The 72,089-nt window shown below is 32.8% G+C and overlaps 5 protein-coding genes across 5 annotated transcripts; 3 read left to right on the top strand and 2 right to left on the bottom strand.

Moving 5' to 3' along the window:
- Nucleotides 1-12,537: 12,537 nt before the first annotated feature.
- Nucleotides 12,538-19,198, top strand: LOC133186413 (uncharacterized). Its single transcript, XM_061321669.1, has 4 exons — nt 12,538-12,580; nt 14,912-15,063; nt 16,387-16,647; nt 18,957-19,198. Exons 2-4 carry the CDS (start codon nt 14,925-14,927, stop codon nt 19,169-19,171), a joined length of 615 nt encoding a protein of 204 aa, XP_061177653.1. The 5' UTR covers nt 12,538-12,580; nt 14,912-14,924; the 3' UTR covers nt 19,172-19,198.
- Nucleotides 19,199-22,899: 3,701 nt separating this feature from the next.
- On the bottom strand, nt 22,900-24,017 carry LOC133186214 (uncharacterized). Its single transcript, XM_061321447.1, has 2 exons — nt 23,449-24,017; nt 22,900-23,320 (listed from the first exon to the last, which is right to left on the bottom strand). Exons 1-2 carry the CDS (start codon nt 24,015-24,017, stop codon nt 22,900-22,902), a joined length of 990 nt encoding a protein of 329 aa, XP_061177431.1.
- Nucleotides 24,018-26,084: 2,067 nt separating this feature from the next.
- On the top strand, nt 26,085-34,917 carry LOC133186412 (organic cation transporter protein-like). The gene is made up of 10 exons (XM_061321668.1): nt 26,085-26,295; nt 28,768-28,999; nt 29,459-29,562; nt 30,287-30,441; nt 31,255-31,423; nt 31,856-32,071; nt 32,580-32,806; nt 32,991-33,172; nt 33,946-34,097; nt 34,784-34,917. The coding sequence occupies exons 1-10, from the start codon at nt 26,153-26,155 to the stop codon at nt 34,836-34,838; spliced, it is 1,635 nt and encodes a 544-aa protein (XP_061177652.1). The 5' UTR covers nt 26,085-26,152; the 3' UTR covers nt 34,839-34,917.
- Nucleotides 34,918-36,869: 1,952 nt separating this feature from the next.
- LOC133186411 (uncharacterized) lies at nt 36,870-41,297 on the top strand. Its single transcript, XM_061321667.1, has 5 exons — nt 36,870-36,956; nt 38,359-38,799; nt 39,221-39,283; nt 39,607-39,753; nt 40,902-41,297. Exons 1-5 carry the CDS (start codon nt 36,905-36,907, stop codon nt 41,282-41,284), a joined length of 1,086 nt encoding a protein of 361 aa, XP_061177651.1. The 5' UTR covers nt 36,870-36,904; the 3' UTR covers nt 41,285-41,297.
- Nucleotides 41,298-44,088: 2,791 nt separating this feature from the next.
- Nucleotides 44,089-58,195, bottom strand: LOC133186410 (uncharacterized). The gene is made up of 9 exons (XM_061321666.1): nt 58,126-58,195; nt 57,797-58,028; nt 57,045-57,152; nt 53,776-53,854; nt 53,507-53,607; nt 47,507-47,590; nt 47,319-47,344; nt 45,565-45,649; nt 44,089-45,448 (listed from the first exon to the last, which is right to left on the bottom strand). The coding sequence occupies exons 1-9, from the start codon at nt 58,186-58,188 to the stop codon at nt 45,243-45,245; spliced, it is 984 nt and encodes a 327-aa protein (XP_061177650.1). The 5' UTR covers nt 58,189-58,195; the 3' UTR covers nt 44,089-45,242.
- Nucleotides 58,196-72,089: the final 13,894 nt, after the last annotated feature.

Here is a 72,089-nt window from a genome sequence, read left to right as displayed (position 1 = left end):
AATTTGTTTTCTCAGATATTTTATTGTGTTTATCTATTTTATTGCGCACCTATGTCAGTGTCTAATGGGGATTTAAGCCTTGAGACTAATTTTATCATTCTGTTTAATTTTTACCAAATACATGCATAATTGTGTGTAATGCACAATGGTCCACGATTATACCTAAATTTCCCAGAGATAAAACTACTCCCTTACAGATATTTTTTGAATACTCAGAACACTTAGTATCGCAATTACCTCGAATTGTATAACTTACTGCATAACTTATTTTGCAATAAAGTCAAGAAACTTATAAATCTCCATTCATTTTCGGGGCATAACATATTGTTTACATATATTGTTTACGCTAGTGACAATTGAATGATACGAACAATAAGTATGCCGCTGGTTGCACTTCAGAAAGCAAGTCAAAGTATTCGGAATATTTAGACTTCCAAAATAACGTTTATCAGAAAGAAAATGATTAAACTTATTATTAGAATAGTCTACTTAAAGGGAAATATCCACAAAAAATTAACACAAGAGAGCTAGCATTTTAATTTCATAGCGTGGTGCAACGAACATTTAGCTAGGTATTTCACCAGGGCTTCTTTCTTATATATGTCCCTTAAAAATCTGCAGTGATCGATCTCATAGTGTAGTCAATAGCTATAGCACATTGTCCTCAGCTATTAATCAACGTTTCCTACCTTCAACGCAAAAGAGTTTCATTACCTTAAGTAATAGCGATATAAAGTATTCTTCCTTTTGTTTGAAATAGGTTAAACTACCCTTATGGCATGAGGTTACATAAAACTAAAATTAGTCGTACTTTAAAACACTTAATAGGTGATGATTAAATTAATAGGCCTTGACAGTTATTTTTAATTAAAACAGTTTAACGATTCGAATGTAGTTGCAAGTACTTCCATGACCAGGTGTTTATCCTTTTTTCAGGGAAACTTCGAGCAGGTTTAGTCAGTATTGGATACGGCATATCATGCCCATATGTTTTATTATTTGTAGAATACAAAATTTAAATCTCATTCACTACAATTGGGGAGCAACCGCAAAAGCACATTTGCCACCAACATGCAGGGGGGTTATTTTAGCTTTGAAACGCTGGCTATAAAATGTACATGTTTAGGCATCCATTAAGTAGTTGTTACAAGGCTCACATATTTTTACTTTCTTTCATATCAATGATTTATTATTTTTTTTAATTTTACTATGGATTATAGTTGTTTGATAAATTGTGAAGAGGAAATATGATTTATGCAGCTGGGGAAATGAGAAGGGGGGGGGGGGTTAAGGACACAAATATTGTTTTTAAAAGTATTCTAAGTTGAGAGGCGACGTAAATATCTCGTTTTTGTTCAATTTGGGTCTGATACACTACACACTTTTTAGTACAATTATAACCAATACTTGCAAGGATAGTTTAAATTTTTATAAAAGCCATAAAAATGCGTAACAGGAGTAACAACCTAGTAGGTAAGTAAAACGATAAAATAAACCAACGGGACAGGGAATAGAGTGCAGGTATGGATCCACAATTTTAGATTAAACGGGGTTATTTTATTCTCACAAGTCCACAATTGCATTTCAACACATTTCTTAAAACAATTATAACGGAATAGGTGAATGACCTTTGACGATTTAAATTCATATTTTGTTTTAATGCATTGAATAGTAATTGACTAATAAGTCACTTGTTTTATAAGTTGTATTGGTGAATGAGCAGGCCCTGGTCGACGGTGACCATTTGCGTTGAGGTACTGCCGCCGTCACCATGGTTCTTGGCACCCCCATTGGTGGCGGTTGCAGTTCCATTCTTACTCGTGGTAGACACGAGTATTCATGGCCCTTGCAAGTGGCGTATTCCGTCGCACCTCAACGCAACTGGAGGAGTGCAACACATATTCTTACGCTCATTCCATTGTTTATCCTATTGCACATGTAAATTGAAATTCAGGAATTGAATTTGTGCATTGGCTTGTAATTGACAAGCAGTTGACTTGATTGATATTGAATTGATTGATTGAATGATGATTGATTGAACTTGATTGATTATTGATTTATTGATTGAACTTGATTTATAATTGAATTGGTGACGTTCATGCACTTGTGACCTACCCAGTGCATGATCCGCCCGATTTGGGTCGTCACATTTGTTGTATTGATTGTTGATTGTGGGGCAGCCCTGTGGTAGCCCCAGCAAATTGATCACCGCGGCCAGAAGCGCCAAATTAAACAAGCAAAATAATATCTGTTGTTTGTTTGATTAATAGGGAATCTGCAATAATACCACTTATACGAGCCTGGTCTCGGATAAGTGAGTTTATTTCAGTAACCCTAGTAATATTTATCTATTCCGGATAAGTTACGTACATTCGGATAAATATAAATTTTCACCCTTAGTCACAAGCTATCATTCCGGATAATTTAGGTCCATTTGTATATAGTCTAATAATAAGTTCTTTTCTACCTCCTTTCTAGAAGAATCGATTAAACGGTAAGGTCATGGAAAATTTTTGGGAGTTAAATTGTGGCAATGTTTTAAATTTTACCCACCCACCCTCCTCTTGTTTTTAGAACAAATACTGCTGCTTTTTGTTATGTCATTGTAGCTGAAGACTGCCTGCTTCGCCCAGCTTCCACAACAGCCTATGTCGCGGTGGTGGATTATGTGTGTTCGGATATTATATGTACGTAGGGACGGCTTGCTTGGTCCAGCACCTACATCAGCCTATGTGCCGATGGTGAATTTTGTGTGTTTGCTCATTCCGTAAATACAGCCTGATTGGTCCAGCGTCCACATCAGCCTATGTCAAGGTGGTGAATTCTGTGTGTTTACGTATTCCGTGATGACTGCCTGCTTGATACAGCGTCCACTTCAACCGATGTCGCGGTGGTAATTCTGTGTGTTTGCGTATTCCGTCGCACCTCAACGCAACTGGAGGAGTGCAACACATATTCTTACGCTCATTCCATTGTTTATCCTATTGCACATGTAAATTGAAATTCAGGAATTGAATTTGTGCATTGGCTTGTAATTGACAAGCAGTTGACTTGATTGATATTGAATTGATTGATTGAATGATGATTGATTGAACTTGATTGATTATTGATTTATTGATTGAACTTGATTTATAATTGAATTGGTGACGTTCATGCACTTGTGACCTACCCAGTGCATGATCCGCCCGATTTGGGTCGTCACATTTGTTGTATTGATTGTTGATTGTGGGGCAGCCCTGTGGTAGCCCCAGCAAATTGATCACCGCGGCCAGAAGCGCCAAATTAAACAAGCAAAATAATATCTGTTGTTTGTTTGATTAATAGGGAATCTGCAATAAACCACTTTAAGTGCAGTTTATGAGAGGAGCATTCCTCTTCATCAGTAATCTTCTTTGATGTTTCTATAGTTCTTTGCACAAAAACTGTATTTGAGGAACGTTCATCTTTTTTTCAGATTGCTGAATAAATGTGTGAGACTGCATGCTAAGTATACAGTGTTAATGAGGAACGTTTCTCTATCAATTTCAATCTATAATACATACTATATCAATGAATCTTAAGGAGTATATATTAGGAAGGTTCGTCTACCAGTTCTAATCGATAATACATCAAACATCAGTCTTAATACACTGATCATTTGAGGAATGTTCCTCTTCCCAATTTTTTGAATATTAACACTATATATTTGAATATGAACCCAGAGAATATAAGGAACATCCTCTCCTAACCATTGGCAATGGCTTCATAAAAGGGACGTTCCTCTTTTATCTGTTTTTTTTTCTTTTTTATATCTTGAAGAAACGACATAATTACATGTAACCGCGAACATTCTATAAAACTAAAATTTGCTCAATAATTAAAAAAAAGTGTACTTGCTGAAAAAACAAACTAATTTTTAGGAACACAGGTCGAAAAGTTTAAGCACATTACAAAATCAAAGGAAAATATTCTGCGATTTCACCATATACTGTTTATTTTATACAGTACTTTAAGTTGAGAGCAGACGATATATGTCGCCGAAGGCACGGAGTCTTGGCAGTACTTGCGTTATACTTAAGTAACAGATTACATAGTGATTGTCACTAGAAGTATATTTAACTGGTGGATAAGATTCTAACACGATCGAGGACTGAGTTAAGATCTGTGTCCTGTCTACGGGCAAATAATCATGTATTCAGCAATTGAAAAAAAAAATCTCTTTTTAATTAATATTTGTGATTGATATTCAAATAAAAATTTCATTTTAAGCTGGAAATAAAATATAATGATTAAATTATAAAAACAATTTGTTTTAGATACTTTATAATGTTTTTTAACTTTTTTTTACCTAAACGTATAAACAAGTAATTTTGTCAATGAATGGTAGCCAAAATTATATACAGATTTCTCCATCAGCTGTTTTACTGTGGCGGCCTCGACACAGTAAAATTTCGTCTGACACAGTAACGATTAAAATTTTAGGCATGCGCCACAGTAAAACTTTTGCAACGCAGTAAGATCTTTGACGATCAGAATGTCATAGAAAATGAAAGAAAGAAATGTTTTCCTTCTAAATAAAATTTAAGTCAAACAAATCTACTCACTTTCATTTTTTTTTTAATGCAAAGCACTTAGTTATCTCTTTATTAGGATACGTTGTCTTTCTTCACCTTGTATTATCTCATAGACCCATGGTGGACTCCACGCATAATGGAACAAGACAATTCAGTTGCTTTCTCATCTCCGTGTAATCGAATAATTGCCGAGTAAATTTTAATTATTATTTAAATGCTTACAAATTAATTTAATGTATTCTTTACTTTAGCACAAAGACTCTAGAATTATGCATGTGCACTAAAAAACATTTATTGATGTATCGTTGAAGAATGCAATCTCTCTCTCTCCCCCCCCCCCCCCAAAAAAAAAATATTTTACCACTCTAAAATTCCTATTTTAAATCCAAATGCTTTCCATTAATTTGAGCAACTGACAAATCATGGCAATTTTACTTTTGTTGGTCCGTGTATGCCTTTGCACTTTTAATAAATCGTGGTTCCTATGTGAATTTGATCGCGAAAATATCAGGAATACTAGAACCAGGCTCGTTGCAAAACAACGGATAGCTATGGACAGAAAGTACTGACCTTGAGGCAAGGTCACGGCCCATTCTGAAAGAAAGAAAAACAATCTTAATGAGGTATCAACTTCCAAAGTTTCACCAGTAGAAAGACAGTGAACAAATTTGCAAGTTTCCCCTTCAGTGATCTTGAACTTGTCCAAATGACCTTGCATAAAGACCATAAGACTCTCTGATAATGAGTAGTTCCGATCTGTGTGTGTGTGTGTTTTTTTTTTTTTTTTTTTTTTTTTTGCTGGACAAGTTCATCCATTTTCTTACAGACCAGACATCAAGGCAAAGATGTTTTCCCCCGTAGTCGTAATTAAATAGGTTCAACTCAATTATTTTAAGATTCGTTATAGATGTTTTATGTCCATTTTGGATATAGAGAAAATGTCTGCCTATTTGGGTTTCTGTACTGGCCTTCAATCTTTAAGTGAGCTCAGTAAATGAAAGTACAAGGTGTACACACGTATATACTAGTATATAATATACATGTACGTATACAATCATGACATATAAATCTTCATTCATATTCCAATATTCCAGATTGACAGTACCGATGTCTTTTTTTAAGGATTAGAACCTCCTGTTCTGTCTCCTGCTTTACCGACAATTCCTGTTATGCAAGCTCAGTATCAGGCTATAAGAACCCTAATAGCTGCTGCTGGATTATCCCTGATAACGTCTAATTACAGTAAAAGAGAAGATAGCTGTTGTTCTAAATTAGTAAATTTTAGAAGGATGACAATGTTGACTCTTTTACAACCATCTTAAAATTAAAATTATTTTTAAAGGTCATATGTTAATTAAAAAAATCACAATAAAATTTTGACGGTGCGGACTCATCAAACGGCACGTGCCATTTGGTGTGTCTAGAATCTGACGTCACATGACGTCGTCTGTAAGGTGCATAGCCTGGTTTCCTGGCTCATCCTTGGCAATGCAGGTGTGTCCCGGAGTATACGATGCGTAACAGGGAGAGAGAGCCAGGCTATAAATTGCATTACCAAACGAATTCTTAACAAAGCTAATTAATTTTAATACAGAACGTTTAAACTACGATTTATCTGCTCTATATCCATTATCTTTATCTTGGAATTTTTTGTTACCACAAGAACGTAGTTTGTGGCGAGATGCATTTCGCTAAGGATTATGGGTCTAAAATGTACTGCGGTAAAAAGTTCATTTGGATCTGTGTGCAAAGTCTGAATTTTATTTTCGCCCAGGCGTAGTCGTTAGGGCTCGCAGTGACGAACAGCCCTTCGCGCTGCTCGCCGCGCTCACTATTACATGTATGTAGTAATTAGAGCCATCAAGGAAATCTGTTAACGAGGTTCGCTCCTGAGCTTTTGAGCAGATTTATATCTTACCCTATATTTCAAAAATTCTGCGTAAAGTTTGAATTCTTACAATAATTTTGGATTCTACAATGCCAATTAAACTATATTCAGTTAAAACTCCATGACTTAATTCCATACCAAAAGCATTAAGTGAGGAACTATATTTTGTGGCGGAAGGTTTTTTAGAAGAAAATGATCATTTTTTCTCTTTCGAAGTATTTAAAGTATGTTAAGTTTGAATTCCTATTTCTCCATGCAGTCTGCACACAGAGTTATTTTGTGAAGTGAACTGTTTTATACTGGTCCTAAATTATATATTTGATAAACTGTCATGAATTTTATCATCATATTTAATAAATATAGCAAATATATTTTGAAAGTCAAGAAAAAAATATCCCTATTTTAAGCTTAAAATTAGCACTATTTTAGTAATATCTAAAAATTAACATCACAGACCCCCACTTTTTATTTTCTTTTCTGAATATATAAGATACTTTTAACATTTCTTCTTAAATTCAGTAAAATGTCATTACTTTCAAATGATATTTTTGCTTATTAAATTTTTAATGCCTGAAAAATGAAATTTCTTGAGTGCAAAAAGGTCAAATAATTGAACATGCGGAGTAATTTGAAAATTTTTTCGTTGTCACAAATTTTTAGGTGTCTATTCAAGATGACATAAGTCTGTGTTTGTTCCCATAATTTACTTGGATAAAAAATATTGGAGGAAAAACTTCAAAAATTGATTTATGTGTAAGACGTATTTACAGTGCAAAAAGGTCAAACTAAATGCTCTGTAGCGCCAAAAGAAGCGCATTGACCCCCATTTTTTGTTTTGATTTTTAATTAAGCTATGTGTATAAATTCAGAAAATATACTTGATAAAAAATTCTCATTACTTTTGATGGCAGGATCCAACCTCCTTAATATTGCTACCGTATTATGTCGTCTCTGCGATCAGTATTGGAGAGAATACAAATATTAACATACTTACAATCTTAAGCTTTTATATTGAAGTTAACCCGAAGATGGATACAATTCACTCATGAAAGCGGTAGTAAAAAAAAAAGGAAACTGTACATTTTTCTTTTTGTATTATTTAGATTGTTTAACAACATCTTTTCCCAAAGAAATGAAACTTTTTTGTAATACATTATAAAATTACAGTTATTCGAAAGTGAATGTGTTATTTTTTTTTTTAATTCTTTGACCTATCAAAAAGCAAAATGTATAATTACTGTACTGAGAAAGGATCACAAAAGCGAAATTACGTTAGAATTCACTTTATATGGATTTAATGATGCACCTGGTACCTTATGGAAAAGGTATATATACAGTCAAGTAGACTCATATTTGAAAATCGGGGGGGGGGGGATGAAGCAAACAACCGAAAAAAAAAACGAAACCAGAAAAAAATATGCCCAAACTCGAAAGTCATATTTTGTGGAGGAGGGAGTGGTTAAAGCTTCCAAACTTTTCACCAACAAATTTTATTAATACACGGCCTAAGATAGATTTGACTATTCTGTAACCCAAAAGAGAAGGGTAGGGGGCAACAGGCCTTTCAATGTTCATTTTCAACAGTAAAACGTTAAGTTTGCGAAAAAGTGCAGCCCCCCCCCCCTCCTATGTCATTATATAGACAATGCATGTTGTGTAGTTCAATAAGATAGTTTCCATAAAAAAAATTAAATGTTGAAATTAAAACAAAGGACTGCAAGCTTATGATATTATCCCTCATGCAAATAGCGGGAGTCACGGAGGGGAGTGTTCAACAGCTGGTAAAAAAAGAGAAAAATATTTCTGTTCAATCCCCCCTCGATTCTTTTGATACGACCATACATTATCCTAACAGAGTAGTGCGTATAAAGGTAACCTGTAAAGTTCTTAGAGAGTTCAAACAAGAAAATTTTGTTGTCAAGAGAAGTTTTGGAGCATTTGACTCCAGATCAAAGTCAAGAAAGATAAGAATTGGCTGAAGGTTATTGATAAGAAAGGTGGTACGTGATATAGGAATCAGAAAGATTCTGCAGGTACTCTTAAATCGCACAATTATACAAGTGTTTTCTTACCCAAATGTACATGATGTGATTTCAGATGATAAAATTTAAAAAATTTTCTTGCTATTGGAATGAAAAGTGATTTTTCTAGTAAACTAATCTATATGGTCACGAAAGAGAAAGCTACTTGTCATATCATAGATTGTTTTTTTCCCCATTCTTGCATAAGGTTTAGGGAAAAAATAATCCTTTAAAATTTAAACATGAATATGTTGTTCCATGAGCTGTTGCAAAGACCAAAATTCCTGAGACTGACTTAATCATATGGCATTTAAATCTGGAATAGAGGATGTTGGGGTAAAATACTAAGCTCCTACAAGTGTCTATTTCAAAAGATACAAAATGTACAGTAAAGTAAAAAAAGAAATCAGTTAAATTGGATGGTGTGCTGAGGGATGTTTAAGTGGGAGTGTGAGTTGATAATTACAGCGATTCAGCAGTTTGATGTTTGGTAGACAAGGATTAATTTATAGCTTTAGAACACAGTCAAATAAGATGAAAACATTTGGAAACTCAGTCGTTGAGTTTATTTCAACTATTTCTAGAAAAAAAAACCTAAAATGAATCTTTTCTAGGATTAATTTTTTGTTTGATCATTAAAAGGACTAATCAATATAATCAGCAACACTCAGATTAAAAGGGCACCAGCCATTTAGAAGGGTTAAAGAAAATAGAGAAATTTCACTTCCTACCTACTCTGCTATACTTTAGAGAGAAAAAAAAACCTATTACCCAATCTTCTCCAATCACCCATTATGAAAAAAAAAAACATTGTTACCACTTACTGTGTGCGTGGGAGGGAGAGGAGAGGGTAGTGGCGAGTTGAAGATTGAGTGAAATGTGAGAATGATTTTGGTTGAATTATTTTGCACTAAAGGGATAAGTGAAGAAGCAGACTAAATTTTATATCGGTGTTTCATTACCCATTCTTTCCAGAAATAGACACCTGTAGATTGCAGCTGAAACCTTTCTAAAACCTGCATTTATTACTGTTTATATTGTTTTGACGATAAATTTGTCTTTTCCAGAGCTTCAGAAATATTTATTTATTACACTTCACTCACTGACATGATGTAAAACACATCAATGAAGTCTTCCCTGAAGGTGTGCAGAGACAACTATGAGCTTAAAGAAGCTTAATTAATTGATCAAAAAATAAAATTTAAAAAAAAACATGAAAAATCGTGGTTTGTTAAGGAAACACTAGGATATTCTGACTTGACTAAATCAGTGCTACTATATGACGTCATAGTAGAATGGATGACGTCAATTTTAGAACACAAGTTTTCATAATATTTTAGGAATGACTCTAATTCTTGGCCAAATTATTCGAGTATAACCTGGTTTGGGTCAGTTTACGCTTTATAATCCGCGAAGCGGATTATAAAACAGCGTAAACTGACCCAAACCAGGTTATACTCGAATAATTTGGCCAAGAATTAGAGTCATTCCTTATAATTTAATTTTAAAATCATTAAATAACTATGGGTGTAAAATTTCGTTGCTTTTTATTAGTTTAGATTTGCCGCTCAATAATACAACCATAGTAACTGGAAGTGATGGGAAGCGAGGGGAGGTAAAAACTGATGCATAGGCCTAGCAGCCTTGTTGTTCGTTTACATGTGGTAAGATCGAATTATTGTTTGAAGTTAAAGGTACATTTATTAAATCTGGAAGTTTCCATGAATCCCGAGGACTGGAAATGAGAGGATTGTATGGATACAGATGATTCAGCTGGTTGTCAGGGGGGTGTGTCCCCATACCAAACCAGGTTATACAGAAATAATTTGTGTTCCTTTTTGGATATTAACCAATCAGAGGCTAGAATACAAACAAAATTAAATTATTAGTATTTAGAGATGTAATTTAACTCCAGAGAACTCTAGAAAATGAATAGAAACATGTAAATATTAACAAAAATAAAATGCTTTTATTTTGTTATGCTGTATCTGTAACTTGGATTAAAACCTCCGACCGATGACTTCATAAGTGTTCAATAAGTAACTTGGGAACTGATCATGTTGTGTAACGAGAATTTGGCTAAGACGACATGTAAAAAGATACGTAAAAGGGGGTTTAGAAGCAAATACCGTGAATATTGTGTGTGATTCATATGGAGTTAAAGTTTGTTAAACAGGTATACTAATTTATTTTCATCGATTTTATCTTCAATTGAAGCTATTTACGTATCCTGGTCGGCCTTTCCTCTGTCATTCGTGACACCATGACAACAAAAATGCAAAAATACAACACTAAGCTGGATAATTCAAAACGTAAGATCGAAAGCTTACCTTCTATAAGACTTGGCAAGTGCTGCTAGAATCGCGAGGAAAACATGGTTTGAAGAAATATATCGGGTTAATATATAAAATTCAAAAAATCGGGCAAGGTTTCATGCGAATGTGTGGAATAATTGTTTTTTTTCCGACTGAACAGTGGGATTCTAGCAGCACTTTTTAAGCATAGTAAATGTTTATCAACTATATTATTATATACCCAAGTGTGTATCACTCAGTTTTACTGAAGATTTAGTACAATCACGTGACGGGGTGATCCGACGTTCCGGATCACCACACTGTGGTTTTCTGAATCCATATCACCCCTCTCTGAAATTGATGGCGTAGTACACAGAAACATGACGTTATTTTTCATGCGCATCAAAAAGTTCCTTGACAAAATGCTTTGTTTAATGAAAAAATCTTATATAATTGATCGCAAAAGTTTTTAAAACCTATATTTTGCTAGTCGTAAGGGGGGTATTTAATAAATTTATCATTATAACAGTAACTTGATCCGAAAAGCCGTATCACGTCTCGTTGACAGGCGCGCATCATCAGATCAAACTCGACGCTTCGCGTCTCGTTTGATCTGATGATCAGCGCCTGTCAACTCGACGTGATGCGACTCTTCGGATCAAGTTACTGTTATAATAATGTATATTTATTTATTCAAAGAAGATATTAAATCCCGGGGTAGTGTTGTTCTGTTAAGTTTTTTTAATTAAGGAATATTTCGCTATTAATTTCAGTCACGTGATGACGTGGTGCTGGTGCACTTCTTGGCCTCAGACACTCTGTTCTCTTTATGCAATAATAAATAATAGTTTACGTTATATAAGCGGCTTTGAAAAATTATCAAACTTAATTATCTTTCAAAAATCTAAATTTCTCGAGAAATTAAATCATGCACAAAATACATTAAAAAACAAGTACGTGTCAGTGAATTCACCGTCTTTAAATAACATTATGTTATTCTTTTATATGCAGAATTTTATTAATATTAAGATAAATATTAATTTTTTTTTTTGAAAGATCTTAATCTTATCTCTTTGAAATCCAAATGCTTATGAGTGTGCTTCCAAAAATATGCAAATATATATTTTTTTATTTCTGCTTCCCTAAATTTGTAAAATAAAATTGTAAATTGTATTAGAATTAAGGCTTTAAAAATGCTTTATTTCAATACACTGCACGAAGTATTGCGCATTTGAAACCCCAGTCGACCCCCTAACAAAATCTCCAGAATGTTTGTGAGGTAGGGTTGTAACTTTCTGATATGTAAAACTACCTACGTTGTGCAGTCTGGATCTAATTTTCAACCTATAAACAAGTACTCCGTGCATTTATATTTTTTTTTTATCAAGGTTCCCTACTGGGGTTTCGAATTCAATATTTTTATTTGTTTGTTTTTTTTTAAATTTGAAGAAATTACATAATTTACCCTGAACATTCTTGGAAAAATTAGAATTTGCTTAAGAATTAAAAAAAAAAAACAAAATTGTACGTGCTGAAAAAAAATCAAATTATATTTTTTTCAGGCAAACATACCGAAAAGTTTTAGCTCATTAGAACACAACATAAAAGGAAAATATTCTGCGATTTCACAATATGCTGGTTTATACATTACTTTTTTTCTAAGTTGAGAGCAGACGATATTATGTCGCCGAAGGCATGGAGTCTGGGTAGCACTGGAGATATACTTAAATAACAAGTTATATAGTGATTGTCAGTAGAAGTATATTTAACTGATGGATAAGGTTCTTACACGAGGACTGAGTTTATATTGTGTCCTGTCTAAGGGTAAATAGTAATGTATATTCTAATTTATATCAAACAAAGTAATTCATTGTCCCTTCTTAACCAACATTTGTGAATGATATTTGAAAAAATCGCATTTTAAAACGGGAATAAAATATGATGATTTAAAAGTAAAGCAAATGTGTTTAAGTTACATTAGAAAATTTGTTTGCTAAGCACTTTCTTTGACCTACACTTAATCAGTCATTCTGCAAAGACAATGCAGAATTTTTTGTCCCTTTATGTCAAGTTTACCCCTGTGATATCTTAACTATAATTCTTAACATCAAGTTAAAGACTTAACATACACATATGGTTTTGTTAATATTTAGAAACATATATGCAGTGAAATTTTTGATATGAACACAATATAATCTTTACAAACGTAGTCCACTGCAACTATTAATATCGCTTTATTTATTTACAAATTTCAAGAAGAAATTTTCAGCCGCTTAAACGCTCCGACTAGATACAAAGGATGCTAAAGAAAAGTTTTTCCCTAATATATAAAAAAAACATTTATGGCGAAAAAATACATGGATCTTCATATCATGTCACTGAAGATCGATTTACTTCCGTAACAATTTTTTAAGGTAGTATGGGATACCTCCACGTTATGACGTATTTCCGTTTGAAGTATTGTTTTGATTTGCATGAGTGCTTATTATCGGGTCAAAATTTGTAGATACACCGTTGAAAAGAACACTCTGAAGTCTATTTCAATGCAAGTTCTCACAAGTCGGCATTTTAAGTAAAAACAGACAAAAAAAATCGCAAGTATATAAATTTACTTATAATTGTACAACGGACATTTAAAAAAGCAAACCCCTGTAAAAGGTAGTTTCAACATTGCTGCTTTTGAACACTTTTAAGCAAAAGCTGTATTTCAATTGTTTGAGTAACTGTACAGCACCTTGTGTGCGGTGAGGCATGGATAAGTGCGATTACTTCACATTGTGCTGAATTATCACCAATCAATTATCACGTTAACCAGAGCTGGACTTTTTTGTTATTTAATTCAAGAAGTAACTGTTTGGTCACAAATCAGCTAGCTGTTGTACATAGTCCCAAAACGTTCAGATGAATGCAATTGCTCTGAACAAGACACGTCCTGGAAAGCGATTGTCCATGCATTGTTTTCAAAACCGCTCAAAGTTGAAAACTACAAAGTGCGATTTTTTTATGGTTGGGAAAAAATGCTCATCATTTCTAAAATAGCACCCAGGTTTTTTCAACCCTTGGAAAATAAAGAAGGATAACTCTTCCGCTCGGATCTTTTAATTCAAAAAATTTTAAATGCATTTTATATTTTCCATTTATATATATATTTTCAATTTGTTTATTTCACTTTGCTAACATATTAAGATACATTCTTATTGTAGACTTTCATGAAATGTTATCCGTCTGTTTTCAAGAAATAAAGTTTTCCCAGTTTTTTACGCTTATTTTTGTTGAAAATTAAAAAATTACTAAGACATATCTCTTGTCATTTTTGTTTTTATAAACACTTTATATTAGCAAACGCCTGCCTATAATATTAAGCTTATGAAAAAAGAATTATGCAAGAAAAAAAATCGTTTTTGTATTTCTCATTAAAATAATAAAAAAATTATTAAAATTACACTTTAATATACTGAAAGGTGGGGGTATTTCAAATCCTTCTAATTTGGGTACATAAATATGTAGGAGAAGTTTCGTTTGGTATCCCATACCACCTTAAACTGCATGCACAGAATGCAGATTTCACAAAGAACTGAAATTTGCCCGAAAGTGAAAATTGAACTTAATGTCTTCGATTATAATTGCGTGTTAGCTACTTTAGACCATTACATTTTCGACATAAAAAAATAATTTCGACAAAAACAGTTGTCTCTTAAAAATTTAGCTTCTGTAACAGTAATTTAGGAATGTTTTCGAACTGAAAGTTTTTTAAAAAAATATGGGAGCACGATACTTCATACTTCTAATAAATATGTTAAAGCAACGCTAATTTTAACTATTGCCGAGAATTTCAACTTTTATATCTGGAAATTATCTTCCGTAACGCTTAACTTCCGTAACGATATTTTCCTAGAACTTTTAATGTCATATCGGATTCATGTGAGATTTTAAAATCATACTTCACCGTTCTATACTAAACATCAGAAAGCAAAACATTGGTCAAATTCAGCTTTATTTAAAAATAATGAGGAGTTTACAAGTATTAACTTCCGTAATATTACCTACAACCAATGGAATATAAAAATTGTTGTAAAAGTTTAATGAGACCAGATTTGTAGATAATTTTTTAAGTGCACTGATATGTCGACCTTCATCTATATTCATATATTTCAGATTGACAGTACCGATGTCTTCTTTGATAATTTGGAATCTCCTTTTCTTGTTTCTCCTGGTTTCTCACGCCCTTCCGGTCACGGAAGCGCAGACTCGGACTACAAGAGCTTTAATAGCTGCTGCTGGACTTTCTCTGATAACGTCTAATTACGGTAAACGATAAGATAGCTATTGTTCGAGTTTTACTTTTTTAACCAGATTTTATTTTAAAAGCAAGCATAGAAGGATGACAATGTTGACTCTTTTTTAACCAATTTCAAATAAAAGCATTTTAAAAGTACACATGTACGTATGTTAATTAAGAAAATTATATATGTAGTGCCGAAAATTTGTTATGCATTGTACAGACAGACGCACAGATAAACAAGGAGGTTTACATTGGATTCATACAAAAATAAATCCCACCATATGACATGCATAAACAAAGAGTGTGCTAAAATTTAAAGCATCTCTCAGGAGTTGTTGCAGAGAAAACTGCGACGAAAATTTGTTAGGGACAGAAAGACGGATAAACAGCTATACACACACACGCACACGGACAGACACAACACAAAAGGGTAAAAACTCTACCCCCTATCCGTCGAGGCGGGGGTATAATAACTGCATCATGTCTCCACGATCCAGAAGTAGGGGTTTACATACATCAATCTTTAGGCTTTTTATGTTTACGTAAACCTGAAGATGGATGTGATAAACTCATGAAAACGGTAGGAAAACGAAATTTGGTAAATGTGCACTTTTCTGTCTTATAATTTAGACCTTGTAACAGCATCTTTTCCAATAGAAATGATTTTTTTTTTGTTAAAATGGATATAAATTCTAATATTAATGTTATTCGAACTTAATGTATTATATCTTAATGCTTTACCTCAAAAATCAAATAATGAATAGTTTTTGAACTGAAAAAGGATCACAAAAAAAGAATTTATGTTAAAATTTACTTCATGTGGATTTACTGATGTACCTTTCACCTTATGGAGGAGGTTTATGTGTAGGTAATTAGTATCGTATTTGAAAGTTGGAGGGGGGAGGGCAAAAATATCATAAACAAAGAACAAAAAAAAAACCCCAAAAAACAAACAAACAAACTAACAAACTAAAAACGATCAAAGGAAAACACAATAAAAAGTCTAAATATTCCCAAACATGAAAATCCTATATATTTTGTTTGAGGGTGGTGGTGGTACAGTGTAGCTTCCAAATTTTCTTCAAAAACAAATTTCCTAGGGAGGTTTTGACTATTCTGTAACCCAAAGGTGAGGGGGCATCATGCCTTCCAATGAACATTATAAACAGTAAAACATTATCTTTGGGAGAAACTGCAGGATCAACAACCCCCTCTTCCCACCCCGATTCTACGTGCATGATAAAGACAGTGCCTTTAGTCTAATCCAATAAGGTACTTTACATGAAAAACTATGTGTAATTTAAAACAAACGACTACAAGCTTATGATTTTATATCTTATACAAACAGCCGGAGTCACGGAGTGGAGTGCTCCACAGTTGGTAACAATTGCACTCATTACAGCGATCTTACTCCGGCGGCAGTCCTTTTACTGTGACGACTATCCGACCTTCACTTTTGACACTACCTATGATATCTGCTATAAGATATACAAGGATCCGAAACTTACCGTTCAGGGCACTGACGCCGTGTGTAAGGCTCATGGAACAAGATCTCAGCTGATACGCATCAACAGCCCTACCATTTACGACTTTGTTGTGAAGCAGATGGGTATGTTACATTTTCATATCCTATAGGCTAACATCTGATGGAAAAAAAGTTGTTTTTTTTTTATTTTTTTTATTTTTCATACAAATTAAACAATTGTCTGGAAACAACTTTCAAATCATGCAAATAACGAAATTTTTTTATGTATACTTTTTAAAAAAAGTTTAGTTTGTGTCTCATTGACACCATTGTGACCTTGATCAGATATGTTGCATTTTTGTACCCCGCTTTCACAAAGTGGAGGATATTAATATCGGTATATCCGTCCCTCTGTATTCCTGTCTGTCTCTAACACTTTCGTTTCCACGCGATATGTCAAGAAGCCTTTGAGCTTTTGCAATGAAATTTTACACAACAATTTCCTATGGCCTTAGAAAGAGCCGTATTGATTTTGAAGTCAAACGGTCAAAGGTTAAGGTCATAAATTCAAAAATTCTGTCTATTTTAAGACTCGTTTTCGGGCGATATCTCGAGAAGCCTTTCAGCTTTTGCAATAAAAAAAATATACCATAACTCTCTATGGCCTATGAAATATGCCTATTCATTCTGAGGTCAAACGGTCATAGGTCAAGTTCGTAAATTCATACATTTTGTGTATGTGTAAAACTTTCATTTCCAGGCGATATTTCAAGAAGCTTTTGAGATTTTGCAATGAAATTTTATACCATAACTTCCTATGGCCCCGCTTGCCCTTCTTAAGTGCACTCCTTCGACCCCCAACCCCACCCCACCCCTTTAGATCCATGTATGCTCTTCTTTTTTCCTTAAGCGGGGGACACAAATTCTCTGAATTAGCTTGTCATATCTCGGCTAACTTCTGATTTTTTTTTTTTTTTTATAAAAATGTAACAATTGCCCAAAACCTCGTTACCCCTACAAATTCCAAATTATGCAAACAATGTAATAATGTATTTTTATTAGTTACTTTGTGTCTGATGACTTAAAAAAAAAGTCTCCTCTCATTTCAAGGAGGATATATTTTCTATAAAGAGCTTAGATTAAAGGATACGCTGTAAGACATACAAGTAATACTTAATTGCAACATTGACACTATACCAACGGACCTGATAATAAAAGAAAATTGTTGTATCAAGAGAAACATTTATGTTTACTAATGATTGTCGTAATAATTATGATACAACAAGTCCTTTGCAAAAAAAAGGTCGGTTTTAATGTATTGTGCATCAGTCAACAAATGTCATTTAATTTTCGTATAATTATCTATTCCAGACTTGCAAAGCCTCATGAGGTTTTTATTTTTCAGTGAAGAAAGAATCTTTCACCCAAGAATAAGTAACAATTACCATACTATAAGTCGAACCAACATACATGTACCCGGGTAAATCTTTGAGGAAAAAGTATTCCTTGCTTCTTATGTATATTGATACTAGTCAGAATTAACATGGGGAGATGTAAGAAATATAGAATTTTTATTTTGAATTATGAAATTTAAGGTATAACCATTTCTAAAATTTCGCGACTGAAAATGTAACCATCAGGGTAGCTCAGTCGGTAGTGCGCTCGCTTCGTTGTAACAATGACATTATTTAAAGCCCTGACTAAGATAAACCAAATTTGTTGAAGCAACTGTGTTGATACTTTAGAGTCATAGCTATGGGGTCTTTCGGATGAGACCTTTAAAATTGGGGTCCCTTGTCACGGCAGAGTATGGCCCTGAGTGCCTTGAAAAAGTTTAAATTTGAAGCTCTTTTTCGACATTGTTGACGTCTTTTATGAGTGAAATAATCTTGTAATGGACATTACATTACAATCAAGCAAGCAAACACTTGGAAAAACAAAGACTTGACTAACAATGAAATATGCGGACAAGGTTAAAATAGAATTTTCACGGTATAGAAATGTGATCTGCCAAAAATAAACAGCTTTTAGAGACGTCAACTGCTTTAGGTGAATTGCCACAAAATTTGACCTATGCATTGCACGTTTGATCGTATAGCAGTTATGGGTCATAGCGCCTCATTTTTAACGTTTGAAAGACCCATAACTTTTTCTTCTAAATCTTTTGTTGAGAGCTTGGAGAAGGAACAGTTCTAATTTTTGAAATGGCACAGGGCCTCTTTTTTTTTTTGAGGTCCCAAAGACCTCGTAACTATCTCCTCTAAGTCTATTGTTGGGAGCTCGACGAAGGAAGAGTTACTAATTTTTGAAAGACGATAAAAAAATAATATATGCAAGCGACATAAGTGCATTCTCTAAACTGTGCATTGCATACATTACACTGTAAAGATTTGTGGGATGTCTTTTCAGTATCTACCTTTTCTAACCAAGGGATTTTTCAAATAACATTTCAGATCAGAATGGCATCAGCAACATATATTTCCAGGGAAAGAGGGTCAGTTCCTCGGCGCCATTCTTGTACGATGATGGAACCCCCGTCACGTATTTCAACTGGGTACCTGGAGAGCCGGCATCTGATTTATACCTCAGGACTGACACCAGCACGAAACTGATGGAAACATCTGATGGGAGTACAGAGCGATCTTTCATATGTGCAGTCTACCCCTAAATATGATGTTGTAGCAAATATGATAGACAAGAGATTTTAATAAAACAATTTCTAAGATTAATCAGAAGATTTTGTGTATTTTATTTAGGCTTGACATATCTTCCATATTTCTCTCTGCTTCTTTTTCATTTTGAAATGCAGAAAAAAAAGATGGATTATTTTATTTGTGGAAGGATATGGAAGGAAATCAGTTGGAATATGTGGCTTGTAAATAAGAGGGACACAGGGGTCATTTTGTCCACCGTTTTCTGTATATATGACAGGTTGTGTATCCGTACACCAGTATCATTCTTTTGAACCGCAAGGGGTAGGGTTTTAAATATAATTGCTTGGTACAATGGCATTTGTAAAATACCAGAGTGCCTGCGCTAATGACGTTGAACTTGACTTTCGACATACCGTTTGTCTTATCAAGAACTGCAAAAGGTAGGGATTAGACATTTTCCTCATATAAATCTACAGCAAGTTAAGTAAAATGCTACTGAGATTTTAAACGTGACCTTTGACCAACCTTAAAAAAAGATCATATATCGATGTAATCCTCTTTGAACCATGAAGGGTAGGTCAGAACCATTTGCTTTTCATTTCATAAGATATTGGAGTAACAATCCCTTGACCTCTTGACCTTTGCATTTGACCTATTTCAATTCCCCAATGTGCAATTTTAACTTCGTTATTTGAATCTTTTAATCAAATTATTCAAGGCCAATTTTTTTTTCGCAATTATTAAGAACAATTACAACAAGTGCGCTCTGTTTGAAATTTGATTTAATAAAAAGTTTAGATTCAAAGTAAATTGTCAGAATTTCTAACTTTTGACATTTCTGACCTTGGTCTTGTCAATGCGACCTTTAATTAGGTAATGCGATAATTGAGAAATACAGTTTTATATAAAGATATTCAATTTAAGACATAGACAAATATTAAATTGCATTTGTAACCAAGATCGGTGCAGGGTGTTGAACATTCTCTGGTCCATAGCAATTTCTGTGCTTCGTGTAATAATCTAATATTTTTCTCCGATTCAAAAGAACTTCCAAAACAAGATTTTTTTTTTCAGAAATATGTGTCATTGACCACGTCCCTTGATAAGAGTCATGTCACAATCAACCTCTGCCTCAAATACAGTTTTTTTTCTCCGAGTTAAAGTTGTTGCTGGTTTATTTTTTAAAATACTTTAGCATCTAGTGATCTTAAGTTTTCAAAAATAAAATTAGTGACTGGTAAAGACACACAGGCCTCCTGTGTATTGTGCACGGTCCTTTGAAATCTCTTCTTCTTCTTTTCAAGCGAAGGGCAGCTTTCTCACTTTGATTAAAAACGTGTGCGGGAGGGGGAGTCCACGCATCTACATGTATTTACAATTTAAAAACTGATAGAATTATGTCCTGCTTCCTTTAAAGTGCTTTCTCGGTTTCAAGGTAATTTAAAAAAAATGTTTGAATATAAATATAACAGTTAAACATGATACCAAAAAAAAAAAAAAAAAAAAAAAAAATGAAAAAAAAAAAAAAAATGACAAGACACTAATAAACAAATATTGTCAAGGATATCATACCGTGATTATTTGTTTTAAATATATTCTGCAATTATAGTTTAACACATTTAGTTCTCAATTGGATCGGATGCAGAACGTTTGCCCCACGTTTTATCTATCAGAATTACTAAGTCATATATCTACATTAATAAATAAATTAATATTTAAATAAAAAGACAGATTTTAAATACTCTTTAAGAAAAGATGTGTAACAATTAATAATGGAAAATATCTCGGTGTTTTTTTTTTTTATTTTGGATGGGATTTATATAATTTCTAGAACCAAAGGTTAAATTTAAAGCTGCAAATAATAAATTTTAGGTTCAAAATGCAAAGAAGAAGGTACGGTTTTACCTTTATTGTGCCCTAAAAATTTAATGTTTTCAAAAAGTTTTGAACCTGGCTTAAATATTAGTTGAGTATATGACTGTGATAAATCAGGAAAGAATATGGCATGAAGGAGTACCATTCTGGAAATATGACGTCATTAATTTGATGCATTTCTCTATTTTAAACAGAAAAACCCTCTAAATTACCCATTTCAAGGATTATTTTCCCTAAGAAGATAGTGTCCACAGCCGTCGCTCACTTGAATTTTCGAATATGTTGTGTAAAATTCTTTGAAAAATCACATATCTCAAAATCTTTGTGGGCGATTCCTGTGAACAATATTATCTGAAAGAAAATTCCATTAAAATTGGTGTCTTCTGCAAGTTTTTAAGAAAATACGGGAAAATGCACAAGTTTATAACGTCACAGTTAGAATTTAGAAGGCTATGTGAGAAAAATGATTTGTATGATTTATCTGCATGAAATTTCAAAGATTCAAAAAGCATGAGTTTTAATTTTTTACATCACTTTGAATTTTGAGAAAAACACAGGGCAAACTTTTTATTGAAACCGTTCCTTGTTCTTTGAAAAATTTAGACAAATATATGGTAGAAAACAACTAAAAAAACATTGTTTTTAAATGTGACTTTTTCCGGAAAATTGTTGTCTCATATAGGTCAAATCTTTTGATATTCCGAATAGATCCTTTCAAACTATTCTGACAATTTAATTTGTTTTGAGAGGCTGATGACATTTTCTCACGTTATTTCTGTTCTAAATCGTTCGTTGTCCAAACATTGGGAAATACAAGTGTACTTCTAACCATCCGCTAGTAACATGCTACAAATGTACCTTGCATAACAAGACGTTTTTCATAGCGACCAATAAAATCATGCACTTAAAAAATAAGGTTTTAACATTGAAACTAACAGAGAAAACGTATTTTAACCTTTTAAATTAATATAAATCATTCAGTTTAATAATATTTGTTTATAGATACCAATTATCATAAAACAATCAAAGTACACTTAATTTGGTTAAAAGGTCAAGTAGTACTTGACCACTCAGTGGACACATCAGTTTAAATATATCTTTATAAAATTATAATTACTTCCTTATAACCATTGAAAATTAATCCATCATTTAGAAAAATATCTTTTAAAAAATACACTGCAAAGCGAAGCATCCTATTGCAAAGAGCAAATCTATAAATCAAACAGCATTCGACATCGACCCGATGCAAATTACATCGCTTCCGTATCGCACAACATTAACTCACTCACTCAAACACACACACACGATTGCATTACTATATCCCCTCCAAATCCGTTGCGAGGGGCTAAAAATTTAAAATTGGTTCTCGGTGATTAATAATTTTTTTTACACGAGCATTCGTAACAAAAATATGTACGTGTATGTGTTCGTGTGTTTCAGCATGAGATTATTTAAGTTGCTTAATGCATTCTTCAGTCTTTCGAAATTGAATTTCTACACGTTGCTTGCTGCCCCCACACCCCCCCCCCCCCATGAAATTGCTTCCTATTCCTACGGACATGATGAAAAAAAAACCCACTTGAATAGAATATGCTGAATTCCTTCCTAATGGCCATTCTTTTCCTTTGATATACATGTATATGTTTAGAGAATAGTTTAACCGTTTTAACCAACTAGTTAAACACTGAAACCCAGCCCGTTAAAGTTGCTCAAGTCATGTAGATAGACATTAAACAATTTGATGATCATACAAAATGAGATTTCATGTAATTTTTATTTTTAAAAAGAAATCGCTCGTTTCATCGAGAAAATAGCGTGCTTTATTTTTTTTTCTTTGATTGGAAATGTAGAAAAATCAATCTCCGCCCTATAATTGAGAAGTTTGATTGGAACTCGTTTTAATTTGGTACGTATGTTTGCTTCTTCTTTTCCTGATGATGATAAAAACACCTGCATTACACACGCCACCTAGATTTGTAAAAATGACGACTATAGTGAGGAATTCCTCCGGAACTACCGCAAAATTTTGCCAAACACTCACGATACCCAGGGCCCACCACTGCACGAAAAATACCGCCACAAAGAGACTCATCATTTTGGCAGCGTTAAAAGATGGATCTAGAATTTGGGTTTCCCTTCCCAGTGTAGTTTTGAGATGTCTAGATTTTGTGTAGATTTTACACCACGTTGAGGTATAGAGTATTACGTTTACTACTAGTACAATCGTCATTGGAATGGTTGTAAAGAATATGCTGGCAAATGCTCCTTTTACGCCGTCAAAGTAACAACTGTGGACACAAAAATAGGATAAGTTAAACGGAAATCAAACATACAACACGTACATGTATCTTATGTTTTCAATTCAGATTTCAAATAAAAATAATAAAGCAAACTGGAAATTTCAAAAGAACCTTACTAAGATCCGGAAGGTCCGTAAAATCCCAAATTAACTGCGGACATTGATAACACAAAAGGTACACCAAAAGTATAAATCAGGAGTTTCCAGTCGTATCTGCCGAGTTTGAACTGTTTCTGTAGATAAATTAGACTAAAAGCATTGACAGCTGCTACATTGGTCATCAGAATCTGTGCCGAAACAAATTCGCCGATAAAGAAAGCATAAAACTCGCACAATTCCAAAGGATAGACGTGTTCCTTCGTAATAACCATCTGTAGATGATCCATGATGTGTGTCACATTGAAAAGGGCATCGCACAGCGACAGGTATACAACGAAACGCTCATTTCGCATCCAGGAGAAGAACGGTCGTGTCTGACTTCTGAATGACACGATTATAACAGTTGTTGCTGCTATAAGACTGAAGAAAATGCAACATAAAGCAGGTATATGTATGAAAAGAAACCAGTTCGAAGCAAGTCCCAGTACCTCCAAATCATAACCATCGTTCAGTACTTTTTTCACTATTTGTGTAACGTTCTCTGTAGATTTTGTTTTGGTGAAGCTTACAGTAGCGTTCAGATTCATTGCAATTAATGATTGACTATAATTTTTATCATTAATTAATTAAGATTAATGTTTTATTTTACAGAAAGTGGACATTTACATTTGCTGGATTTAGACTCCCTGGCTTTAGGAATAAATCTGAAAATGACCGAAAAAAATCAATCGTAAAAATTGATAAATGTAGACCTCTTTGAATATAATGATTTTAAGATAAACTTTTCATCAGGAAAGAAAAATATCAATGGTAATTATTTGTTACTATGTTTATTGTAACACCCTTTTTGAATACATTTTTTTATTATATGTATGTAATTATAATAATTCACTTACCAGATATACAACTATCGATATGATTTTAATAATTTTTTTTCTTGAAAATCGAAACTGATCCTAGGCTATATGCAGAAGTTCCTTTCCTGACATTCCGTTTCAAAATAAGCGCAGCAATAAAAATTCGATACTAAAATATTGCTTTTATTTAGACTTCCTGGTCACAAGAGGTTAATAAATCAGGTTTTGTATTTGCGTAGGGCGAATAATAAAATGATAATAAAGGGCATTTTTAAAAATGGAAGATTTTAACAAGGAAATTCTCTCGAAGATGATTACTAAAATAAGAATTATGTGGTTATAGTTTTTTATGATTGAATATTTCTGCCGCTTTTCTATAGGTATATGCAAATTAATTTTTATAAAGATGATGAATGTATGAGCATTTAAGGCAATACTAAGCGTACATTGTAATCATGCAAACGGTATGTCAACGTGAAATTCATTAAATATTTTAAACTTCCAATGCTGTACCACCTATGTCTATCTCAGGCGCGGATCCAGGAACTTTTTCCGGGGGGGGGGGGGGGGTCCATACCAGTCAAAACAAAATTCCTACCCAGGACAAATGCAAAAAAAAAAAAAAAAAAAAGGGGGGGTCTATGTTTTCTAGGGGGTCCAAAGTCATTTTTTTTTACCTGCTTCAGTAAATACATTTAATAGCTCTGCAAATTCGGGGGTGGGGGTGAGGGTGGGCGTCCTGACCCCCCGAACCCCCCCCCCCTCTAGATCCGCGCATGTAACTTCAGCTCTGAATTAACGATCCAGCAGCCATGAATGCCACAGTGAAGGTTAAATACTCATTTTACTTAATTAAGCTAAAAGGTTGCCTACTGCAACATATACGTATATCCATGAACAAAGAATCAAACGAAGAATCATTGGTGTAATATATTAATTTTGCAATGTATAACTTAGCCCCACCATGTAGTATGAACCCTGAACCTAAAGGCTATACGAATTACAGCTGAACACAATAATTTTCCAGGTTTATCGATGTCTCTAAGGCGTGTCTTTAAAGTACACGTAGATAAGAAATTTTTCAAAGATCATGATATTTAATTTTTTTAATACATGATCGAATAAGTCCCACTATTGGGCCAAAACAATTGACTAAGGGCCCATAGAATTTAACTATTCGGGATTATTATTCCAATGCAAGCAGTTCTCATGCTAGATTCCATAAATGAACAGGTAATTTTATCAATTAAATGGATTTTTTTTTATATACGATCAACGTATCGCCATCCAGACCCTAGAGACGGAAACCCTAATCCAGGGGAAATGCTCTTCACAATTTTGTTTTTGTTTTTACCATTATTATACAAACAATTAATTGTGATGGTTTAAGCAAAAATCCCGCTGCCCCAGGGAGGCAAGGATTATGAAATTTAAAAGTTTATATCCCCCTTTACATTTCAGATACCTAATACAAAGAAAAAGATGAACTTTCAAAGGAGAAGTTTAAAATGTTTAAAAGAAACTAAAAGTAGCTCATCAGGTACATAAATGACATCTTAAACATACTTAAAAATGCAATTTTGATTTTAACACTTGGAGTCACATGTATACCGATTTTTCATTCTTAGTAAGAATTCTAATCAACCCTAATTTGTCCATTTTTCTAGATGTTGAATGAAAATCCCCGGTTACTGACACTACCTAAAATGCGCACTTAAGATGAATTCACGAATGAAGATAGCGGTGTTTAAACAAAAAGTCCAATGTTTGTTTAAAAATTATCTGACCATGTAATCCTCAAGAGGGACCTGCTGATAGCGCGGTCCCCACAAACAGCGACCTCGGGGGGACAGAGAGAAGGGACTATGAAGTTTGACGATATTTTATATCACCTGGGGGAATTTGGGAGGTACCAGAAGAGACTGTATCTGCTGCTATGTCTTCCCGCCATCAGCGTCGCCTGCTTCATGATGGGGCTGGTACTTATTATGGAATCCCCCAAACACAGGTAACACATGCTCTCTCTCTCTCTCTCTTTTGTTTAGTTATAAGCTTCACTCAGACTTTTTTCCCCAAAAATTTATTTCTCTCTATTTATCTCTCTCTCTGTCTTTTGCTGAAATTGTTGGGAAGTTTTTAATTCATAATATACACATGTAAACAATAAAAAAGGAGTAAAAATATGAAATGTAAGTTCCTCCTCAATCGTCTTTTTTAAAAAACAATTATTGAAAAAAATTAAAAAAAAAAAAAAAGAAAATAAAAAAAAAGGAGAAAAGAAAACGATCGAACAAAAAAAGTTCATATCCTTTGTTGTTCTTGTAGAGTTTTAAAAAGCAGGAAAAAATAGTTGCATATGGGTGGTAACAATTAGATTTAGGTAGAAAACAATTCTTTAAGCATTTTAAATGTAATTAAGATTAATTTAGGAGTATATTCTTTTAATTAACAAGAAAAATATACAGTTTCTACGATGTAACCGAACTTTCGAGTAAGAGAGCCTTTGAATGAAAGAAAGTGACAAGACTAAATTGAACTTAACATTGAGATTTTTGCGAAAGAAAGAAAATTCAATAATAAGTAACATAAAAAATTGAATGATATTGAACTGCATAATTAAAACTGAATTTTTTCTTGTGCATTTTCCCGGCATTCAATGATTTGTCAATGAAAAAAAAGATTTTTCACTAGGCAATGCGAATTCAAGAAAACGTTCCTCACTCTTCGATAATTTCAAAGGAATTTATAAAAATTTTCTGTAACAAATTTTCAAGAAATTCTAAAAACTTTTCCTTTGATGAAAAGTTTATATCATTTCTTTATTCAAAAGTATTAGAGTTTTCTAATCAAGTCGTGCAGAAATAAAAACACAAAAATAATAAAAAACAAACCTAGTCGAATAAAAAAAATAGCATGATTTATATACAATGTTCTAAATCAAATATTTTTTGATGTATTCTAGATGATGTGTTCTAGAAAGGCACGAATTAAAGAAAGAATCATATTTCCATAAGTAAATAAAGCAGTTAGCAAGATAAAAAGCATTTTGTCGACCTCAAAATAAATAACTAAGGACTCTATTAGATTTGCGTTTACATGTGATTTTTTACACATACGCAGCTATAAACATAGAATATGTTAATTTTCGGCAGGTTTTAAGGATCGATGTTCTGGATTTTTTTATTTACTAAGCAATGAACAACGTTGTCAATTTTAAGTACACCTAAATATTGAGGTCGACCTGTCTTCTTTGTAAAATTGACCTCATAAAAGAATTCGACCTATATTTCCAACTTAAATTTATCTATTGACAGTTAAACTTGATAAAGAAGAAAAACTGGATTCTTGTCTCCAAAACCTTAACATTAAAAGCCAAAAGAAGAACTTTGAGATTCGTAATTATTAACAAAATCATAATGTTCTTAAAAAAAAGAAAGCGTATTCTTTTTTTTTTTTTTACTTTATGTTGATGTTATCGTATATATATAAATTAAGGAAACTTGAAATAGATTTTATACAGAGACCCCTTTTATTTTAAACGATGACATAGCAATTATATTTTTTATTAAAAAAAGGAGCAATAAAAAAACCCAGTGCAAAATAATTTAGAATACATAAGCAACAAATAAAAAACGAACAAACAAAAGCGGAAAAAAAGATATAAAAACGGGAAATAGACAAGATCAAACGACAAAACAGAAATTAGTAAGCACTTCCGGATTGTCTTGAATGCCAGGTTGTCCAAACATATTTATTCACAAGTAATTTCGACAATAAACAGTGGGACGGACAACTTCGGAATGGACATTTTTCTGAACTTACGCACTTATAAAGCTATCAACTTAAGCTTTTATTAAATTGTGTGTGTGTGTGGGGGGGGGGGGGTCTTAGTTCAACTTTGAAATAAAAAATACATTTTTTGTTAGTTCTTGGGATAATTAGACGCAAACATAAAAGTCCCTTGGGTAAACATTTACTTAGAATTCTCCCATAACCCCCAACCCCCCCCCCCCCCCAAAAAAAAAACCATATTGGGTTTAAAATTTTCCTCATAGGGAAAATTTACCCATAGAAACTATTGTGGGTTTCTTTAACCCACGTGTTGCTTATATTGTCAGGTGGGTTTTTTTACCCTATATTTCTTTATAAGGGGGTCAAAAAACCCACATGTCAATATTTATTTCCTGTATGAATATTCCTAAAACCCGTCTTTTTAAATGCAGCATTATCTCCTCTGTTATTTATTAACTTACACTAAATCGTTATTAAAAAAATTATTTTTCATTGATCAAAATAGATTTTGAGAAAAATCGAGATTTGGACATTCAGACATGATGTTGGAAGCCATGTTTTCAAGGCAACAAAAAAGACTTCATTCTTTCTTACCAGTAATGTAGATAACCAGATTTGATATAAGGAAACACATTACTAAGATTTAATAGAAGAAAACACATAATTAAGATTTCTTTCCCTGTTTCAGGTGTAAAATTTTGTCATACCCTAACGACACATATGAGATACAGAGCTCCTATCACCAAGATCTCATAAATCTGACCATTCCGAAATCTGATGACGAGACTTTGGACTACAGCCAATGCTATATGTATGTTAGAAATGACGCGGGAAATTCAAATTCGGCAAACTTTACCAAAGAGAAATGCACAGAATGGGTTTACGAGACCTCCGTCTTTAAGTCAACATTCACTTCAAAGGTAAAGGAAATGCTTATTTCAAAATATCTGTAATATAAAATCTCATTTAGATATACAAAAATACATGTATTAGTAAATCTTTTTTGGGGAAAAAGACCCATTTTCATATCGTAACGTAGTCATAGGGGATATTTCAAACAATGTCGGTATCTATTTCATTTCTATAAGAAATAAAAAAAAAGTACCCAAACTTTAACAAATCGATGAATTGAAAAAAAAAAAAATGCCGTTAATTATTTATGTATTGTTATTTTATATTACAATCAGGTATCATTTATAATCTTGCCATTTTTTAGACAAATTGAAACACTCAAGATACAGGCATTCACATGATATTTAAAGCTTAATCATTCATTTGTTCATTTATATGAAAAAAAAATAAGATTGTTCTGCAACGTATTGCATATCATTGGTATTTTTGAGTCCTACTTCAGGGAAACGCTTGTGATCTATTTTTAGATGAATCTAGTGTGTGACGATGCTTTACTTACATCTCACGCTAAGATGATATTCTACTTCGGAGTGCTGGTCGGTGATCTCGGGTTTGGGGTTCTCTCTGATATGTAAGTTACGTGCTGTCTCCACATGTTTATCTTTGAATCCAAATTTAAACTGTTTAGAAGACATATAAGTTAAAAAAATGTTACATACGTTAAGGAAGTCCAAACACTTCCTATTGAAGAGTTATAATTCCATGGTACTTTTATCATTTAGAGAGATCTGTCCTTTATTATACAGACCAATTTTTAATCAAGGTTTTCAAGCAGAAACCTGTATGATACAATTTTCTCGAAGTCAAAAAGAGATATATGCGATAATAGTGTATATTATTGATTTAACTGTTCTGTAACGTCATGAAAAAGTAACCCCCCCCCCCCATTTTTTTAAACATTCGGCTTTTTATCTGACATTTTACCCATTAGGTAGGGCTTGGAAAAAAAGTCATATGCTTTTGATTATTTAGAACAAAATGCATGTCTTTTAACATTGTTACCTCCTCACAAAAGAAAAAAAAATACTTTACACTTATCCGAAATATATTGTACACACATATTTAATTAGAATTTATAATTTCTTTTTTTTCTTAATTCGCTGATCATACTCGTATCCACAAAAAAGTTTGAATTCTCACAAGAAAAAAAAAAACGAATTTCTTTTCCATATTAGAACTTGACGTATGGACTCGCTTTCTCTCTGTTTACTTGTCTTTAATCCTAACAAAACGCAAAACAAATTCTAAAAAATGACACTCTACACTCTACCGCATATCATTTTTTTCACTTGAAGCATCGGCCGTAAGAAGGGGTTGTACTTGGCTTTTGTTATCCTGGTGGCCGCAGCCTTTGGCGTATGTTGGGCCCCGGAGTACATCAGTTTTGTCGTCCTAGAATTCATCATCGGGGCGGCCAACCACGGGGCCTTCATGATCTGTTGTGTGCTCGGTAAGAAAGTCTTGCGCCAGGAAAAATAAATTATCACCTTCAACAATACGTCAATATGTTTAGAATTATTTAGTTTCTATAGATATTTTCTATTTTAAGGGAAGTAACTCGTAAAAGGATTTTGTGTATTTTTGAACGAATAACATGTGCATATAGTCGCCCACGTGGCGCAGTGGTTAGAGCGTCTGCTTTAGAATCGCGGCGTAAGGAGTTGATCCTTACGTCGCTGGTTCGAATCCCACTGTGAGACGTGGAGAACGGTTCTTCGGATGAGACCGTATAAATCGAGGTCCCGTGTCGCAGTAGGTGCTGGCACGAAAAAGATCCATCACTGCTCAATGGCCGTAAGTGCCGAGTATAGGACAAAATTTGCAGCTCTCCACCGGCAAGTGGTGGCGTCTCCATATGAGTGAAAAATTCTCGAAAGGGACGTTAAACAACATACAAACAAACAAACATGTGCATATATTCTTAATTTCTATGATAAAAATATTTATATCGAATTTTACATGGTATTTCGTGAGGACTCACGGTAGACTTGTTTAATTTTTTTGTAATAAAATAAGGATTAAATTTGTAATTGTTATTTTGCTCATGACGCAATAATTTATTTAATCGAAGTGCTTTTACCGAATATCTTCAGGACCTTCCAGTTTAATGATGTACAACTTTAAGTTAAGAGAAAATAAATGAACACTAGATGTGATTTTGCTGTCATATACTTCTATGTGTATGATGACTGTACAAATTGACACGATAGTTTTTATAATTGTCGTGCTATGATATAATTTCTATCTATGTCGTGTCTTACAGGGCTGGAGATGGTGGGACCCTCCAAGCGTGTTTGGGCGGGGATCGTGATTCACGTGTTCTTCACCATTGGACTGCTATATTTAGCAGGCGTGGGGTACCTTCTGAGGGACTGGCAGTATATCAGTATAGCAGTTGCGGCGCCCTGCGCTCTCTACCTGTCCTACTGGTGGTAAAGTATAAATGATAAATATTTCAAAAGAAAACTACTGAAAACGTAACCAAATATATTTCAAGTGAAATTATTAATCTTTTGAATTTTTACAATTTCAGAGCTTATAAACGTTGTAAAAGTTCATTTTTTTGAGTTATTCTTACATAATGTTGATACATGGAAGAAGAAATATAAATTTGGAAGGAAATTTTGTTTAACCGCGGTTATCGTTTTTATCCATCTTTATTTTCTTTTGCATACAGTGTATGTAGACAATTTGCCTATTCCATTAACCTTAATAGTAAAATATAAAAATCGCCACGTCCAGTTTTCTCTCTTCCTACATACATGTATATAGCGACCAAAAATACACATAAACGAGGTGCAATGTAGTTCTATTTAAATTCCTTACGCTTTCTTTTTTTATCTCCTAACCTTGACCTTCACCAGGTTTGTCCCAGAGTCGCCCCGATGGCTGATAAGTCAAGGGAGACAATCAGACGCTGATATCATCATACGTAAAGTAGCAAAGGTCAACAAGGTCAACATCGACGACAAACTTCTAAAGGTCACAAAGGAGGACACACAATCAACAGAGGGGCGGATCTGGCATTTGTTCAGTCACAGGGTCTTACTTATTCGAACACTCATTCTATATTTCAATTGGTAAGTGTACAAACTCAATACGAATTTGCTTCAATATTGCACATTTCCGGGGAGAAGTTAGGACTAAATGAAACCGATGTTACATTACACGTATAATTGCTTTTAAATTCTGTATTCTTTTATATCTAAATAAAAGGCGAGTGAAAAAGCCATCAAATTTACTCATACCATAAATTTTGATTAACATAGCATAAATTATGGCATATTTTGGTTTGTTTGCCTTTTAAGGGCCGTAGTATCGATGATGTATAATGTAGCATATTTTGGTTTGTATGCCTTTTAAGGGCCGTAGTATTGATGATGTATAATATGGCATATTTTGGTTTGTTTGCGTTTTAAGGGCCATAGTATCGATGATGTATGATATGGCATATTTTGGTTTGTTTGCGTTTTAAGGGCTGTAGTATCGATGATGTATAATATGGCATATTTTGGTTTGTTTGCCTTTTAAGGGCCGTAGTATCGATGATGTATAATATGGCATATTTTGGTTTGTTTGCCTTTTAAGGGCCGTAGTATCGATGATGTACTACGGAGTCACAATGCATGCTGGGAATATGGGCGGGGACTTCTATCTGAACTTCTTTCTATTGGCCGTGGTGGAGTTTCCTGCCTCCGCCCTCTCTGTTTTCCTCCTGGACAAAATTGGAAGAAAGAAGCTTCATTGTGCCTTTATGGTAGTGGGTGGCCTGGCCTGTCTATCCACCATATTTTCTGTCTTATTCGGAGACGAATGTAAGTTCTCCATTTTCAAGTCCTTAAGTTTACTAGACAGATTTCCATTTTGAAAAAAAAAAGAATTTAATATTCATCTTTAATGTTCATTTTAAGAGCTAAATACTTTTTGATGCATATTCAAATTCTAATTAAATTACTTGCATCACACATCAATATAATAAATGATCCACATTTCCAACAGCTCTTCAGCCCATAACACTTACACTAGCCATTATCGGGAAGATTGGATCCTCCGGTGCGTTTGGTGTGGTCTATGTTTTCTCAGCGGAGTTGTTTCCTACAGTAGTGCGAAATGCGGGTATGGGTTCGAGTTCCTGCATCGCAAGGATAGGCGGCATGCTAGCTCCCTATGTCGCCTCATCGGTAAAATCACTGCATTATCCCAAAACTGATAAGCAACGAGAATATCAACCCTAGCAGGAAAAGTAGCTTCGCACTTTATAAAGTGTAAACTGTCCCAACCCAGTTTATACCGTATAAATTGGGTACATAATTATATAGCTATTAGATTCATTCCTTAAATAAAATTCTTTAATGCACAGATGGAATTAAAGAAAAAAAAAGTACTGATCAAAAGGAAAACAAACAACAGTTAAACAGATTATTAAATTCTTATAAACCTTAGACACATTAACAAATGATATTGAAATAGACTAAATTGCTGAATTGGAGAACCCAATGGATGGACAACCTGAAATATGTATAAACTGAAAGAACATTACTCACATATATGTGCTTACCGTATCTTTACCTAATTTGTTGGCTTTATTCTAAATAAACGTAATTAAAATGTTGACCATTTTGTCAAGAAGTACACAGGTAACCATTTTAGCAAACCTATAGGGTGACGATACGCTACTTTTCTGTTTTCATCCCTGTCAGATTTAGCCTTAAATCTGCTAAGGGGACATCAAAAGAGAAGACGAGCGGGTCGTCACTCTTGGTTAGCGAAGAACGTAAGAAACAGTAAAAAATCTTCATTTTTTTCGTCAGATACTTTGTCAATTAGTCAATACTTTCAAATATAAATATTTCAGAATTTGAAATGTTATCAAACTCTATCCAAGAGTTGATTTTTTTTTTTTAAACTTTCGATCGCTTTGTTTAAATGAAGCTATGATAAATGTATTTTTCAGGGCGACTTAGTTGGGGGTAAATTTGGGCAGGCTCTTCCATTGGTTATTTTTGGTGCTACCTCAGTGGCTGCGGGACTGCTTTGTTTACTACTACCGGAAACTCTGAACAAAACTTTACCAGAAACCATAGAAGACGGTGTAAAGTTTGGCAGGTAAATAGCAAATCTTTATTTCAGAATGTTTCAGTGGCATTTAAAAATGCAAATACTCATTCTTTTTATTTCCATAAAGGTCTATTATAAGTTGTCAAAGCAGGAACAGGTAAAAGTGCCCTTGGTTGTTACAAGTAAATATAATATAAATATAAGTTTTACATAAAAAAGAAAACAAAAAGTCTGGAGGGGGTTTAATTTTTTTTCTTCTCCAAAGAATATAGAATGATTGCATAAAATTTTATGAAAAAAAAAGTTTTCATTTGTTATTAAAGATTATAACTTAAGGAACCAGGCCATGAACAAACATTTAATTGCATGACATTTTGTTCAAATAGGTCATATAAGCGTCATATAGAATTACTCATTTTTTTATACAGTGAACCAGAGCTTAAATTAAGCTTTACAAGGTTTATCATCCCTCCCTTTATTCAAACAAAATTTGGCTTTGAAGCTTACATCTATAGGTCAATTTAACAATTTTATAAATGAAAAGTTCTTAGCGTAGCCGTTTATCAGAGTAGGAGTTATCCCTCTTATCAGAGAGTAAATGAACCTTAATTTTTCAGACCTAAGTGAGTAAAGGAGCACTGAACACGTTTTTGTTTCTTTCTTTTTACACTACAAGTGTATTCTAATTGCGCTGGTTTTTTCTAACTCGTATATGTATAAATATTTTTTTACAGATCAAAAGACCCACAAAAGACAGAATATGATGTTTCTAAATCAACTAAACTCTGAAGGAATGGAATATGTAGGCAGCCTGTGTACAACTTATACAAAAATTACATATATATTTATAGAAATAAAACAGAATCAAAACATGGCCTTTGAAATCAGGTTGTATTGAGAGATTTGTGCTAAAAAATGTATTATATTTTCATATAAATAAATTATGGTTGAAGTGCACATTTATTGTAATTTTTTCTGTGAAATGAATATTTAAAAAAAATGATAGTAATTACAAAGAGGTCGTTAATCTAAGCTGATTAAAATTGGAATATAATTAAACTAATTTAAGCTATCTAATAAAAATAGGGAAAACCCTAAAACAAATTAGTTTCAATTTCTGATGTTAAATAGTTAAGAATCAGCAGACATTTGGTTATTTAAATTATCACATTTTTTTCTACATTTTTTTTTTAAAGTATCAAATATGCGTCACTCACTTAGAGGAAAGTGCCCCGGCCTCAGGTCAATAAACTGAAAATAGACTTAAGGTCAAAATTTGATTTTGAATATCTTGAGGTATATTCATCATTATGTGCTTTAAATTTTGCAGATTCGCATGATATTGTAATTCAAACATATACACTTGTAATAAAAATTTTGTTTCATTTCCAAAATTATTTTAAACGCTATATTGATTTGAGATTTTGACTTAAGTCTGTGCTCAGTGCTCAGTGTATGGCCATGGGGCTTGATTTAACCAAAGGATGTTCTGGTACAGGATTTTTCCCATGGAGGGGGACCATACCCAGCTGCAGTCCAAAAAGAAAAAAAAAACATCGTGGGAAAAATGTTTGTCAAATCTTTCACCTTCCAAAAATCTATTTTTGGTTACTTTACTTGACAAAATTTTTAAACTGAAAATGCGGGAGGTCGGGGAAGGGGTTTGGGTTCCTCACCCTTCCTCTTTCTGTTCTTGCATGAGAGACGAAAATATACGCTCATATTTATACTTGCATCTTCATTTAAAATTTAGGATTATTTATTTTAGTGAAAATACTTTAAAATAATACCCCCGGTATCAATGATTGTGATATATAAAAGAGAACCATTGCCGTTTGAATATAATGTTACATAAATATTAATGTAAAAGAGAACAAGAAAAATCACAGGAGTTGGGGGGGGGGGGGGTAAAGGATATAAATTTATGTATACACATTGAAACTTCTTTTTCTGTGACGTGGTGGAAATAGTCTCAACTTACAAGTACAAATTTATATACACTGTATACATGAACCTCACAGGTACACTGTAAAAAACTGTTATCAATACATATGTTAAGTACTTAATATATATGATTAGCTTTCACGATAAGTTCAAAGAAATACACATTACTTTGAGAATTCAGGGGATTTTTTATGAGCATTTTCAATTATTCAACGCCTGATTTTCAGAACCTGAGGATCGAACTACCTTATACGTATGTTATATTGTACATAAATGCATGGTATGGTTATCTAATTATACATGTCAAGAAGAGTCGGGAAAAAATTGAATTTCTTCTATTTATCAATGAAAATGAAATACATTATTTGTGAATATCTTTAAACATACAGATAAATCAGTTGTTTTATACCACAACATACTTAAACCCTTTGAACTGGTCATCACATAAATGCAAAGTTAATTTCATAATTTTTTTTTTTAATTTCAAAAACTAAAATTGCTTACTGACTTTTTTTTCACACGTTTTATTAGATACTCACACTATAGAGAGAGAGAGAGAGAGAGAGAGAGAGAGATTCACATTTCTCATGTACAGTGATGCATGAAGAGGATTAAGTACTAAGTATACTGTAGATTCATAGTAAAACAATGACAGTGTTGGTTGATGACGTGAATCATTATATCTTGATTAGGTCGTATGAGTCTACATCTAATATTTAATTGTAAACAGCTATATCCAGGTTTGGATTATTTAGTCTATTCCGGAAGTAGTTCATTGCCTTAAACATTCTGTGTAATACATGTATAGAAGCCGGATCTTACTGTAATTATTAGATGATGTGTATTTGTAATGTCACTAAGCTGATTTGTTTATCATTTTCCCGTTTGTTCTTTCGAAATAAACTGGAGATATGTTGATTTGGCGTGAGGATATATTTCTACTGCTGATGATTTTCACAATAGGTAAGTCGTTACATCCTATCCGTGTAATTAGGAATATTCAGAATAGTTAGCGTTTATGTAATTCATCAAAAAATATTTTATTAGAAAAAAAGAGGATAAGGATTCAGCAGAGAATTCATACATTAAATAGGAAGGTTGTTAGGAAAGTTCACGGACACAATCATTTACGGAAAATCTATTGTGTACTTTGAAGAATGACATATGTCTGGTAAATTTTTTTTGTTTAAATGTATGTAAAAAAAACAGGTTAATTTACTAAAATTTTAAAAATATACAATGACTTTTACCGTGCGGTCATAGGAATTTGACGTTAGCTGACGTGACAACCTGATTCCACACCTGTTCACAGACACTTGGGGTATGGAACCTCCCCCCCCCCCTTTCCATTTTTTTTTCTTTTTTGTATAAATCTGGGGTCGAGTCATCTTTTTCCAGTTTTTGTATTCTAATATGCACTATATGTTATCAATTATGTAACTGTTTTTAAATATTTTAAATATATCGTTTTCGACTGATACATACGTATCAGTCGAAAACAATATATTTAAAAACAGCTTATAGAGACAAAAAAGTTACCTTATTGATAACATATAGTGCATATTAGAATACAACGACTGGAAAAAGATGACTCGACACCAGATTTAAAAAGAAAAAAAAATGGAAAGGGGGGGGGGGTCCTTAAATCTCTCATTTCTAGAGACTTTTCATGTCCTGTTACTTTTTTCCTAAAATTTCCTTTGTGGCGTATTGGATATTGGTGAGATTTTAACATCAATATCTACGTATTTAAGTGATCAGGTATGGAAACAATGCAAAATCCATATGCGCAACGTCCATGCTATAAGCGAAATATTAGGGTATCGCAAGAGTTAATCACAAAAATGTCAATCCTTCCATTCTTGAAGGCAGTCCCCAGCAGCATCAAAAGGCATTTTAGTCTCTTTCGGACATGTTCTGTCTGCACACAATGACATTTTTTTAAAAAGACATTTGTTTTAGTATTCAATTTATTTATTGACAAAAAGACATTCAATGACGTTGTCGTTCTTTACTTTGTTTTTACGTATTAATCATCTACAATTAGCGATAGAACAGTCATATCCCCTCCAACTTCAATCAAATTTTCGCCAAATGACGTTTTACGAATTTTGTAGCGACAGGTGCAACAAAAATAACAACAAAAAAGTCTATTCAAGGTAAACTTCCGAAAAAGTGACAAGAGAAAAATTTTTAAAATCATATAATGCTGTCAAAGAAATAAATAAAATGGAGCGATTTTTATAGAATTATTTTTTGTAATTTAAAAAAAAAGCAAATGCCCTGTAAGACTAACATACATTCTAGATTTCACGAAAAGTCATTTAAAAATAAAGGATCATGAATACAATCATTTCTTTTCTAGACAAAGTCCAAGGAAGGTATGAAATAAAATTATCCACACCAAACTCGTACAAATACCGCTATTTGACTGAGTACGGAATTCCCATCACGAACTCAACATCTCTGACGTTCCAAGTTCAAGCTTGCAATGACGCTCACGTGGCTTTGAGATCTTCCGGAAGACGACCACTGGAAATCGTTCTCGGGGGATGGGACAACTCACGATCCTGTTTCCGGACTCGGGTTCAGGGGTCATGCCGGACAGAGCATCGTGGAGCGATTCTGGACTGCCAGAACTTTCAGACGTTTTGGGTCAGCTGGGGTAACCAACAGATAAATGTAGGCAAACAGGACGCGGGGATAGGAGACAGCATTCTCAGTTTCAGTCTTAGACGACCACTTTCTGATGTAGAAATAGGAATTTCCACCGGATTTGGGGCATCAGGATTATGGATTTTCAAAGGTTCTATTGCATGTATTCGCTAAAGTATTTCTTAATTATAATATCGGTGTTGAAATCAAACGTACAATCCTGCTAGAACTTTGTGCAAAAGTATGTATACTGTGCCGATAATTTCACTTCAAATTCACTGTCCATGCTATCTTGCTCATGGAAACTGATCCCAATAATTTAAGAAAAAAGGGATTAAATAATTTTTAAAAATTCATCTTTGTATTTGTTTGTTTGTTTGTTTTTTTTTGGGGGGGGGGGGGATTGTGGCTATAAAACAGTAGTTTTATTTATTAAAATACCATTAATGCTTATATGGATTCAAAGTATGGCCAGGCTGTTTTCTTGATTTGCTCAGCCTCTCTAACCTGAAAAAGTATGATATCTTTCATATTTGATTTATCAATGTGCGGATAAATGTTTTTTTTTTCAGACCCCAGGTCGACTACAGAAAGTCCCACAACTACAACGACAACAAAACGTCCATTATCGTCAAGTAATTTGTTTATTTATTTTAAAGAGACAGAATTAAATAATCCTGTATCAAGTCAGTGCTTCAGACATTCTAAAAATTATAATTTTACATTGAAAAGATTGCACATATTCAAATTGATCATGATTTAAATTTTTCAATTATATTTACCTAAATTTCAAACACCTTTTTTGTATTAACACTCAATATCAGATATTCGGTTACTATTAATCTTGCATTCAAGTATGTACAACATTCAACTTCAATAATAACATTTAGGCTATACCATTATGAAGTACTCTTAATGAAGCCAATTTTCTTTATTTTGTTATACATGTACATTACAGCTAATGTCCAGCTGGCCCCAGTGGTACAGGAAGTTTCAGAGGGCGGAAGTAGTAACGTCAGTGTAGCGGTCACTACTGGGATACTATCGGTCATCGCTGTGGTCTTAGTCGGGGTCTTTATATGGAGAAAGTATCGGAGACCACGAGGTTTGTAGTCGGATAATTGAAACCTTAATCAAAATTTACAAAAGCCATTCAAAAGTCTATATCAACCATAACTGTTATCTTTATAGTGAGATTTATAATAATGACGTCATTAAGCGTACTTTATATCTTTTAAAATTATTTCTAATGACTAGGGGATTTTGAATAGATTGGTAATAACTTTCTTTTAATTTGGCTTTAATGGAAATGATTTATATCCAACAACTAGGAGTATGGGTAAGCAATGTAGATTAAACCATTCACATAATTAAAATAGTACAAAAACTAGTTTTCTTAAACAATTCCTTAGTTTTCCTTAAAAATTTGTAAAATCACTACAAATGATTTGCCTAAAACCGAAACTTTTACATCTAGTTAAGTATCATTCAATACAGGGACGTAGCATCGTTTCTTGGAAGTGCGGGGGGGGGGGGGGGCAGCAAAAGAAAAAAAAATCTTTTTAAAAAAAAAAAAAACTTGACAAGCAAAAGTTATCCAAACTCGAAAATCCTATTTCGTAGGGGGGTTGGGGTGTAGGTTCCAACTTTTTTCACTACCGAATTTTATTCATACACTACTTCAAAACCCTTATTTGACTATAATGCAACAAAAAGTGAAGGGAGGGGGCAACCGGCCTTTCAATGAACATTCCAATAATACCATATAAATAGAATTTTTAGAGAGGTTTCAATTTTGGCATTATATTAGCAAGAGTTTTGAGATCGCTAAAATTGGAATATCGCTAACAATTTACATGTATACCGTATCACTCGTTGTAGATATCTCTCTTGACATTATAAAATCGCTAAATCTACTTTTCGCTAAAAATATATAATAATTTTTTTTTAGATAAATCGCTAGATCTGCGTCTCGATAAAAATGCCGCTTGTATGGTAAAAAAAAGTGGGGAAAAACTGAGGGACCAGCCCCTCTCCCTCCGGGCCCCACTGCTACGTGCCTGCAATAAATATCTTATTTAAATTATAAACCTATACACTGTATTATGGATGTATTCAGACAGTTCACAAATAGACCATACATTGTACCTAATATACTTATCCGATATATAAGTCATACAGTTTATTGGTGTGTCTTCATTATGCTTTCATATTGTATGCCAGTCTAACGCTCAATCACATGATCATTTGCAGGTCAGGGTTCTAACATAGGATTACAGAATCCGATGTTTAATGCAAAGGAAATGAATACGTACGAGATCATCCGAAGGTCACATCCGGAAGTTAACATGTACGCCGATTTAAACCCTCTGGACGTCACAAAAATTCAAGACAGTGCCGTATATTATGACACAGCTAAGCCTTTCGACGAAAATAATATGTACTTGCCTATACAGGAATATTCAAACGGGGACAATTCCAGAGATACCCGAAATTCACGAATTTCTCGGATGTTTAGTCATACTGATTATGACGTCATACCAGCCATGGAATACCAAAGTGCCAAAGTGGGACAACAGAGATATGTAGTAGATGACACGTATCTGGTGCCCAGACCATCCATGAAGAAACATTAAAGCTATTGATGAATTTATTTTTTCTCATAGTTCTCGCAATGAAGCGAGTTTTAATACAACAGATGCCAAAATGCTCATAAGAAATAAGAAGTAATTTCTTACATACTTTTCGATTTAATTTTTCTCGACAATCTGTTCAGCTTATTAATGAATAAATAAATTCTTTTTATAGGACATTGCACTGATATTGGAGAAAACAAATCTGCCTTAATTTTACTCATAAGCCCAATTCTCTCAAAGTGTGTAAATGTGATAATTCTGTGATGCGTTCACGAGCTAGCAAACTATGTAAAAATCAGTATTTACTTGGCAATTTCCAACTGCTATAGAAATACTTGCTATGTTGGTCCGTTTGGTCCAAAATTAAAATCTAGGCTTTTTGCATCATTGACAGTGCTTTTTCAATAAAATGGAATTAATATATTTACGCATCTTCTCACTGGTCATTTGCAAAATTATTTTGTTAAAATACATTCTGATTGTACACAAAAGTACTCTGAAGTTGATATTGAAAAGATGCTTGAGTTACTGATTGACAATATCTATGTATCTTTTAGAGACAAGGTCTTCCAACAATTTGTCGGAATTTCTATGGGTATCAATTGCGCCTCGTTATTAGCAGACCTATTTTTGTAATTATATAAAGCATAGTTTATTCAAAATTGTATACATTAGAAGAAGAAAACACTTGATGACCGTCAAAGCCCGCCCTTCCCCCAGGGCGTCATGATTTAAACAGACTTGAATTTACCCAAGGATGCTCACAATAAAATGTGAATCATGACTTTGATGTTTTTGAGAAGAAGAATTTTCAAGATCTCCCTATGTATTCCTATGTAAAATTTTGATTTTCCATAGTGTCCCTATCCTTCCCCTTGGAGTCATGATTTGAACAAATTGAATCGACGCTATCTAATGATGCTTCCATACAAATATGATTATGATTTTTGTAATCTCGGTGATATTCGTCGAAACTAAAAAAAAATGTACTGAAGTCTATTTCGAATCTCATGGCAGTGCGACACAAAGTCCGAACTTTGATCGCTTGTTTCGATCTGAATGGGTTGAATTGTACTTCCTGCCCGATTCAACTTTTCCTTTTTGACTTCCTTTTACTACTACTATTTATCTTTGTTCAACTTTTACTATAATTTGCTATAGAATTAACCATAGTACTAAGTATTTGAAGCAGACTATTCTTGACCTTGACTGGAACTCTTCAGCTCTTCCGTGTCGAAGGTTTCAACAAATATGTCAGAGCTATGAAAAATCAACAACTTGATTATGGGTGGGATTTAATCCTTTTAAAGGTAAGAAATGAACTTTTTTTGACAAGGAGTTAAAAGGATGTCCAAAGCAAAAAGCTGAAGCGGGCATTTGTGTCGCAATGGTCTGAGATTTAGAAGAGAAATCCGTACAAAATACTTGGTCTCGACGAATTTTGCTTAGATCAATGTATTTGCAGATGAGAAGTAATTTCAAGATTTTTCCTATGCATTCCTGTGTAAAACTTTGAACGCCTATGTTGGCTCTACCCTACCCCTAGGAGTCATGATTAAAAAAAAATGGATCTGCACAACTCAAGGATGCTTTTTAACATGTTTTACTTCTTCTGGCCCAGTGAGAAGAAAATGGTTTTAATGACCTCACCTATTTTCACTATTTCTTAATTATATCCCCTTCAAAGACTGGGTGATCCTTTATTTGAACAAACTTGAAACCCCATTACCGAGGAATACTCTATGCCAAGTTTAGTTGAAATTGGCAAAGTTGTCTAGAAAAGAAGAAAATATGAAAAGTATATGGCAATAAAAACAAAGCTGGCAACGCTGACGACAAGGACAACGACAGACAACGAAAAAAGTTTGATCCGTAAAACTCACTTGAGCCCTCGGCTCATGTGACATAAAATGTAAAATAATAACGATGAATACCGAGGAATCCTCTTTCCCTCATGGTTAATCAAGAACAAACCTTCTTTTATCGTATAAGGATTACATAAATCTTTTATTCAAATGAGCTTTAACTGATGTAAAGGATGGAGAAAATACTCATTAAAAAAAAAAAAAAAGATTAATTCCTTAATATTCCTTTGTGGACAGTATGATCACTTTATAAATGAAACAGACTTCCTCCAAGTAAAATTTCATAATTTTCATTTTTATAAAACAGATACTATTCATGACATGATTTATCAGATATTTTTATTATGTATTATAATCAACAGAAAATTTCAAGCTCACGAGTGTCTTATTTGCAACAAAAAAAAATCGATTTACTCTGAAAATCATCAATTTTTTTGAATTTCGTACGTGTTTGATAATTCATGTTATACATTGTGGTACTTATACAAACTAAATAATGTATCTTTTATATTCAGGAAAAGTAATTAATATGTGGTATTGATAAAAACATTTAAACTATAAATAAGAAAATTCAAACTAGAAATGTAAGAGCACCATAATGTAATACACCATAACCTGTGAACTCATGTTCAGTGGTGTGTTTTAGTCTTATTTGTACATAATTGCTATTTCGGGCGTAACTTAAATTAAGCAACTCTCGACTCGATTGTGAACCGGAAGTTAACCTTTGGAAGCTTTTTTGTTTTGACCTACCCAGTGCATGATGCATCCAAATGGGCCCTCACATATTTTGCATTGATAAATTGACTGTTATTGAAGGACAGTCTTGTTGTAGTTGCAAGTTACCACTGCGATCAGAAGTGCAATAAAAAAGTATGATAACATGAAAAGTTGAAGACATCTCTTGTGTATATTTAATATGGAAAAAATACACTTATACAACAAAAACATAAAAAATCTATAAAAGAATTTACAAATTTATTACTTAGAGGACCTTTTTTCTTATTATAAGTGTATGCTAACAACACACAAGTATTTTTATATCTAATACACCAAATAAAAAAAATATGATTGTGAAACACTAATCTCCCCCTATGATAGGTCATTGTCATGGTCAAGGTCAAAGGATCAAAATGTTGAAATTCCGTAAGGAAAACAGATGTAGAATATGAAAGCCTGACTCCAAATATTCAAAAAGTTATGACCAAGTGTATTTTGTAATAGTGGGTCAAACTTCAATGTCAAGGACAAAATTAAAGTTCAAACTGTTGGTACCTCAGGGAGAAAAATTTATAGCCTAGCGCTATTTTCACACGTTATTGCCAAGGTTCATTTTTTCAAAAGTAATTCAATCTCAAGAATGAAGGTCAAATAGTCAAAATTGATGATACTCAGAGAATGCTCTCATCCGAAAAGATATACAATTTTGAGACAATAAATCCCTAGCATCAACTGTTCAATAGTAATGACAAAGGTTATAGTTTTTCGAAAAAAGGCCAAAATTCAAGGCCAAAAGATCAAAAGTATTGGTACCCAAGGGGATAACATGAGAAATATGAAAGCCATAGCTACAAATAAATTAAAGTTATTACCAAGTTTAATTTTTTTAATAAGCCGGACTCAGGTCAAAGTTAAAAAGTCAAAAAATATTTGTATTCCAGGGAAATCCTATCACAAGAAATACACATGTGATGTATGGACGTCTTAGAGCTAACCATTTAAAAGTTATGACAAAGGGTGAAGTTTGGTAAAATTTTGCAAATGTTAATCAAACTCCAATTGCAAGGTCAAAGAGTTAAATTTGTTATAACCAAAAGTAACGTCTTGTCACAAGAAATTCACTTGTAAGATATCCATGTAAAAGCCAATCTAAAGTCATGGGCTAGGTACAATCAACTAGCTAAGCAGACAGATGGAAGTACTATCAAAAACTATACACTCACGAAAGTTCGATTACAATAACGAGGTGAAAAAAAATTCATATAATGAAACAGTCATTGCATGGTTTTTTTTCTTATTCTTTTTTTATATTAAAAAAAAATAATAAGACACGTAAGTTTTATGCAAATGATTTGTAAAAAGTAGTTTAACATTTAAACTCTACTTTCTGTTTGTATTGTCTTTTTCGCCCGCAAGCATTTTAACACTTGTCCATAATCCAGACCAAATGATGTTAATTTTTCTTCGTCTAGTTCAAAGAATGTTTGAAGACAGTCGATTTTATTTCTATATAAAACCCTTTTACAATCCTGCAGATTGTGTCTTTTCAAGAAAAACGTAAACGTTTTAGCGTCAAAACCTGAAACAGATTCATACACGAATATGAATTTAGTAGTTTGCAAAATATTCAACGTTACAAACGACGAACTGCAATGCAACTCTTTAAAATATAACATCCACATAAAAACTTTTTACCTTGTTTTACTGTCACGTGACTTTCAGAACTTTTTATGCTTAAGGTCGAAGTTGTAAGAAGTTTTGTGTGCTGGGGAATCTGCCCCTGCATAGTTAAGAGAAAGATTCAACATATCTCTGCAGACATTGCGTATTATACAGGTATATAAAGTATATTATAATAAAACAATAACTTTTTTGCTCAAATAACTTACATGACGTATTGTTTATTCCATTTATTTCAAAATTCATACAGTTTGCTTTGAAAACGAGTGTGTATTACGCATAGTACATAAACTTGTTGCAGAGAAATAGAGTATTCAGTTTTGTATAAATAATCGGTATTTGGAAAGTGTCAAAAATGAGAATTATATATATGTATATAGGCGACTCCTTATGAGGAGCACACAGGGGTTGTGACTGATCGGCAGGGGATGCTCACTTCTACATGGCACCTGATTCCACTTCTGATATATATATTTTAGAGGTCCGTATTTGCTCTGCTCCTAATTTGTTTTGTTTGACTGGACTTTTGAGCTTGAATACTGTTTGTTATCGCCATATATTTCATGATAATAATTGAACAATTAGTATTTCTTCTTGTACAATGTAAAGCTTTGAAATTTCAAGAAGTATGCTTAGGCATTTAACCAAAATCTCTGTCTTTTATTGAAAGGGAGTCGCATAACATACTTTCAACTTTTGTGAGTATTTTTTGTTCCAAAAGAAAAAAAAAAATAGAAACTTGTTAAAAAAAAAAAGAATCATTATAAATACCGTAGTAAAGGGTTATACTAGAAAAAACGATGCTGGAAAGTATTTCATATGTCCAAAGAAAAACTTTTAGTAGAATTTTTATACATGTATATTTTTGGAAATTTGCAACAAGTATGAAAAGATGCAAAGAAAGCTCTTTTAAAGGTAAAAATGTTTCAATTACTTTTATTCAAGCCCCAGGACCATAAAACTAAATACTGATCTCGGTTTTTATTTTACAAAAGGTATTCGATAATATAAAACAGAGTTTGAGATTAAAAAAAAAACTAAGTTCACTTATGTTTTATTGCCCCTGAGCCAGATATTAGAAATGAAGATGTCGAATTATTCCTTCATACATGGGTGTACAACGCATAATAGTATTTCATTACTTCATATGAGTTCACTTATGTTTTATTGCCCCGGAGCCAGATATTAGAAATGTAGATGTCGAATAATTCCTTTACACATGGGTGTACAGAGCATAGAATATCTCATTAATTTATGTCAAAGGATTAACTGGAAAATTCAAGTTTTATTGGCGACAAAAATGTGGAATGCACTATGACATTTTTACACAAAAACTGTTGGGAAATTTCTTTACAAATCATTTTCATTACTCTTATTCATCATGTATACCAAAGGAAGAATCCGGGGATGAAACAGGTGGAGAGGTTCTTGTTCTGTCCCTGTGGGCGTTATATGTAACTGAGAACCAAATATTAAAAGCTTAGACAAGCAGAAATAATCATGGCCGTAGGAACTGGGGGGGGGGCACGGGGGGAAAACATGGCTACTATATGCCTGTGCCCCCTCAATGATGATGTCAGATGACCTTTTTTTTGTTTTTGCTTGTCAAGGAATTTTGGTAGTTGATAGTGCCCCCCCCCCCCCCCTCCCCAGCTGAAAATGTATGGTTGTGCCCTCTCAAAGTGAATTTGCTTCCTACGGGCCTGATAATGATTACACTTATATGACTGTGTTAAAACATTCATTCTTTTTTCATCGAAATGACTTACCTTTCCTTTTCTTCTTTTTCTTGAATCTGTAAAGATAGAATGTTAATTGAATTGAAATATATATGCTAGTAATTCAGTCTATCCCTAATGAATTGTGATAAAGCTATTACATGTATATTGATATGTCGTTTTCATTGAGAAAAATGTTGTGATACACACAAACTCAAAGAGAGAAATTTTTTTTTTACCGTAATCTTCAGTGATTTTCTGTATTGCATTCGCGGTTGATTCCTCCCCATTCAAGATTGTTGTCTCTTCGGAAAATTGCAAGCCTCCAATGTAAAGGAAAAAAGATGAATTATTATATCTGCCACTATTTTTTTTTTAATAATATGCTTTGCTTTCATTATTTCTTTCTTAAGAAGTTAATCCAATTTAATTTCTTCTGGTTTTCGTTATGGCTGTAGAACCTCTGTTGGAAAAGTGTCACAGGATTTTGAAAATGATTACATGTAATTAGAACAAGCTTTTGTTATTCAGTTTGAAATAAATTCTGGTTGTCCCCATCATTCTATGTAACTCGGAACATTATCAAACAAAGAGACTCGCGATCGACAACTTCAACCACCTTTAGTGGTAGAATGAAGGGTCACATTGACAATAAAGAAAATAACAACAACTTTTTTTTTCAAATACGAAGGCCGTTCAAAAATTGCGCTATTATTTACTCTTACGGACGTCAAATATATATGTAGTTATGAAATTTCACAGAAACATTTTTTTTTAACATTCAAATTAATTTTTGGCCAAATTTTTTGATTTTTATTAATTTCTCCTAAAATTATTGCTGTTTTAATATCGTTGATGGTGATGTATGGAGCACGACCAAAAAAAAAAAAAAAAAAAAAAAAAAAAAAAAAATAAATAAATAAATAAATAAATAAATAAATAACAGACGGGCGGATCCAAAATTTTACTCATTAATGTTCTATAATTCGCGATATTTTCCGACAATTTCTAAAAGGTATCTTTTTATTGTTCTATTATTATGTATTTAGATTTCTGTCGTAATAATTGAAGTACAAAGAGAAATATGGTGATTTTTCTCCGATGGGATTCCTGTGAAAACACCTGGAAAAATAACGTCTCGTGAATTAACAGAGCATCGCACTTTTATCAAATTTTGTGTAATTCTCGAGAAAACGCCACCATGGACCCAAAATATGCCTGATAAATCCTGAATAAACCAGAGTATTCCCAACATTTGTCTACAAATTGCAAAGTGGAATTTTAGACGGTAAGACCTAAGTAAAAGGCAATACGGGAGGGGACGGGAAGACAATCATCGATGAAAACTTTATCTGGACTGTTAAGAACATGATTGAGAGTGACCAACGTCACACAATATTTCAGAAATATCGGCAGCGTTGGGGCTTAAAACAAAAAGGAATATGCTATACTAGTTTTATAACTTTTAAACATGATAAGAAATTGTACATGGATGTTTATGCTGAGCGGATAAGGTGATCCAAACTGTAAACTGTACAAGATCGAACTCTGAGGGAAAATGTTGAGAAAATGAAAGCTCACATTTTTTTTTAATGCCCGTGACGTCGAAGATATGTCCTGTTAAATCATCCAAAACTGATATCAATTTACAACATGAAATTTTGATGACCATATAGGTAAAGATTCTTTTTTACATGTATTATGTGTGACTTTTTGCCCGATTATGTCATCATATATTTTTTCTGTGTAAGAAGTCCGCGTAATTTTTGAACGGCCCTCGTATCACAGTTCATCGAGTTTTTTAATTGAACAATCGTTAGCAATATATTATTACTGAATAATTTGAGTTCTTATTAGCATGAAAACAATAAGCCAACATATCAAAGTATCAGGAAATGCTCCCAATATTTTTCAGAGGAATTTGAGTCAATTTGAAAATATTTTCTGAAAGTCTTTGTCAAAGAAATTTAATTTTCAAAATGACTAACAACATGCAAATATAATTACAAGTAATTAAAAGTACTTTTTGTATACATCTTTCTCTTAAAATATGAATAAATATTAACGTTTTGAATTTATTTGAAAATGAAAAAAAAAAAAAAAAAAAAAAAAAAAAAAAAAAAAAAAAACACCATTTCATACTTGATATCACAACTGTACATACCTGACTTGAACCAAAACTCAAGAAGTTGTACTATTTTTGGCATCTTAATTTTGTTCATCTAGATATACTTATTAATATTTATATATTATTTATATAACTGGGAAATTTTGAATTACTTTGTCTGCATATTGTCCAAATTATTACAGTTGTGTATTTTGTTAGCTTCTTTTTATAAAGAAAACAAACTCTTGTATGATGTCATAAGACGTAGGGTCTACAGCAAGTATATATCTGATGCCAGTAACATGTCTTGAAAAAATTCCAATTGTCCTCAAAACCTTTCTGTTTTATTTTCATCCTCCGTAATTCAGAGGAAGATTTTTTTAACACTCTTTTTCTAAGGTAACTATTCAGACCACAAATAAGGACCCACCTTAACTGAAAGGGGCTCAGGAGAAAAGAAAGCTAAAATTGCAACTGCAATCTCATTTAAGTTGTGCCAAAAAAACCTGAATCCCTAAGACTTAAATTTGTTTCCATGTCAATATAGTATGTTACCCTGCTAGTTTTTGATTTTTTTTCTTTGAAAAGTCTTATTAAACGTTCAATCCATATTTCATCCCTCCAAAGCCCGATGGAATATGGTTTTAGGATGATGAACCTCCAATATATTTGGGTTTTGTATTTATAATAATAATGTAGGCGCAAAAATATTTGATATCATTTGTCTATTTAGATATCTTTCCTTGCATTTGGACAGTTAAATGTCAAGGTTACCGCCAACGGATAACATATGTACGACATCTGACATCAGACAAGCTTTATTAAGAAAAGTTCAGCTATCAAGTATGTTACATGTATATTTTTGTTGATGGACTATATAAATGTTGGGTGTCCATTACTGCCAATATATTTTTGATTTAATATAATTCTTCACAGCTACCCTTTTCCTATTTGGTAGGTACACTTACATGCAAGATATGATCTGATATTTGTTTAAATTGTCAAAAACGTTTTAAGGAAGAGATTGCAAGAGTCCATGAAAAATATCGTCTCTATGATTTTTTCTCATTTTTACATATAATTTGCCTTACGTTAATTGTATCATAATATGAAAATGTCAACCAAGGTCATCAGGGTTATAAGAAAGATATGGTTGCCATGGTAACCACCGTTTTTCAATATTTTGATATTTATGTAGTGAAATTTTAAGTATGCCATACAGGTATCAAAATTGAAACAAATTAAATAATTTTCACCAGATATTAAATAATATGCTTTATATTCATCGAAAATAAAAGTTGTATCGGAAACTATTGATAGATGTACTAATGCCACAGTTGCTTTGGGGAGTAGTCATTGTAAATTTGCAGTAATATTTTCACCCCAAGAGCAGTTTTCAACGTCTTGACAAAAAATTGCCCAATGAATTTTCCTAAAATTAATATATTTTGTAACAATTATTGTAAGTGACTTATGGTTAAAATATGAAGTGGGGTCATCACATTCTTTTTTAAGCTACATGCATTTCAATACCCCCCTTCCTAAAATATTAAAAGATTTCATAAATTTTAATCTGATGGTTTGTTGCTGAACCTTTAATATGCGTAATCTGTTAAAAAAAACTATAGAAAATACGTATAGATTAATATTTTTTTTCCTGAAAATCTTGTGGTGGTTGCTCATTTTATACGTAGAGCAGAATGATCGCAGAATGATATAAGTATCATGTACACAAAAAACAACAATATGAATATATTTTTTTTATTTCCCCATCTCCAAAATATTCATTCCGTTATTATATCAATATAAGTATATACATTCTAAACCAGTGCACAGTGGTCTAAGGGCCAAATTGTTCATTCTCTGAACACTCATCGAGTTCTCTGCACTGTGACTTGGTATCGGAAAGGGGGGGGGGGGGCAGTCACTTGAACACATTGAATGAATAGGTTATTTCAGAGAACTTGTACCTGCAATATATACCGTATATAAAAATCCTAGCTATTATCTTATTTGACAAATTTTAGTGATTTACTATTTAATATTTACATTTGCAAATATTTTTCCTTCAGATTCATTGCAAGTTAGAAAACAATTCAATTTCTTATGAACTAGGTAAGCCTACATATCTCCATTGTGACGTCATAATGCCACACTTGACGTCAAAACTATAGTGCAAACTGTTTTGTTTAAGAAATAAACAACAATGTTAAAAAGTTCTCTGGGAAATGAACTTGGTTGGTCATGTGATCAAATCCTGTGAAGCCCGAAGGGCTTCTCAGAAGATTTGATCACGTACCAACCAAGTTCATTTCCCAGTGAACTTTTTAACATTGTTGTTTATTACTTTTATTTACATTTGAGACGAATATTCTGAAAAGAACTGCATTTATTACACGAACGGCCCGTCGTATTGCTATGTTGTGACGCGCAATGACCTAGAAGCTGTTTGGTCTTGAGAGTTCGCCTCGCTCCAACATTTGAATACTTACATTGATGTTCAGCAGTCCAGTTCAGGAAATATCTGTTCATAATGAAAAAAACAATGATCGCTACTGGGAATAATCTTATTATTATTGTATGAGTTCTTTATATATGGAGTCAAAAGCGGTGCTATCGTCTTCAGTTTACATACCTTCAAAGGAATTTCGGGTTAAAAAGGTAAGCGTGATTTTAGGTTAATTAGAAACATTCTTCACACCGAAGAAAGATTTAATGATCATTTGTTGAACGCAAAAATAAATATGTTTCAAATATTTTATCTTTTTCATCGCTTTAACGGCTTAGAAGTTCCGAAACCAGTGTCACTGTGACAGAAATATGTAGACAAGATATCGTCTCGCTGTGTGATTCGGTCACGCCATGACCTCTGACCCCCTAATAAGTTCATACAGAATTGAACATATTTTCTCTTCAATAGGTTCATCTAAGAAAAATATTTGCAAATGTAAATAATTCAAAAATAATCGTAGAATGACATTTATGCGCTTCATGCTCACGCGGTTCATGAAATATGCTGAGGTGAAGCGTCCTTGTTCATGTCCTCGTGAATTTTAAAAAAATTAATTCATTTTTCAAATATATTCCCGTGAGCATGATGAGTTGAAATTTTTTTTTTTTTTTTTTTTTTGTTTTGTTTTGTTTTGTTTTTTTTTTATAAATGTATATGCTCAAAATAATTTTCTCTCTCTGGTATACCTGGTACCTCCGTAGTACCTCGATTGTCAGAATTAACCTCTCTTAGTTTCGTCTGTCATTCTTACACGCGTATTTTTTGCTAGATTTGTGAAAACTTACAAAAAGAAACTTTTCTTTTCTGTAAGAAGAAGTGTGTTAAGTTTCAATTTTTTACCAAATACGACGCATAAAACACTTTACCACCACAAATGTTTACGCAATAATGTGCCGACGATTCAATGTTTACATGGTCGATGTAAGAGTTGAAAATGCTAGAGAAGATATTACAGAGGAAAACAATTTCCTCTGCGATATTTTTAAAAATACGTTCATGTCCAGCATGCGACCTCAAACTGGTCTATACACGTATATGTGAAAATCGCATTCGTTTATCTGTCCATCCATATAGGCCTATATTCATTATAATCACTGAGAAAATCACGCCGTCTGAAGCTTCTAGGAAATGAATATCTATTCATAGATGTAGATCCTATAGGAAAGAAACCGATCTCAAACAAAATTCTTATATTTTAAATAAAATTAGAGGACATAAAGATCCAGATATGAATTAAATTTATTCATGAAATAGATTTCAGTGTTCAGAACTAAGACAAAAGGTAGACGTGTCAAAACGAAAAAAAAAAAAACCAACAAAAAAAGAAAACACAGGGATAAAAAAAATCTGCGTACGCTCACCAACACTCTGCAACATCACATATTTATCTTATTCTTTATCTGTTTTAAAAATATTGCCACGAAGATCTTTTGTCATGGGCGTAATCATAATCACGCTCCTTATTCAGCTGTTATTCCGGAAATGGTTACCGTAAATCTTCTTTTTTTAAACATCACATGAGTTGATCACGTGACGCCTTGCAATCGCTTCCTTAAGCAATAATATTGTACCTTCTGCATGAATTCTATATTATGAAAATTTTGATTTTTAGAAAATTACCTCTATGGTTCTCTTGTTTCATTTTTCGACAAAGTATACCCAACACAAGTGAAAGCAGAAGAAACAGTACTCCACAGATAGCCGCCAAAATTATTGAGAGACTGAAAGAGGATGCTAAGTGTTATTGATTTTCACTGATAATTTTCCATTTATGTTTGATGAACGAGAATTCTATAGAAATGACGCAATGAAAAAGAAAATATTTTTAATGATGTTATCTCTACTTTTATCGCCAATTCTAAGATTGTGGTCTTTTAAGGTAAACTCACGCATTCCAGTAGCAATCTCCTGATAAATAGGTCGTGGATTTATTTCCTTTATGTTTAACTATCTTGCTACAACCCCCATCTAGAAAGTATAAAATAATGAAAGTTTATAAAAGTTATTTATTAGAAATCATTTAACAACGCAAAAGATTGATACCATTAAAATTTAATATACATGTACTCAGTTGGTTATAAGACCACAAGAAAATCATTAGACCGGTATCTGATTAAAGACCAATGTTTTTAACCATACGGGTTCCTAAGGTAAAGGGAAGAACTTAATTCAATAAGCATCGACAGTCGTGCAGACCATGCACAGCTGCTCTTTATATGCATACAGAAAACACAGAAAATCGATGACTTTTACGGTGGAGTAGGCATACCCGTGCTTTTAGCAGTAGATTTTGTGACAAGCTAGCTTATCTGGAGAAAATGTATAGTTTTATAATTGACAACTGCAGAATCTTTCGTTTAAAATTTCAAAATCTTGAAACAAAGAGAATGTAGACCTTAAGGAGGTTGGATCCTGCCATCAAAAGTAATGAGAATTTTTTATCAAGTATATTTTTAGAATTTATACACATAGCTTAATTAAAAATCAAAACAAAAAAGAGGGTTAATGCGCTTCTTTTGGCGCTACAGAGCATTTAGTTTGACCTTTTTGCATCGTAAAAACGTCTTACACATAAATCATTTTTTAAATTTTTCCTCCAATATTTTTTATTCAAATAAATTATGGGAACAAACACAGTCTTACTTCATCTTGAATAGACACCTTAAAATTTGCAACAACGAAAAAATTTTTTAATTACTCCGCATGTTCAATTATTTGACCTTTTTGCACTCAAAAAAAAAAAAAAATCATTTTTCTGGCGTTATTTGAAAGTAATGAAATTTTACTGAATTTAAGAAGAGTGGTTAAAAGTATCTTATATATTCAGAAAAAAAAGATTAGAAGTGGGATCTGTGATGTTAATTTTTAGATATTACTAAAATAGTGCCAATTTTAAGCTTAAATTAGGGCTATTTTTTTTTTTTTTTTTTTTTTTTTTTTTGATTTTCAGGCTATATTATCAAATTTTATGATAGAATTCATGACAGTTTATTTAATATAAAATTTAGGACCAGTATAAAACAGTTCACTGCACCAAATAACTCTGTGTGCAGACGGCATGTAAAAAAAGGAATCCAAACGTAACATACTTTAAATACTTGTAAAGAGAAAAAATGATCATTTTCTTCTTAAAAAAAACCTTCTGCCACAAAATATAGTTCCTCACTTAATGCTTTTGGTATTGAATTTAATCATGGAGTTTTAACTGAATATAGTTGATGCCGGTTGGTGCCAGGTAGAAAAAATACTTTATCTGGCGGCCGCCAGATAACTTATTTGGGGGCCGCCAGAAAGTTATCTGGCGGCCACAAGATAATTATTTGACGGCCGCCAAATAATTTTCTGGCGGCCGCCAGATAAGTTTCTGGCGGCCGCCATTTTATCTGGCGGCCGTCAGATAAATTATTTGGCGGCCGCCAGATAAAATATTTTTCTACCTGGCACCTACCGGCTACCGTAGAATCCAAATTTATTGTAAGAATTAAAACATTACGCAGAATGTTTGAAATATATGTTAAGATAAAAATCTTCTCAAAAGCTCAGGAGCGAACCTCGTTAAGAAATATTAAAAGTCGACCTTTGTATTTAAAAGCTGTGAAAACGCAATCTGTTAATAAAAAGAGGGAACAGTCATCGAAAATTTATTTTATCACATATTTCAGAGAAAATGTTTATATTCCGTTCAGATTAAACATAGCTTCACCCTAACGCCAGATACATAATCCAGGTTGATGGCATTTAAAAATTCACAAATTTGTAAGAAGTACCCTAGTTCTTCATAACTATGCACCTGGTTAAAGATTTTTAAAAGAATAAAAATAACACCTTTTCACTAGACAATCCATACCCGCCCTAAACACCAGAAAGTCTGGCCCTGGGACCATAAGTTTTAAAAAGTTTCAAAGAAGCATCCTTGTTCATAATAACTAGACGAAATGCCCAGAAGAAAGCAAGACTATTTCTATAGAATCCACGTTAACTTTTCTTTTTACTGTATTATTAAAAGACCCTCATCCTTACACCAGACTTTTGACCCAGGGACCACGAAACGTGCTATTTTGGGAAAAAAACACCCTTGCAAACTATAATTTTACATTTATTTTTTTTTTGTTTTATAACCATCAGCAGAAAAAAAATAATTTCAAAGAAAATATGATTTTTAAACTGTATAATCAATAGGACCGCCGTTTTTTCACTAGAACACATGGGCCATAAATTTGACAATTAAGAAAGGTGCATCTTTGCTTATCATAATCATGCACCTAATTTATTAACATAATATTCAGGGGCAGAGAAAAAAGATTCAAAGAATTAATGCATTTTAACTCCTGATCAAGATGCAGTTAAATTCAAAATTTTGGAAGAAGCACCATAGTTCATCGTAACTTTGCACTTTGTTTATTTAATATCAGGGAATAGAAAAGGATTCTCAAAGAAATAATGCACTTTCACTATATGATCATTATAGTTTACCCTAGCACCACAACCCCTGGTCTTGAGACCATGAATTTTGAAGTTCTGGTAAAGTGATCAGTGCTTATTACAACCATATCAGTATAACACGACGACTGCTTGATGTCTAGAAGTAAAAAAAGGTGATTTTGAATATTGCAATAATTCATTTTGATAGATTAAGCCAAATAATTTCCCTTAGGTAACAGGGGCCACAAGTTTCCAGGTGTGCACAACTTGTGGAAAAAAACGATTAAACATTTTCCCTTTTTATAAACTCATATGTGCCAGTGATATCCAGAGAATGGAAAAAGAAAAAAAAAATATTTGTATTCTAAAGCCAAAACTTATAGGTCTCTTATAAATTACCTATGATTTCCCTGAACGTTTTCATCATCATTGCAGTATTTTATCTATGACGTCGCAATATAGATATTAAACGTTCCGCTTAGTTTAACGTCATAATCATTGTTACTATGTTACCGTTGTATACATTTTTGTAATGTAAAGCTTCTGAAGATTTTTAATGAAAGCGCTAAAGCTTTACGGAGGATTTTTGTGTCTTCTTTTAATATCTTTTAATATATATATATATATATATATATATATATATATATATATATATATATATATATATATATATATATATATATATATATATATATATATATATATATATATATATATATAATACTGCTGTTTGTACATGAGAGTAAGTTTGCGCTTCTAAATTTCTTTGGGCAGCCCATTGGTACACAATTGATATTCAGTTCTTCAATTCTTCTTCCATGCTGGTCAAATTCTAGACAGCGTCCTAAAATCATAGGAAACTATATATATATATATATACATATATATATATATATATATATATATATATATATATATATATATATATATATATATATATATATATATATATATATATGTATATATATATAAATAGAGAGAGAGAGAGAGAGAGAGAGAGAGAGAGAGAGAGAGAAACCCGAATACTAAGGATAATTGGAAGTGTAATTGATTCTGTAGTCTGATCCTTGTGTTCTTTATAAACCTTTTTATTCCGATATTTTAAATAATCTGATATCAAGAGGTTTATTCTCAGACCAAACAAATTTGAGATAATTGGATTAAATACGTACGTATATGTATATACGTAGATGGAATAAACAAATTCAAGTTTTAGACTCCCAAATATAATATGTATTAGATAGTTCTCATGGCAATAAACGCATAATATGGCAAATACATGTCTGAGTTCAGAATGTCATTTAATATTGACATCTTAATGATTTTATTTATTTATATATGAAGAAAACCGATTACATGGGTGTTGTGTACTAAAGGCTACACAATATTTAAAGACAGAGTTATTTTGAGAAAAAGAATATTGCGTCTATCCTGCCTTCTCTCTCTCTCCCTCTCTCAAAAGGCTAAAGTTGGTATCCAAATGTTTACCTTGGGAATAGATTGCAGGGGCACATACTTCGTAGGTTTCATTTGCGAAATCATTAATCACACAATGATATGTGAAATTTCCTGGTGGGACACAAGTTTGAATTTCAGCAAGGCTCTTGCAATCTTTTCTTTTTGTAGCCTTTTCTAATTCCTCTTCGGTTGTAGGACACATTGAAACCATTTGCAGAGTTGGAAGGGAAACATTGCAACTTGTCAGTACTACCTCACTAATCTAAAAAAAAAATATATGGAAAACAGATATGTATTCAATGAAATCTATAAAATCAGAGAGATACTATGAAAACATGTGTATGTTAAATTTGTGTTACCTTTGTCATGAGGAGTAAATACCACGCTGTAAGTGTTACTTGGAAACACCGCTTTTTCTGCATAACTGTGAAAAAGATAGTATCACATACTAGCATTCAAACATACAAATTAAGTGGTGTCGTCACCAATTAATGTTCCTTGACATTATGGGTTCAAGTCCTGACCTAAACGGATAAAGTTATCGATAAAGTTCTTTGTTTCTAGTTTCATGTTGTTGATTTTATTAAATGAAAAAAAAAAGATCTCAGATACAAAATAGATGAAGATTCTGTCAAAAACCATGTACTATTAGCTGTTTAAACAGATTATAAGTAGCATATTATTTTGCCTACAGGATTCCTCGTACACCCTTCCCCATAAACCTTGGTGCTTTTGAATGTTTGTTATTCAAGAATTCCAATCTTAATTTTATTTATTGATTTTCTGTGTTTCGATCGGTCGAGAACAAATTTAAGACAAAGGTTACACATCGATAAATCTGTCAATCAGAACTACGGGGATATTATGTTTACATAGTTAATGTCACTGTCAGATCTTTTGTTATTATTTTTAAATCTTTGATGTTATATTATCGTCGTTCTAATGCTTAACAAATCAGCTCACTTCTCACTTCTCTCTAGCGCTAATAGAAAAGATAAACGTACCTCTTGCTGCAGTAGCATCAAATTCATAATTCTACATGCTATATTCTGTCCCGTCTTTAAACAAATCAGAGCAAATCAAATGTGTCGTCGGTATGCTATTTTCGTTTTAAAGCGTTTGTCGTTAATAGAAATCAGTCTGTTAATATCAAGGACGAATTCTTCTGAAGTCTACTTGTATTAACTATATTCGTTGGCTTAAACAATATTCGAAAAGTTTTTATAATTTAAGTTCATTGATTGTTTTGAACTTCATCGATGTTCATCAGGAATTTGTTTCATTTCCACATCGCAGCATAAAGTATTCCTACGCTGTTCAGAAATAACGGATTGTATGGTGGCTTCAAAGAGAAATAATTTTAAAACTTCGTAATTAGAATTATGAGAATTAACGTTCTTTTTTGAAAATTTATCGATGTGTGAACTCATGCCTTTGTACTCACAAACTCCACATCAAAGTGCTTCAAACTTTTATTCAGTTTGTGAGTACAAAGGCTTGAGTTTACACAGTGAAATTCTGTGAAAATGTGGGCAATGAAACCATGTCTATTAAGGTAGTACAAAGCACTCATGAAATCTGTTTTACCGCTTTCTTATGATTTACACAAGAAAAAAATTTCACGGTATTGTGAATAATCAAATATATTTGTATGAAAAATTATAAGCTGTGACATGTTTTCGCGATATTTTGTTAAAAATATATAGACATACTATATATTGGCCACTTGGGACCTTCACTTTAGAATATATTTATGCTGCCTAAATGCAAAATAATGCAAAGTAACTTTTCATCCATAAAAAGTAAAGGCCTGATATAACGAATCTCTATTCCTTATACGTAAAATAAGGGCCGTAGTCATATTAAGACTACGCCTTCTACTGAATATTCTAACTTTTCTTGGCTTAAATTCCTTTTTAATTGCCAAAATATCTGAAACTCTGAAACTGCTGGTTCAATTTTCTACATTTTGACAAATTCATTTCAATCATTTTTGTTGAGTTTTTGTAAAAAAAAAAGACTTACACCTTTAAGAGAACTTTATGTGTAGTATATTTACATATGAATTTTCAATACCTGGACTATATATGTTCTATTTTAACATCACATTTTACTCAAGTTTACCGGTAGGAATATATTTTACTGGATTTTAGTAAAAATAAGGTTGCCTTTATAATAGCATCACACAAGTTTGCAATAGATCACTTGGTAATTTTTAGATAATGCACATTCACAAGTCGAATGTCTTTCATAATCTTCTTAAAGGAATGTGATAGGTCATATTTCAAACCATGTGGGCAAAACATATGTATTGAATTTCTTCATATTACATATAAAGAGGTTTTGTACCCAAGAACAAAATATCAAAGTTTCAAAAAATTTGAATTTGAGGAAAAATTTGGTCTTTCTATTGTTTACTACCTTAATATGAACGATTTTATAACAAGGAATTATTGATTGACCTAATTTATTACTGAAAATTCCAATATTATCTATTTCTGGGATTAATATGGAAATAGTACTATTTCAGTAGAAATATAGTACTTTAAAATTGTTTTGGAAAACTAAGTTAAGCTATTTCTTGTCATATAAATATTTGAGGCTTTTGTGAAACATGGGAAGTTTATTTCAAATTCAAATGGAAATATTTAAGTAAATCGCTTTTTGTCTGTATACGGGTTAAAGATCAATCACAGGTAACGAACACAAAAGGAGACGGCTAAAAAAATGCAGTATAGACTAAAATAACATAGGTCTTATTACACAGAATTAAATCATTCCATCGTAGCAAACAGCTCCTTTTTCAACACCATATAATATCAACGGATGAATAAAATTGAAATAAAATGGAGATATCATTATTACATTCTGAAACACGAACGCAGCTATGTTATTGTTTTCCGAAGCTTTGAAGTGCATTTAGATATATCTTTACATTGCAAAGTGTTACACAAAATCACTTCCGCGTAGGTGATTATCACAGTAAGTACTTTTTGTTACATCGTATCTTAGTGTATCTGAAAAAGTGATGAAAAAAAAGAAACATATTTTATCAGAAGTTCAACTTACTCAAACATTCGAGGATACCCCAATGGTCAACAAAATTCATATGAAAATTATGTCATTACAAATTTTCCAAAGCAAATCCTTAATCACGTACATATTTAAGCCCCCTCACATGCCCCCTTATGAATATCTTTAATCTTTTCTGATTCGGTCTAACACTTCTTCACTCCATTTTCCTTATTTTTATTCAAATGATAATAATTATTATGTCCTTAAAGAAACGAAAGTCTATCGTGCAGTATCTTGTCCTAGATAATAAACACGTGCACCTACTGTTGAATGTCATACTGAGGAATGTATATCTGAAGCGCTCTCTTTCCAGTCCATTACATTCAGCATTTACAATTACTTAAAGTGACACTTTGACGGACCAACGGGAAAATTGACAACAGTAGAATTTTTGCATGACACATGCAAATTTTGTTCAGTTCTTGAAGATATTAAGTTTCAGAAAATAACAGGTTTCAGAACCTAAAAAATCTAATTTAATGGAGAAAAATAAGAGTAAAAAAATCTTGGTATAACCCATCACAAAAATATTGCTTCACGTCTTCCTCCTTATTGTACGCATGCGCTGAAAAGTCGAAGAATTTACTATGGTTTCAATTCCATAGATATAAATGATGGATGACTGAGAATTTTGATACAATCTTCAAAAAAGATTATCATAACTTATCCCTTACTTCTGCTTGCCCCAATTCAATGTTGTTTACAAGTTTCACGCTAAATATAAAGGACGCATGACCTTGACATTGTTCACATTGACGATAAAAACAAAGCGATAGATACAACATTTGTTTTTCCGGGACTTATATTTTGCAGTTTTTTTCCTTGCTTTACAGTGCAGTTGAGTTGTCAAAACTTCGCTATATTCATATTTCACAGAAATCTTTTGTTTTCTGATACAATTTTCTTAAAAAAAACACATGGTTTTGACTCATTATGCAACTTTAAGTTAGAATAAGATAAATTACAAACCTTAAAACCTTTAAGAAGATCTTCTTCAGCATGTAACAATGATGAAAAGTCGCTTTTTAAATAAATCGTTGAAAGTCATTGTAGTTTTGTTCCGCAGCATGGATTTCGTCAGGTGTGCACCAGCATACATTACAGGCTATGATTTACGTTCATAAACACCATTGTCATATAAGTGGTTAAATAAGCATTTGAATCTCGAAGACCCTTGTAACTAGGAGGCAAGTATTGCGCCATTTCCAAGGTTTAAATGAAAGGTACTTATTACTGTTGATAATTTTATTACTGGGTGGCGCATAGGACATCTACACTTATATCATTAAGAAAAAAAATTCAAAACCAAAAAAAAAAAAAAAAAAAAAAAAAAAAAAAAAAAAAAAAAAAAAAAATCCTAACTCTGAGATGCACGAAAAAACGAAAATAAATATCTAAACTCGATATATTTATTTAAAAAGGTGGGAGTGGGGTGGGGTAGGGTTGGGGGCGTTAGACAAAAAATAGAAAAAAATGGCATAAAAAGTTATAGGTAGTGACCCCCCCCCCTCCCCTTTTACTACATGTTTGATATGAAATGAACAGTTGTACATATTTTTGAGCCTCTTAAGTTCATGTAAAGTCAGACGATACGTTCCTCAAATATCTGTTTTGCATATCTTCGTATTGTGTGGAAAATATTCAAAATTTTAATTACCTTCTGATTTCTAAACTGGTTTCTAATTGTCTTTAAAAAATGAAACACTAAAAAATGTGTTATTGGCTAATTAAGTTTTTATCAAAAGAATTTTACAGGAAACAGCATCCTCTGGTATCTTGCACAAATGCCTGGTAAGGTACCTCAATTTTTTACGAGTAAACATGTTAAAGTAGCAATACTTCAATGACAAAATCTTAGAAAAAAAATATATTATTGAGGAACGTATCTTTTGTCCTTATCTTTAGGAGAAATCTTAAGATATGCCTTTAGTTAGGACAAATTCAAAGGCCTCAGTTTGGACAAAGATATTTCTTAAGATACATATGTATGTGTTAGTTCTAAGATGTTATTATATACATGTATGTAGATACTTGATTCCACTACTTATCTATCAAATAAATAATAAGTTTCTAATCTTAAGGTAATATAGAAAAAAAGATGCCAAGGCATAAAGATTTCAAAATGTAGATTTCAACGTATCAATGAAAAAATGTGTTCTTGTAATAACGTATAGAGAAATATACTGATTACAAACAAAATAGTCTAATCTTTTTTTGTGATTTATGCATGTACATGTATAGATAAATATTTCTTTTTAATTTTTTTCTAATGTAGACAGAAAAAGATAGTCACTGTTTTCTTACAGACTGATACATGTATGAATTAAATTTCCTAGGAAGTCTTGATTACTTGGTGTAGTATATTAGATGAAGTATATTGGAGTAGTACATTACACTCCTGCTACATAGATAACATGTTATTCACATAGGTAAGCAGTAAAAGTGACCCTTTACTCTGGTCTGCCTCTGGTCCTTCATGGATGCATGAATTTGTATACAATTTCCTTTCCTTTTAGTTGTTAATAGTGCAAATATATGAAGAAATAGTATTTTTTTTCATATTTATAATTCTCATTTTTTTTTGCAGTTTTCCTTAAAAATCTACACATTTTTCAAATGACTTTATATGGCAAGTGACTTAAAACAACCGCATAATTTCTTAAATTGGAAAGATACGACGAAGTGAGTGTCCTTCTACGTTTAAATTCGGGTGGACTACCATTTTCAGGTAAATTGAAGAATTGTAATTTTTCTTGATGTGGCACTATACATTTCCCGGCCTCCTTATATTTGAAATCACAAGATTTTACCAAAATCAACAGCTTAAAAACTTACGACTTTTCAACTTTGTACACAACCATTCCCCACGATAAATTAAAGTCCAGGCTTTTTGATATCATTGACAGCTGTTTTTTCAATAAAAATGGAACTCGTAAATATACTTACCTTGTCATTGGTCATTTGCAAAATCATTTTGTTAAAAAACATTCTGATTGTTCACACAAGTACTCTGAAGTTGACATTAAAAAGATGCTTGAGTTTCTGATTGACAATATCTATGTGGTTTTTGGAGACCAGGTCTTCCAACAATCTATTGGAATTCCCATGGGTACCAATTGCGCCCCGTTATTAGCAGACCTTTTTTTGCATTCATATGAAGCAGACTTTGTCCAAAATCTTGTACGTGAAAAGAAGAAAACACTTGCTGTGGCCTTCAACTCGACATTTAGATATATCGACGACGTATTGTCAATTAACAATGGTAATATATTCTTGTAAACTTGAGATAAAAGATACCACAGAGTCTGACACATCTGTTTCATATTTGGATATTTTACTTGAAAAAGACGTTAATGGTAATCTAACAACCAAGCTTTATGATAAACGTGATGACTTTAACTTTTCAATAGTCAACTTCCCTTACTTATGAAGCAATATACCTTCATCACCTGCATACGGGGTATATATCTCTCAGTTGATTCGATACTCAAGAGCATGCTCTACGTATGTACAATTTCTAAAACGAGGTAAAATATTGATAAATAAGTTGAATAAGCAAGAATATCAGCTGTCTCGTTTAAAGTCATCATTTCGTAAGTTCTATGGTCGATACAATGACCTTGTCAGCAAATACAATTTATCATTGAGTCAAATGCTGACTGACGTTTTTCACACTAATTGTTAGGCCATTATTTACACACTGAATTGTCGACGGATTTTTCCGTTATTTCCCGATCATAACAAGGAGCACACGGCGGGTGTGACCGGTCGGCAGGGGATGCTCACTCCTCCATGGCACCTGATCCCACCTCTGATGTTTGGAGGTCCGTGTTTGCTCTGCTCCTATTTTGTATTGATTAATGGACTTTTGAGCTTGATTACTGTTCGTTATCTCCATATTTTTCATGCAAAAGTAACAGCGTTGCGAAAGCTTAACTCAAAGAGGCTTGTAAAATGAATGTTTTTCTCACTTGGTTCTGAGAATAAAAGTTACTCAGAATTCAATGTGGTTTAAATCTTCCTTAGTCTTCCTTGTGTCGTTTTTTCTTTCTTTTTTTTTTCTCCGGGCTGATATCTACTTCCCGATTAATCATTTTATTCCTGAATATTACCGGAAATTTTTTACAAATATATAACTTTTATATAAGTGTCTACGTAATACAGAGTTAAATAGAATGTGCTTGTTAGCTTTGGTGCGTTACTTATTACCAATTGTACCAATTATGTCTATTAAAGATGAATGCATTGGGTAAGTAGTTGAAAGATATCTTATTCCTTAGTATATCTTTAGAATTCTTAAATAATTTTCTGCGTTCTAAGAAGAGGGTCAACAAACCTAGAAAAGTGCTTTTGGTTTTAACAAATAAAATTGAAAATTTAAATCTCAAATATTTCACAATTTTCTTTGGAATTTCAATAAACATTAATAATATTTTTATTGTAAAATCTCAGCCAAAGAAATAGCTTGCGTACACCGAAGATGGCAAAATTAAGCGATTATTCATACAATAACACATTTTTTTCCTTTATTGCACTGGGTCTTACCTCACCCTTTTAAAAAGTGTCTCTTGACTATTGTAACGTCAAAGTACATTTAAAAGTAGAAATCTTTTTCTTTACAAAAACTCTACTTGCGCTAATTATAAAAACATGATTTTAATTCCGATACTTGTCGGAAGAGTCATGTAGTGCAGTGGTTATAGCGTGTCGGTATCTAAGAAAGGAAACTGTTACTCAAGACTTTTATCACTTGGGTTTAAATTTCAAAAAATGTCAAAACTTTTTTACTTCCATTATATCTTGTCTCTTCAGCAGAAAGTTATTGTTCTCATGCCATTCCTTTCAATGATTAGAAATTTGCCTTAAATAGTTTTCAAATTGAATTTGATTTTATACATTTGAAGCTAAATGCATTTAGCACGCCTTGCACGCTTATCTATCTTTAACTTCTAAATGACAGCACAAAAAGTATGCAACATAATTATGAAATTGGATAAAAAACTTTATTACACATTTAATTATCTGAGTCAATTTGATTTTACTTCTTTATTTAGTTACAGTTTTAAAATTGAATCATTGTGTTCTAATATATTAAAAGCCGTTAATATTTTTTGATTAACCATAACAGAAGGCAGAACATTGATTCTATGTATGCAAGGAGTCTTTGTAATACAAGATCAATATCACGAAAAAATATCTATAGGAACAGCTTTGTTTTTTTAGGGAAATAGAAAATTCCAAACAAAACGAACACCTATATCCTTCCTCTTTTGTCTGAAAAAAAAATGCTTTGATAACAAAAGTTCCATATACGGAAAGTCCTTAGGGTAATCTCTTAAATGAAATATGGAGATAACCAACAGTATATTAGCTCAAATCCATTATAAAAATACAATCGATAGCAGAGCAAACAAGGCATTCAAAAACATCAGAGGCGGGATCAGGTTCCATGGAGTAGTAAACCGATCACAACTGCTGTGTGCTCCTTGCTATGATTGGATAAATGGAAAACAAAATCCCTAGAGATTTTGGTGTGTAAATAATGACCTAACAATTAGTCTGTGAAACATCAGTAATAATGATAGGTTGTATTTGCTGATAGGATCTTGGTACCGATTATAAGTCAGGGAAGTTGACGATAAAATCTGAATTAATCACATTAATCAAATGCATTGTTGTTAGGTTACTATTGTTAATTCATAATACATAGTTGGTATATCTAAAAGTCGAATTGTTTCAAAAGTTACTTCTACATGTATCTATAGTGGACGTTCGTGAAATTCCCTTCTTTATGTAGCAAAATACCTTAACCACCTACATATGGAGTCCACATTTTCTGATTCGTTATGCAAGAGTTTGCTCCACCTTCGAACAATTCCCAAAAAGATGCAAGCCATTGAAAATCAAATTGATGAAACAGGAATATCAACAGTCTCATTTAAAATAATAATTATTTCATTTCATCATTCATATTAATCTGAAGGAAGAGAACAGGAATATGAAATTAAGCTTAAATTTGTTGACACTTAAAATTTTATAAAGTTATGAATTTTTTTCCATTCTTCATATGTGGGCCTCGTTTTCTTGTTTGTTTGTTTTTTTGTTTAACGTCCCTCTCGAGAATTTTTCACTCATATGGAGATGCCACCACTTGCCGGTGGAGGGCTACAAATTTTGACCTATACTCGGCACTCAGGGCCATTGAGCAGTGAGGGATCTTTTTCATGCCGGCACCTACTGCCACATGGGACCTCGGTTTATACGGTCTCATCTGAAGGACAGATCTCCACGTCCCACAGTGGGATTCGAACCTGCGACGTAAGGATCAACTCCTTACTCCGCGACTATACAGCAGAGTAACGCTACGCGGGCGACTGTGGTCCTCGTATTTGCAATACTGGATGATTAAATTTTATTTTTATACCACTGTTGTATGTATAATTACAAGTCAAGATTTTTTTAAAATGATTAATTGATTTATAATCATGTACAAAAAAAAGCTGAAGTTTGACAGACAATAGCTATTCAAACATTAATTGTATTCATGCGTGAGGAGATTAATTGATATTGTTTAACGCTGAGTCGGCAATATTTCAGCCATATTTCGGCCTAAAATATTTTCTTATTCAATATAATATCGAGCTTAAGATTCGTCCCTACTCAAATGACGTCGTAACGTAGTAGGATATATGCAGCATAAAGGCAACAAATGTGGTTCTAATATTCTAAAGAAAATATATTTAGTATAAAACAACTGAAATATGACAGTTTACCAAGAAAAGTCAATTTTATCATAATTTTTAACTCTCAATTCTTTATACATCCCCTTCAATTTTCATTTTGTTATGAAAGAAGGAGGTGTACGTCTTTAGGAGATCTGGTCATAAAAAATAACAGTCAAGACGTTATTTTATGGGTTATTTTCTAAGATGCTTTTCCAATGATTACTACAAAGAACTTTTGTATAAAACAAGAAAATGTCGAGAAGGTACCTACCTTAAAGCACTTTCATGACAGCATAAAGCATATGACAGTTATTTTTTATTGTCAGTTTTCATATTTTTTCTACTAGCAAACATGGATATGAATGCTGCAATGGCTTCAAATGGAACTCAGACATTGGGGAATGTGAAAGTACGTAATATCAATTCATTTATAAATCCTTAAAGCTTTATCATAAAGACCTTAAACTTTTTTTTTTATCATAACGAGATTTCATTTTAGAATGTTCCAATGGCTATACTGGGAAGGGGTGTATGATAAGGTGTGGATATCCAAACTATGGATATAAATGTCAGTCTATGTGCTTATGTAATGAAACATTATGTGATCCAGCCAATGGGTGTTACCTTTTAGAAACAACAGGTTTTAATGCTTATCTATTTTCCATTTTAATGAAAGTTTAATTTTATCAATGCAATGTCAATATTTATTTCACTTGCTGTCTAATTGATTGATATATAACGCTTTACGATCTCTTTCAGAACAAAGCTTAAAATTTGCGGACATGAAATCCACAATGACTGTTGAACAACGCACAACATTTAATCATCTTTATGAATACCAGTCTGTAACAAGCTTTCATATGAACACCGGCTCTCATTCTTTATTATCCGCTGATTCCTTTCAAGGTGTCTTAATTTCAAGTATATCATCAATTGCTTTGCTTAGTATCGCATTAAGTGCTGTCATTTCATATCGTTATGCAAAACTGCGACACAAAATGACCACAAATATCGATACCACAAGCGCAGATACATCGCCGGAAGTTGGGAATTCAGGAGACGCAGAACAAAGAAATGGTAGTCCAATTTCATATGAATCTCTGGATATTCAGTCCGTGAACAAACGCGTTTCTTTGTATGACGAAATAAAAGACTATCCCTTTGACCATGAAAAGGAAGTTAAGCATACATACATACAAATCATTGAAAGTGATGAGATGATAAAAAAATGCTGAGTTCACGGACAATGATCAAGCATCAGAAATATACATAACACCGATGAATGAAAGTGATAACCAGCAAAATACTGATTTTGAATTATAAAAGGGCGGATAAATTGCAACTCTACGATAAAAAAAAACGAAACTGTGTCAATCATTTAACTGACAGTCACTCCGATGAACTAGCAAGGTGTGACGTCATAATTTTCTCCTCGCAACGGAGTTGGAGGGGATATAGTAACGCAATCATGTTTGTTCGTTTGTGCGTGAATGGGTGAGTGAGTTAATGCTGTGCAACAAGGAAACGACGTATTTTGTATCGGGATCAATGTCGAATGCTGTTTTGATTTATAGATATGATCTTAATTGCGAGGGGATGCTCCGCTTTGCGGAGCCCTTGATGAATATCTATTTCACTGCATAGTTGAGCTTTGATGACTGGGGGACTGTTATAAACACTCGTTTTTTCAGAAAGCATACAAAGTTTTTCCACATTTTCCTAAAATTTATTTCTGCAGATAATGACCCGTGCCCAACGCTAGTTGTTTGATCAAAACAAAATTGTCAAAGGTGCACGTGTTGATTAACTATGAGACTAACGGGGCACTTGTCTCCTGATTTTATCGAGAAATTTAGGTAACCATGCAGCACAGTTAAGGCTACATGAAGGAGCATGGCTTAATTTTTACGGAAAATGCTTATTGTGACGTCACACAAAAATACCAATGCTTCAAAACATCAAAAAAAAAAAAAAAAAAAAAAAAAAAAAAAAAAAATTGCGAGTTTAGACTGTATAATAGTGTTAAACTACATAAAAAACTTCCCATAACCTTTATTTTTGTCACTTGCTTTAAAATCTCACACAGAAAAATATAAACAAATCACTGTTCGCTATGCAATTGTCGACATGATGTCACCATGGTAAAATGTGACGTATTTAATGTGCAGAGAGTGAGGATAAATGTTTTTTTTATCACAGTAAAAATTGCACGTTGTAATTAGACAGAAATTTATTTCTGAATGGACAAGATGTACAAAAACAATTCATGAATTAAAATTTTACTTTGATTGGGGATATGCCCTTGCAGTATTGAAATATGTTTTTGACCTCCATGGCGTACACATTATTCGCATTTATCACGTGACTGTCAAATAAGGTAACTAAGCTAAGTTCACTACATATGGGGAATACTAAGTTATTTCAATGAATGTTAAATTTATGGGATGAAATAATAGCCATACAATAAGAATTCAGTTTCAAAAAGCTATCTATTTGTGCCCGTATGTATCCCGTTGATTTCATCATAATATGCCTTAACCTTGCTGCTCATAGCGCAGGGTTTTTTTATTCTTCAATGTCTTTTTATCCAGATGACTCTTGGACTTTTATAGATCCGCGATAATATTATTTTGTCAAAATAAAGCAGTGTTTTTTTTTCGAATTCGAATTCGTTGTGGTGTCTTATACCTACGGAAAGAAGAACAGTTTAGTAACACATGTCAGTTTTGTTTTCGTATAAAAACTGTTAGGGTAGCAAATCTCTCATTGTAAGAGCAACCAGGGAAGTCATTCGATGTTTATCTTCAAAGACCTTTTACGGCACTTGCTTTTATCATTTCTTTATTTGAATATAGCCGAGGATTGGAGAAAAAGGTTTGAATTTTTCTATTTTACAACAATTTTGCGAATTTATAAAACCTTGATGGTGTCAGATGAGAGGAAAAAGTGAAAATTATAACCCGTGGAAATTAGTCCCTACACAGAAAAACTACTTTGTTTGATTATTCTTTACTGAATTTCAGCCAATTCGTTACGTTAATACAACATAGTCTTTATCAAGTTCTTTGTTTCATAGCCTTGGTTAGAGGTACAGGTTGAAGGCTGAAATTTTTAACCGTACGGTTTTCTCAGGTAAGGGGAGGAGCTAAATTTTAGATACCTGTACCCCGAGGCGATGTTGGTCGTGCAAGTCGTGCAGAAAGCTTTTCACTATACAAAATAGTATACATAGGAAGCCGTTGAGTATTACCAGTGGTATAACCTGTGCTGGTTTTTGTCGACAGCTTAAGTTTTTTTTTATCGTAATCAGATCTTATTGAAAGAAAGTATCGTAGTATTGTTACAGATATTTGTCATTTTATTTTTTTTCAGAACATCAGGATAAGTTGTTAAAACGCTCTGTTTATTCATGTAAAGTGGGGAAAATAATAAATTCATCGTTTGTAATCATTGTTCTTCTATTTCAATTCTAACTGATTAGATAATTAATGTACCCAATTATAATGCGGCGTGTGTCAATTTATAGCACAATTTGTAAAATTTATCTTAACTGACTTTCAATTAAATCTGGCTTGTTATATTATAGAGGACGTTAGCCACCAGAAAATTAGGCATTTAGTAAATTTAGTTTTATTACAACTGCATAATTTACTGATGTTTCCAGCTCTAGCCACGTGGAGGCCTCCTCAATTTAGAGTCATATAGTTTTTTTGTTTATTTCTATTTTTTCTATCTTTTTTTAAAATTCTATTTTCTTTTGTTTTGTTTGTTTGTTTGTTTTTTCTGCGTTTTTGTGTGTGCTTTTGTTTCGGCGCCTTGAAAGATCAACGAACTTAGTCAAGATACGTTGTCTGTAGTGGTATGTCCGAGTGACGAGTGTCTTTTTGATTTTTCCTGTTGGCGACTGTAGGTTCTTGTGGAATCTCTGTCAATGTTCTCGTTCCAGTGACATATGGCCAAATCAGTCCTTAAATTGTAAGATTCATCCCTGAAATGGATTCACTTGTCGTGAAACATGTTCAAATGTTCAAAACGTTATTGAATGATTCCACATAAAATGTGTCCATAGCGCGAACATAGTCCCCAGGGCACTTGTATACAATTGTTCTTCGAAGGGCACTGCGATAAAGCTGCTTTGCTTGAGGGTCTCTGGTGACAACTTTACTTGGCTCGTAATTAGGATCCATTCTGCATCTGCTGTAATGAGAGCAGTTTTGATGCTGGTTCTTGTAGTGGTTCACCCCGTTATTAGACCAAGAAGAGTCTGGGAATTTTCTCTGCAGTTTCTTATGGCTTATTGAATGTAAGTCCTCGTCGACGAAACTTTGTTCCTCGTGCCATGTCTGACGATGCAGCCGTTTTGGTCCACTTGCTACTTTGAATATTTCTTTCTCCACAGACTTAGCTGCGTGCAAGGTTTCATTCTGGATGATGGTATCCGGGCGTTGTTCTCTTATAAATTTATTCACGCTTGTGTATCTGTCGTAAACATGAACACGCACACGCACTGGCCCGCCGATGGA

This window comes from Saccostrea echinata, unplaced genomic scaffold, assembly GCF_033153115.1.
Source record: "Saccostrea echinata isolate AGI-Se365-2 ecotype Australia unplaced genomic scaffold, CSIRO_AGI_Sech_v1 ptg000013l, whole genome shotgun sequence".
NCBI classification, from domain to species: Eukaryota; Metazoa; Mollusca; class Bivalvia; order Ostreida; family Ostreidae; genus Saccostrea; species Saccostrea echinata.
This window is presented reverse-complemented; position numbering and strand designations above follow the sequence as displayed.

Bases quoted from the DNA above. Each gene is read 5' to 3' on its own strand.
- LOC133186413 (XM_061321669.1), top strand. From the start codon at position 14,925: ATGTCTTCTTTGATAATTTGGAATCTCCTTTTCTTGTTTCTCCTGGTT. The intron at 15,064-16,386 runs GTAAACGATAAG...TTATACAAACAG, and splicing joins TCTGATAACGTCTAATTACG to CCGGAGTCACGGAGTGGAGT. The intron at 16,648-18,956 runs GTATGTTACATT...ATAACATTTCAG, and splicing joins CTTTGTTGTGAAGCAGATGG to ATCAGAATGGCATCAGCAAC.
- LOC133186214 (XM_061321447.1), bottom strand. From the start codon at position 24,017: ATGAATCTGAACGCTACTGTAAGCTTCACCAAAACAAAATCTACAGAG. The intron at 23,321-23,448 runs GTAAGGTTCTTT...TTGTGTCCACAG, and splicing joins TACGGACCTTCCGGATCTTA to TTGTTACTTTGACGGCGTAA.
- LOC133186412 (XM_061321668.1), top strand. From the start codon at position 26,153: ATGAAGTTTGACGATATTTTATATCACCTGGGGGAATTTGGGAGGTAC. The intron at 30,442-31,254 runs GTAAGAAAGTCT...CGTGTCTTACAG, and splicing joins CATGATCTGTTGTGTGCTCG to GGCTGGAGATGGTGGGACCC. The intron at 32,807-32,990 runs GTAAGTTCTCCA...CATTTCCAACAG, and splicing joins TGTCTTATTCGGAGACGAAT to CTCTTCAGCCCATAACACTT.
- LOC133186411 (XM_061321667.1), top strand. From the start codon at position 36,905: ATGTTGATTTGGCGTGAGGATATATTTCTACTGCTGATGATTTTCACA. The intron at 39,284-39,606 runs GTAATTTGTTTA...TGTACATTACAG, and splicing joins AAAACGTCCATTATCGTCAA to CTAATGTCCAGCTGGCCCCA. The intron at 39,754-40,901 runs GTTTGTAGTCGG...GATCATTTGCAG, and splicing joins AAAGTATCGGAGACCACGAG to GTCAGGGTTCTAACATAGGA.
- LOC133186410 (XM_061321666.1), bottom strand. From the start codon at position 58,188: ATGCAGAAAAAGCGGTGTTTCCAAGTAACACTTACAGCGTGGTATTTA. The intron at 47,345-47,506 runs GTAAAAAAAAAA...CTATCTTTACAG, and splicing joins GAAAATCACTGAAGATTACG to ATTCAAGAAAAAGAAGAAAA. The intron at 45,650-47,318 runs GTAAGTCATTTC...TTAACTATGCAG, and splicing joins GAAAAAGAAGAAAAGGAAAG to GGGCAGATTCCCCAGCACAC.